This window comes from Rhododendron vialii, chromosome 8a, assembly GCF_030253575.1.
Source record: "Rhododendron vialii isolate Sample 1 chromosome 8a, ASM3025357v1".
NCBI classification, from domain to species: Eukaryota; Viridiplantae; Streptophyta; class Magnoliopsida; order Ericales; family Ericaceae; genus Rhododendron; species Rhododendron vialii.
The window spans coordinates 1,304,218-1,369,351 of record NC_080564.1 but is presented as its reverse complement, the minus strand read 5'-3'; the positions used below and the strand labels follow the sequence as shown (position 1 = coordinate 1,369,351).

Here is a 65,134-nt window from a genome sequence, read left to right as displayed (position 1 = left end):
CAGACATGAGGCCCAGAGGAATTCGGAACTTGAATGATCTGTATCAGAATACAGATCAGATGGATGCAGATTTTACCATGTTCTGTCTGCAAATCAGTTGTGATCCAGTTAGTTTCGAGGAAGCTACCCAAGAAGGAAAATGGAGGAAGGCTATGGATGAAGAGATTCAGTCCATAGAGAAGAACAAGACTTGGGAGCTAACCTGCCTCCCAAAAGGTCACAAGGCAATTGGAGTAAAGTGGATCTACAAAGCTAAGAAGAACGCTCAAGGAGAGGTTCAGAGATACAAGGCAAGGCTTGTAGCAAAAGGATACAAGCAAAGAGAAGGCATCGACTATGGCGAAGTATTCGCCCCTGTTGCCAGGATGGAGACAATCAGGCTAATAATCTCATTAGCTGCTCAGAAAAGATGGAAGATCTACCAGTTGGATGTCAAGACAGCATTCCTGAATGGATTTCTAGAAGAAGAAATCTATATTGAGCAGCCATTTGGATATGTGAAGAAAGGTCATGAAGACAAAGTGTACAAATTGACGAAGGCGCTATACGGGCTGAAGCAAGCGCCTCGTGCATGGAATACCAGAATTGATAAGTACTTCCAAGAGAATGGATTCGAGAAGTGCCCTTACGAACATGCACTCTATATGAAGAAGGAGACTGATGGAAGCCAGTTGTATGCATGCCTCTATGTTGATGACTTGATTTTTACAGGCAACAATCCAGCCATGTTTGAAGCATTCAAGAAGACGATGTTTCAAGAGTTCGAAATGACGGACATCGGACTTATGGCTCACTTCCTAGGCATTGAAGTGACGCAAAGTGACGAAGGAATTTTTATCTCCCAAAGCAGGTATGCCATGGAGATACTGAAGAAGTACGGGATGGAGACATGCAATCCTGTGACGACTCCAGTCGACAGTGGACTGGAACTGAAGAAAAGTGATACTGGGAATGTTGATCCAACCTATTTCAAAAGCTTGGTTGGAAGTCTGCGATATCTAACCTGTACTAGGCCAGACATACTCTATGGTGTTGGGCTAGTCAGTCGATACATGGAGACGCCAGATCAGTTACACTTGTTCGCAGCAAAGCGGATTCTCCGCTACATCAAAGGAACTCATAATGACGGACTATTCTATCAGTCAGGCGGTGACCTGAATCTTTCCGGCTATTCAGATAGCGATTGGGGAAGAGACTTGGATGAAAGGAAGAGCACAACAGGGTTCGTTTTCTTCATTGGAGATACTGCCTTCACTTGGACATCCAAGAAGCAAGCGATTGTGACATTGTCATCTTGTGAAGCTGAGTATGTTGCCGCTAACTCAGCTGTCTGTCATGCTATATGGTTAAGGAATGTGCTGAAGCACTTGGGCTTTCTGCAAAAATTGCCCACAGAGATCTATGTTGACAACCGCTCTGCAGTTGCGCTTGCAAAGAACCCGACTCATCATGAAAGAAGCAAGCACATCGATACCCGCTACCACTTCATCAGAGAGCATGTAAAAGCAAAGGAAGTGGAGTTAGTTTCTTGCAGGACATATGATCAAGCAGCAGATATCTTTACGAAGCCCCTCAAACATGAAGCTTTCGTCAAAATGAAGACAATGCTTGGAATGAAGAATCTCTGAGAATCAAGCTTAAGGGGGAATGTTGAAATAAACAGTAAGCTTGATTTGGAACGTGTGAAACTATTGTTTTGGAGGCTTTGCCTAAGGTAAGTTGGTCAAATAAGCCTGCAAGAAGAACTATTGTTTTGGAGGCTATGATTGCCTAAGGTAAGTTGGTCAAATAAGCCTGCAAGAAGAGCAAGAACAAAAACGTGGGCATTGAATTTAAGCTTCCGTATTTCATTTGTGATCTTTGCAAAGTTATCTACTTGTCTGTTTAATTTGCCTATAAAAGAATGTATTCTGATTATGTAATATGTGTGAGTGGAGTAAGAGAATAAGAGAGTTACAGAGAGAGAAATTCCTCCTCTTTGTATGTTATTTTTCAGATTGAATGAGTTCAATATATGTGAGTGTGTTTGTGCAATTCTCTTGTGAGTTTCATACATTATAAGTGTGTGATCAATACTCCTCCACCCAACAGGAGTTTCATGCCTGATGTTGCCTTATTTGCATAATTGAATTTGTAAATTTAAGCAGTTTATAGTACAATATGATATTGAAAATTCTCTCCAAGTATGCCTGTGAAACGTACCATATAGGATTCTTTCTAAATGACGCTTCAAAATTTCAACGCACAGAGAAGGAAGAAAAACACAAAAGGCCATTGATGGCCGGCAACGCATGCAAGAAAAACACAGCATTACCTTACCCAAAAAAAAGAAGAGAAAAACACAGCGTCGAAGGGCGCACGAAAAGCAGCTGTCGGCAGCTGATCTGGCTTGGGATCACTCTCTCCATGGCCTCTCTCTTGTGGGGGAACCAGTCAACAAAAAATTGCACTTGGCCACAAAGTTTTACTCGTGGTAGCAAAGAATTACTTTTGGCCGTAAAGAATTAAACCTGACCACAAAGAATTACTCTTGGCCACAAAGAATTATTTCTGACGGCAAAAAATTACTCCTGACTGTATCTCAGAGCTGGTGAACCAGCCCCCATGCAACCCATACCAAGATTTGTAACGTGGTTTGGCCAAATGCCCGCTCCATGGAGAGACACACTATTTTTTTTACTCAATCGCAAATAATGGAGTACATACATGAGCTCTGTCTCTCAAGCACTCTGGTCTCTCTATGTCCTTTACGACTCTCTCTGTTTCACCCTACACATATATACACACACAGAGAAGGAAGGAGAACACAAAAGGCCATTGATGGCCGCCAAAGCATGCAAGAAAAACACAGTGTCGAAGGGCGCACGAAAAGCAGCTGTCGGCAGCTGATCTGGTTTGGGGACCACTCTCTCTCAATGGCCTCTCTCTTGCGGGGGAACCAGTAAACAAAAACTTATATCATTCTTCCATCATATGTCCTTGATTGGTCCGACTTTGCCCCAGAGGCCTCCTTCTTGTTCCAACTATCAGGAAATTGCTTCATGGTTATTGAACCCAAGATACTAATTTGGTTTAAACAATGCAGGCTGCCACAAGTGCTGGGGTTTCGAGCCTCCCTGTATATAATTTTTGGAAAAACTCCTCTCAGCTAGTGCGTTCTCTCTTTCTCTATATATGTTTGTGTAGCAGGCCGAGCGAAATGGCTCGAGCCAATGCCGAACGTGATCCAGTATTCCCTTTCAACTCAAGTCGTCTTTCTCCATTCCCTGCACCTGCTCGGGTGGAAGATACGTTCGTTTGGACAGCTGCCAAAGGTCACACAATATGCTCGGTTTCGAGCGTTGCGTGGCCGACGATTCAGTCCGTCTGCGTTGGAACAATAGCCGTGGCAATGACGATGGTTGTGACGTCATCCAAACGGTTATGAGGATAATGATGGGGGCACGTGAAGGTGTCAGCTCATCTTGAAAACGGTTGCGAAACCCTAAACGTGATGTAGGAGTGACATCAGCCGACGCGTGTTGAGCGTTGGTGCGACCTTGGAGACCAAGTTAAGGGTTCCCTATAAATATCCCATTATGCCTTCGTGGAAGAGGTACGCACAGCACAAACCCTAGCCCCTAATCTCTAAATTCTTCCTTGCAAGTAAACTGACTCTTGCACCGGAGGGCCATCCCGGAGAACCTCCGGTGTGGTCTTTTAATCGTGTCTCGTTTTGCAGGACAGAGCAGGGAACCAGGAGCTGATCTCAAGCCCATATTCAGAAAGTATAAACCACTCGGAACGGAGCCCCCACAGTTTGCATAAATTTTTACTTGTAATTTTTTGCACTAATTGGAGAGGATTGTGACCCATTCGTGTATTAAATTTTTTTCTACAAGTTTAAGTATTTACTGTTTGTTTCTTTTCAAATCATGGTGCGTGTGAATAAACATAGAGTAAAAAGAATTCACAAACATGTCGATTTATACTTGTATGAATAAGTTACGGATTAATCCTTTTTCTACACTTGGGGTGAAAGAGAGATGTCTCATTGCCCTCAGCATATATCCCCGGAAACTTGCCAACTTTTTTTTTTTGTGGTGCTTGCTAGGGGAGAAAGCGGAAGGCAATAGCTCCCCCTATTGGAGCTACTTGTCAACATAAATTTGTGACAGTGTTTACCTAGAGAGAAAGCGAGATGTAGCAGTTTTCAAGAATTCAATAAGTAATGTTCAACCACTTTTTAGGTGGGTGAACAAAATCGCACTCGACTTTATTGGTCGAACCATGAAAGAAGTGGGTGCTGTACTTTAAATTATTTTCTTTGGCAGTTTTATTATTTCGTGAAAACTCATGTACTCCAGTCATTTAAAATCACATCTTTCTTTCGACGGTGAGGATCGCCTTTGATTGGTGCCAAGTACCATATACAACTCCTTTTACATACACATATGTAGACAATATGGAGTAATAGTACGGAGATCGCCTTTGATTGGTGCCAAGTACCATATACAACTCCTTTTACATACACATATGTAGACAATATGGAGTAATAGTACGGAAAACTACGTTTCAAGATACTTAACAGATTGAGAAAGTGCCCACAAATCACAATTAATGGATGGACTCATTGAATTTCGGGCAGTTTTTGTGGGATGATTTTTCTTGGACTGCAGCACTTTCTCCAATTATTATCTGATTTACTCTTTATGTAGGAGAGCTTCCTTTATGAACCTATCAAAGTTATTGTAAGATGATCCCCCAACGTCTACAGCTTCTTCTGCTTTCTTCTTCCACTCCTTGGCTTTGCTTCTCATTTTCTTCCCCCCTTCCCCTTCCATCATTTCCCTAACAAGAGCTTCAACCTCGTCGCGCTTCACATCGTAATTCACCTCTACTCCCATGCCCCAGTGCGTGCATGCATATCGACAATTCGTTTGTTGATCTGCGAAGAAAGGCCAGCAAATCACCGGCACGCCTCCGCACACTGCTTCTGTCATGGAATTCCACCCACAGTGCATCAGGAATGCCCCCACGGACGGGTGACCCAGCACTTGTTCTTGAGCGCACCAACTCACTAGCAATCCTCTATCCTTGGTCTTCTCTAAGAAATCTTCAGGCAGTTTTGCTGAATCACCCATGACAACATCAGGCCTAACAACCCACAAAAATGGGTGGTTGCTGTTTGCAAGCCCCCATGCAAATTCCTTCAAGTGTTCCCCGCTCATCACTGTGATACTTCCATAATTCACATACACAACTGAGTTAGGCTCCTTTTGGTCTAGCCATTCAATACATTTTGGGTCCTCTTTCCATAGACTTGAATTCAGTGAATTGACTTGGCTATCACTCACTTGCTTGCACAGCAAGCTAAGTGGTCCGACGGTGTAAATGTTGGGAAATCTTAAAGAGATTGCCTCTAACACTTCCTGTTCGAATTCATCGAAGGTGTTGAAGATTATCGCCGGAGAATTCAAGCAATTTTGTGCTTCCTCTCCCAGGAAATCAAACATGATATCATTGGGGTCGGTGGTTCTCAGAAAGCTCGGGAGGTCCTTGAGTTGTATGTTCCTCATGCCCGGTATCCAATCAATGGGAGCATCAAGAGTACCATCGCTCATGAAGTTCTCATCTGTAAACGTCGAAGTTGAATTTGAGTTCTTAGGAAAATCTTGATGTCAATAAAATTGAGAGCAAAGAGAGCATTGTTAAAATAAAACATGGGTGGATGCTGATTTTGACGCTCCATTTTTGTACGCATGCGCTTTACTTTTAACATGAAGTGACTAGTAATATCATATACATAATAGAGCGCCTGTGTATAAAAGTGAAACACGAATTGTTAATTTGGTTCCCATCTTAGAAATATTCACTTCAAAATTTTTGATTGTTTCATCATTCGTGTTTTTTCGTTTTTAGTGATATTTTAATCAAATTTTCTACTTTTTTTGATTTATATACTATATAGCATACTTCTATTCAAAAGGTCAAAAAATGTTTAAAAAAATTGACTAAAGATGTAAAATATGCAAACCTATAAGCATTTTTATCTCAAAAATATATCACCAAATTAAACTGACACAGACAAAAAAAAGCTTAAAAGTTATACCTTTCTTTTTACTTATCTGCTTTCTAGTAGCATTTTTTAGTTTTTGTTCAATTTTTTGGGGCTTCTGTCATTGAAATGAATAGAAACGATATAGGAGTAGAATTTTAATCTATGTTTTGTTTTTTTATTATGATTCTTTTCTACGAGAAAAGTCTAAAAGAGTACATGTACAATAAACTATTAAAATAAAATAAAAAACTGTTTTCACTCACGTATTTCTTTTCTACCGAACTTGTTTTTAAGTCTTTGTCAAAACTTTTTACTTTTTGAATTCTTTTCATCTTCTGTATAAATAAAGAATTGGAACTAAAGTTTAGAAAAATTGCATAAATAACCTGTTTACGTTTAGAAAATACAAACACATACTGATAAATAATTGGAACCAAAACACATATGTGTACCTTTCAATGGGAAAATGCCTCTTTTAATGAGCTCTCGAAAATGGAGGTACCCCATGAGCGAACAAGCCGAAGCAGTCCAGAACTGAACCTCTGGAACTCCAACCTCTTTGGCTGCTTCAATACCAAAGCTCATAGTCCCATCGGAAACCACGCACGTAACCGGAGGCACCCCCGGCGTCGAATTCAGCCTGTGCAACAGCTCCACAAACGGAACAAGACAGTTCTTCCGGGTCGAGTCGCACAGCGGCGGCACCTCCTGCGTCGCGTCCCGGTCGGACGGCGGGAGCCCGTCCGGGATGGTCTCGAAGCGGAAGTTGGTCAGTCCCTTGACCGACTCCGGTCCTCGAGACCTGATCAGACGTCTGTGGTTGAACTCGGAGTTGACGAAGGTGACGTGGAAGCCTCTGGAGTGGAGGAGCTTGGATAGTTGCATCATGGGGGAGACATGGCCTTGCGCTGGAAATGGGACAATAACTGCGTGAGGTTTTGGTGTTTCAGAGTCCATTTTCTAGCTAACAAGTTGATCTCTGAGCAACACGGCAGGGTTGTATATATTAGAATTCAGAAAATTGGAGAAAAGGCCGCGGAGGCCTAATTTTGTTGTTGTACCGTATATGGGTATGGATGTACGGAGTAATATTTATCGGAGAGAGAATGTAAGAGTGGCCCATGCTTTATTAGAGCCGGCCATCTCAGTTTGTCTAATTCTGGGGAATTTTTGGGTGCCGAGCACGTTGTACTCCGATCCCAACCGTTCAAACTTGTTTTGAATGTTTTCTATGTTTTGAACGGTTCGAATTTTAAAGAGAGTAGTCGGGTGAGGGTAGAGAGAGGGTATATAAATTTGGGTCATCCAAAACATATTTAGACGATTAGAATGCGAACGTAGTACTGTCACGTGGTACCCGCTCGGCACCCAAAAATTTCTCCCAAATTGTACACTTATTAGAAGTCATTGGTGTCCGTAGTTTAACTACTTAGTTTTTAAATGTTTACAACACTGGCCTTTGCATTATACCCAAGGATGAGACTAGAGGGTCTAATGACGGCGGTCGTGACGACAAAAAATTTAGAAAACGCAATTATTATATGTGGAAAAAAAAATTATTCTCAATTTATATAGTCTCGCCACTATTAGATTTTTTTCTTTTTTTGTTGTTATATACTAGTCATAAATCTTCTATTTTTTTTTTCAAGAAAGGAGATCAAAAAAAGTATTTTAAGACTAAATTCAATGGGCCAAAGTGAAATAAAATAAATGATGATGTGTAATTAAGAAAAAAAAACTGCACATTAATTCTAACCCTAAAATAATTTAACCTAAAAAATCAAAGGAATTTAATTATAATATCACTCCCCAAATTTATAATGTCACTCCCAAAAAGGAGTGCGATTATCAATTTGGGATATCATAGGGATCTGGAAAGTGATATTATAAATTTGGAGAGTGGCATTATCTTTGTGCATATTGATGTTCTGGATTATCAATGAAGGAAGCATGGTAATGTGCACATAAATTAAATTGGAGTGCTGCTATCCGTACCGACGGATTTCCCACCGAAATCGTACCGACGGCCTCGCCGGGCCGTCTCCGGCCACCGGACGGCCGATCCGAACCGTCCAATAATTCTAAAAAAAAAAAACCGAGGGGCCTTACGCGAGAAACAACAGCATCCGATGTGTGTAGGGTGTTGGATCAAGCACTCGATTTTTTTTTCGTGTATATATGTAATCCCTCGGGGTTTTTTTTTAGAATTATTGGACGGTTCGGATCGGCTGTCCAGTGGCCGGAGACGGCCCAGCGAGGCCGTCGGTACGATTTCGGTGGGAAATCCGTCGGTACCTATATCTTTTCCGATTAAATTGAGTCTCTAGGCCTGTCCTCTCTAATGTCATTTGGCTTTGATTTTGAGGCATGGTTCCGTAGCAAAACACGTATAGGGGGCTACTGTTTAAGTGATATTATTAGATTAGCCACTTTGTACATATTGCCAAAAGTTAGATCTGTCTCCAATCCTCTCCCGCTCATACCTTCAATGATTGAGGACTACATGGGTTTTGCTGCTGTTGTTGTTGTTGGAGTTGCATTATTGATGCCCAAAATTAAAATTAGTCTTTTTTCATACTCCATGTACAAATGAAAAACATCATTTACTATAGTTTTTATTATGCTATTTAATTTTTTCTAGAGCCGATGACTATTAATATTATAATGCATTTTTTTATTTTTTTAATATACATTTCGCTACTGCTAGGGTAAAATCTTGGTTCCGTTCTTGATTATACCTCCATTCTACTAAAATGTTTTTTATTTAAATATATTTTCTAATTTTTTTTCAAAGCAGTGGTTGAGAGTAATGAAAGAGACAAAAATTTATAAAATAAGAGTTAGGGAGTGACTAATATCTTCTTATTTTTTAAGGGGCACTGTAGTAAGGATAAATTGTTAAGAGTATTTTAGGTAATTAAGAGTTTGTTTTGACCACTGCACAATACCATCCCCCAATTCTTTTATACCGGCCATGAGATTTAGAGAATGAGATGTGGTGCTGTGGATGCTTTTAGATATAATAAGTTACTTCATGCTCCTATAGCAATGCTCTAGGGGCATTCACCACTACACATCAATTGTGAGTTTACAATAAAACACATGAATCCAACCGCCAATAAGAGAGCAGAAATGCTACACAGAGCTTTTCCGATAACATCTCAACTGTAAACATTTGTGAGATGAAGATCGAATTAAGAACAGAAACTTTGAGCGAGCTAAACCAAGAATCGATCGATCAGAGTGGAAGATTATACGTGACTTGGATCTAACAATTAATACAGAACTAGCACACTCAGATTATCGACGGGCACCCTCTTTAAGATTGTCTCGTTAATTAACTTGTTTCATGACTTGTCATTAATTTTCTTCACAGCATTCTTATGAACATAACTTAAATACGAGAATTTTGTTTTTATTTGAATTTTTTTTCACATTTGTTAGTTTTACACCAAACTTTTGTCGGCTATTGATTTGTCTCAACGAGACGAATCGGAAAAAAAAAAATTTCACTTTTACTCAAGTATTTTAAGAAATAACTACTTTTTAGCGCAAAAAGTTACATTAGTGACATTTTGCTATAAAAGTAGTTTTTTTTCAAAATACTTGGGTAAAAGTGAAATTTTTTTACTTTTCCGATTCCTCTTTTCGAGACGAATCAATAACCCACAAAAATTTGGTACAAAACTAACAAATGCAAAAAAAATTCAAACAAGAACAAAATTTTCAAATTTAAGTTAAGTTCATAAGAACGCAACAAGACAATATGTAACGTTGGTCATCTCTTGGACCGATTATTAAGTAAATGCCAAATGGGGCAATATTTAGGCCATCAAACTGGGCCTAGATGGAATCTTTTTTTAAAGAAGATCGTTGTCATTGGTATAAAAGAAGATCCGAGGATCGAAATACAGAGATACAATATGCTGAAAAATATAGAGGGACATATACCCGACTCAACTTAATAGCCCCGTAAACAATTCCGGAAAGATTACTAAAGCACACGTAACAAAGACAGAAGCAATTGCCTTGATGGAATCATTGAAATGGTCTATTTCAAACTGGGCCAGAAACCTCCAATCGCTGCTTCATTGTCTAGACTCTAGATGACCTGTCAAAAATAGTGTGCGGAGCAAATTCGTCGACTAAATAAACATGAGGAGCTTCTATATGCACACCATTTTTTTTCGAGTAACACTACAGGTACAGAAATTTTGGGACCGAATCCGGACCGACGGCGGCCGGCGAGCCATCTCCGGCCACCGGACGGCCGATCCGAGCCGTCCAAAAATTCTAAAAAAAAAAACCGAGGGGCCCCACGCGGGAATCAACGTCATCCGAGGTGTGTAGGGTGCTTGATCGGAGCACCCCTTTTCGTATGTGTATATGTATACATATACACATACGAAAAGGGGTGCTCCGATCAAGCACCCTACACACCTCGGATGACGTTGATTCCCGCGTGGGGCCCCTCGGTTTTTTTTTTTAGAATTTTTGGACGGATATACACATACGAAAAGGGGTGCTCCGATCAAGCACCCTACACACCTCGGATGACGTTGATTCCCGCGTGGGGCCCCTCGGTTTTTTTTTTTAGAATTTTTGGACGGCTCGGATCGGCCGTCCGGTGGCCGGAGATGGCTCGCCGGCCGCCGTCGGTCCGGATTCGGTCCCAAAATTTCTGTACCTCTATCATTTTTCTTTTTTTTCTAATCTTCAGACAACCCTCCAATGTCCATTTTTTAATTATGCTTTGTTTTTAAGAACGAATGGTCCAGGTTCAGTTGTCCATTCTGATTGAAATCTCATCCAAGCTTAAATTATCAAGAACCGGAGATAGTTTTCGAACAAATACCTGCACGATAATGAATGGTAGCTTAAATTAGAAATTAAGATATAAAACATAACTAATTTATCAATGTCTAATATTCAAGTAACAAAACACATTAACAAAATCTATTAACTCAGACCTTGGCATTAAAGATTTCTGATCAGAAGTTCGACCGCCAAGAAACCCCCAACAGCTCTTGAGATCATCTAGAACCATCTACGCTTTAAGAGACAAAGAGAGAAACCAAATATCTAAACGCGTGCACGATATTAGCACATTATAACCGGAAAGATGAAATTACCCCGAATGGCATAACCAAAGGCTCTCCAATTGAGGGGCATAATTGAAAAGATCGGAAAGATTGGCAAGCCACCAATTTCAGCATCAACCTTCTTAGTTTTAATATTGAAGTGCTAGATTCTTTACTACATATCCTTTTCAGTTTCAGTTACGATAACTTTACCACCAAAAGGATATCTTTTTCAGCTAGCACGAGGAGTTACATGCCTGATGTTGCCTTGTTTGCATAATTAAATATGTAAATTTAAGCAGTTTATAGTACAATATGATATTGAAAATTCTCTCCAAGTATGCCTGTGAAACGTACCGTATAGGATTCTTTCTAAATGACACTTCAAAATTTCAACGCACAGAGAAGGAAGAAAAACACAAAAGGCCATTGATGGCCGGCAACCCATGCAAGAAAAACACAGCATCGAAGGGCGCACGAAAAGCAGCTGTCGGCAGCTGATCTAGCTTGGGGACCACTCTCTCCATGGCCTCTCTCTTGCGGGGGAACCCGTCAACAAAAAATTGCACTTGGCCACAAAGTTTTACTGCTGGCCACAAAGTTTTACTCGTGGTCGCAAATAATTATTCATGGCCGCGAAAAATTAGACCTGACCACAAAGAATTATTTCTGACCGCAAAGAATTACTCCTGGCTGCATCTTGGGGCTCATGCAACCCATACCAAGATTTGTAACATGGTTTGGCCAAATGCCCGCTCTATGGCGAGACACACTATTTTTTTCACTCAACCGCAAATAATGGAGTACAAACATGAACTCTCTCTCTCAAGCACTCTGGTCTCTCTATGTCCTTTACTACTCTCTCTGTTTCACCCTACACATATATACACACACAGAGAAGGAAGGAGAACACAAAAGGCCATTGATGGCCGGCAACGCATGCCAGAAAAACACAGTGCCGAAGGGCGCACGAAAAACAGCTGTCGGCGGCTGATCTGGTTTGGGGACCACTCTCTCCATGGCCTCTCTCTTGCGGGGGAACCAGTCAACAAAAACTTCTATCATTCTTCCATCATATGTCCTTGATTGGTCCGACTTTGCCCCATAGGCCTCCTTCTTGTTCCAACTATCAGGAAATTGCTTCATGGTTATTGAACCCAAGATACTAATTTAGTTTAAACAATGCAGGCTGCCACAAGTGCTGGGGTTTCGAGCCTCCCTGTATATAATTTTTAAAAAACTCCTCTCAGCTAGTGCGTTCTCTCTTTCTCTATATATGTTTGCATAAATTTTTACTTAGTAATTTTTCGCACTAATTGGAGAGGATTGTGACCCGTTCGTGTATTAAATTTTTTTCTACAAGTTTAAGTATTTTTACTGTTTGTTTCTTTTCAAATCATGGTGCGTGTGAATAAACATAGAGTAAAAAGAATTCACAAACATGTCGATTTATACTTGTATGAATAAGTTACGGATTAATCCTTTTTCTACACTTGGGGTGAAAGAGAGATGTCTCATTGCCCTCAGCATATATCCCCGGAAACTTGCCAACTTTTTTTTTTTGTGGTGCTTGCTAGGGGAGAAAGCGGAAGGCTATAGCTCCCCCTACTGGAGCTACTTGTCAACATGAATTTGTGATAGTGTTTACCTAGAGAGAAAGTGAGATGTAGCAGTTTTCAAGAATTCAATAAGTAATGTTCAACCACTTTTTAGGTGGGTGAACAAAATCGCACTCGACTTTGTTGGTCGAACCATGAAAGAAGTGGGCGTTGTACTTTAAATTATTTTCTTTGGCAGTTTTATTATTTCGTGAAAACTCATGTACTCCAGTCATTTAAAATCACATCTTTCTTTCGATGGTGAGGATCGCCTTTGATTAGTGCCAAATACCATATTCAACTCCTTTTACATACACATATGTAGACAATATGGAGTAATAGTACGGAAAACTACGTTTCAAGATACTCGTACTTAACAGATTGAGAAAGTTCCCACAAATCACAATTAATGGATGGACTCATTGAATTTCGGGCAGTTTTTGAGGGATGATTTTTCTTGGACTGCAGCACTTTCTCCAATTATTATCTGATTTACTCTTTATGTAGGAGAGCTTCCTTTATGAACCTATCAAAGTTATTGTAGGATGATCCCCCAACGTCTACAGCTTCTTCTGCTTTCTTCTTCCACTCCTTGGCTTTGCTTCTCATTTTCTTCCCCCCTTCCCCTTCCATCATTTCCCTAACAAGAGCTTCAACCTCGTCGCGCTTCACATCGTAATTCACCTCTACTCCCATGCCCCAGTGCGTGCATGCATATCGACAATTCGTTTGTTGATCTGCGAAGAAAGGCCAGCAAATCACCGGCACGCCTCCGCACACTGCTTCTGTCATGGAATTCCACCCACAGTGCATCAGGAATGCCCCCACGGACGGGTGACCCAGCACTTGTTCTTGAGCGCACCAACTCACTAGCAATCCTCTATCCTTGGTCTTCTCTAAGAAATCTTCAGGCAGTTTTGCTGAATCACCCATGACAACATCAGGCCTAACAACCCACAAAAACGGGTGGTTGCTATTTGCAAGCCCCCATGCAAATTCCTTCACGTGTTCCCCACTCATCACTGTGACACTTCCATAATTCACATACACAACTGAGTTAGGCTCCTTTTGGTCTAGCCATTCAATACATTTTGGGTCCTCTTTCCATAGACTTGAATTCAGTGAATTGACTTGGCTATCACTCACTTGCTTGCACAGCAAGCTTAGTGGTCCGACGGTGTAAATGTTAGGAAATCTTGAAGAGATTGCCTCTAACGCTTCCTGTTCGAATTCATCGAAGGTGTTGAAGATTATCGCCGGACAATTCAAGCAATTTTGTGCTTCCTCTCCCAGGAAATCAAACATGATGTCATTGGGGTCGGTGGTTCTCAGAAAGCTCGGGAGGTCCTTGAGTTGTATGTTCCTCATGCCCGGTATCCAATCAATGGGAGTATCAAGAGTACCATCGCTCATGAAGTTCTCATCTGTAAACGTCGAAGTTGAATTTGAGTTCTTACGAAAATCTTGATGTCAATAAAATTGAGAGGAAAAAGAGCATTGTTAAAATAAAACATGTGTAGATGTTGATTTTGGCGCTCCACTTTTGTACGCAGGTGCTCTACTTTTAACATGGAGCGACTAGTAATATCATGTACATAATAGAGCGCCAGTGTGCAAAAGTGAAACACGGATTGTTAATTTGGTTCCCATCTCATAAATATTCTCTTCAAAATTTTTGATTGTTTCATCATTCGTGTTTTTTCGTTTTTAGTGATTTTTTAATCAAATTTTCTACTTTTTTTTTAATTACTTTTTTTTGATTTATATACTATATAGCATATTTCTATTCAAAAAGTCAAAAAATATTTTAAAAAATTGACTAAAGATTTAAAATACGCAAATCTATAAGCATTTTTATCTCAAAAATATATCTCCAAGTTAAACTGACACACAGAAAAAAAAACCTTAAAAGTTATACCTTTCTTTTTACTTTATCCGCTTTCTAGTGAGCATTTTTTAGTTTTTGTTCAATTTTTTGGGCATTCTGTCATTGAAATGAATAGAAACGATATAGGAGTAGAATTTTAATCTATGTTTTGTTTTTTTATTATGATTCTTTTCTACGAGACAAGTCTAAAAGAGTACATGTACAATAAACTATTAAAAAAAAACTGTTTTCACTCGCATATTTCTTTTCTACTAAGACTTTGTCAAAACTTTTTACTTTTTGAATTCTTTTCATCTTCTGTATAAATAAAGAATTGGAACTAAAGTTTAGAAAAAAGGCATAATAAAGCTGTTTAATTGCATTTAGAAAATACAAACACATAATTACTGATAAATAATTGGAAACAAAACACATATATGTACCTTTCAATGGGAAAATGCCTCTTTTAATGAGCTCTCGAAAATGGAGGTACCCCATGAACGAACAAGCCGAAGCAGTCCAGAACTGAACCTCTGGAACTCCAACCTCTTTGGCTGCTTCAATACCAAAGCTCATAATCCCATCGGAAACCACGCACGTAACCGGAGGCACCCCCGGCGTCGAATTCAGCCTGTGCAACAGCTCCACAAACGGAACAAGACAGTTCTTCCGGGTCGAGTCGCACAGCGGCGGCACTTCCTGTGTCGCGTCCCTGTCGGACGGCGGGAGCCCGTCCGGGATGGTCTCGAAGCGGAAGTCGGTCAGTCCCTTGACCGACTCCGGTCCTCTAGACCTGATCAGACGTCTGTGGTTGAACTCGGTGTTGACGAAGGTGACGTGGAAGCCTCTGGAGTGGAGGAGCTTGGATAGTTGCATCATGGGGGAGACATGGCCTTGCGCTGGAAATGGGACAATAACTACGTGAGGTTTTGGTGTTTCAGAGCCCATTTTCTACCTAGCAAGTTGATCTCGATCTGAGCAACACGGCCGGGTTGTATTTAGTATTGGAATTCAGAAAATTGGAGAAAAGGAGGCCTTATTCTTTGTCGTTGTATATGGTGGGTATGGATGTACAGTAATATTTATTATTGGGGAGAGAGTGTAAGAGTGGCCTATGCTTTTTTAGAGAAGGTCATATCAGTTTGTCTAATTCTGGAGAAATTTTTGGGTGCCGAGCACGTGGTACTCCAATTCCAACCGTTCAAACATATTTTGGATGTTTTAAAAAAAAAAAAACATATTTTGAACGGTTCGAATTTTAAAAAGAGTAGTCGGGTGAGGATAGATAGAGGGTATATAAATCTGGGCCATCCAAAACATATTTGAACGGTTGGAATGTGCATAGAGTACTGCCATGTGGTACCCGCTCGGCACCCAAAAATTTCTCCCAAATTGTACACTTATTAGAAGTCAATATTGGTGGACGTAGTTTTTTTTTTTTTTTTTTTTGATAAGTCATTGGTGGACGTAGTTTAACTACTTAATTTTTAAATGTTTACAGCACTAGCCTCTGTACTATACCTCCATTCTACTAAATATATATTTTTTAATTTTTTTTTCAAAGCGGTGGTTGAGAGTAATGAAAGAGACAAAAATTTATAAAATAAGAGTTGGGAGTGACTAATATATATCTTCTTATTTTTTTAGGGGCACTGTAGTAAGGATAAATTGTTAAGAGTATTTTAGGTAATTAAGAGCTTGTTTTGATTACTTCGCAGCACTATCCCCCAATTCTTTTATACTGGCCATGAGATTTAGAGAATAAGATGTGGTGCTGTGGATGCTTTTAGTTATAAAAAGTTACTTCATGCCCCTATAGCAATGCTTTAAGGGCATTCACCACTACATATCGTCGTGGATTTACGATAAGGCATGTGAATCCAATCGCCAATAAAAGAGCGGAAATGATACACAAAGCTTTTCCGATAACATCCCAACTATAAAAATATGTGAGATGAAGATCGAAATAAGAACAGAAACTTTGAGCGAGCTAAATCAAGAATCGATCGATCAGAGTGCAAGATTATATGTGACTTGGATCTAACAATACAGAACTAGCCCACTCAGATAATCTACGGGCACTCTCTTCAAGATTGTCTCATTAATTAACTTGTTTCATGATTTGTCATTAATTTTCTCCATATAATAAGACAATATGTAACGTTGGTCATCTCTTGGACTGATTATTAAATGCCAATTGGGGCAATATTTAGGCCATCAAACCGGGCCTAGATGGAATCATTTTTTTAAAAGAAGAAGATCGTTGTCATTGATATAAAAAAAGATCTGCAGATCAAAATACAGACATACAATATACTGAAGAACACAGAGGGACATGCACCCGACTGAACCTAATAGCCCGTAAATAATTTCGGAAAGACTACTAAAGCACACTTAATAGCGACATAAGCGATCACCTAGATGGAATCATTGAAAGGTACTCTATTTCAAACTTGGCGGCCAGAAACCTCCATGCTGTGAACCTGATCAACGAAGGCAATCCAAACTTACACCCCCAAAGCGTGATGATAAATGAAGCCCATCATCTCATGGATCGGACCAACACCACGATTGGCCATACTTACCGAATAGCCAACCAGTGCGCAGATTATCTTGCTCGATGGGGTGCTGAACAAGATGTCAACCTTGTATTCCTTATGAAAATGCCCATTGCTATGAGAGAGTTTGATCTTAGAGATAGCTTGAACATTAGGCAAGTACTTTTAGACTAGGCTTAGTAGTTATTTTACTTCCTTGCACGTTATGTTTATTATGTTGATACTCTTGACGTGGTTCTTTGTTTCGTAATTTTTTATGAATTTCTGTTTGACCCCAAAAAAGAAGAAGAAAGAAACCTCCAATCGTTGCTTCATTGTCTAGATGACAAGTCAAAATAGTGTGCGGAGAAAATTCGTCCACTACATAAACATGAGGAGCTTCTATATGCACACCATTTTTTTCTAATCTTCAGACAACCCTCCCAATGTCCATTTTTTAATTATGCTTTGTTTTTAACAACATAACTTTTGAAAGTCAAAATAAAAAATATTCTCTCCACACTGACGGTCCCATCCCCTTGGCTAACGTGGCTGGCCGGTGCTTCTACCGTCTTTGGTCCTCCACTGCCACCGTTGCCTCTTCCATGCATCGTCCCCTATAATATACTCCAACTCCCCAATATTTGCACAACTCTAAACTTGGAAGGTGTGTGTTGAGTAAAGATGTTGTGCATTTAGAATCTCCCGATAACATGGAATTTGCGTCCAAACCGAATCCTTGAAAGGGGGGACCATAGGCATTGAAACTTTTCCATTGATTTTATTAGAAGAATAAAACAAAATTGAGGGACATTTGGCAAATCTTCCGATGTGGACCTCTCCGTGTTGGAATTAGAAGTGGAAAGGAAGAGACGGGAAAAATGCAAGCTGTCGTGGGGAGGGACGACTACAAAATTTTAGTCATCGGGTGACAAAAATGTATATAAAATTTGTTTTGTATATAAAGCACTCTTTAGAATAAATGTTTACATATTTTGGTTGTAACTTAATTATCAGGCCAAATTTATTATGCTTTATTGAGCCATATGAATTACTTATTTAAGAATTTAGTAAGTTCTCAGTTGAGGTAGGTGCTTTTGATTTCCTCAAGAAGAAGCTGCTCCGGCCTAAGGTTGATACTTCTTGTGAAGTGCAGAATGAGATCCAAGGCCTAAAATCAATTTCCAATAAAGAGGAATTGCAGTGAAAGAAGAAGGAGTCTCTCGTGATATTAGACTGATCCCAATAGGAACTGCAAGAGTAATTGAACAATTTAATTGGATTTTTATTTACTCTTATGGTATTATACAAATATCCGGTGCAGACAATTAATAATAAAAAATAAAATTATGTATAAAAATATACAATTAATTTAAGTGCATATTTGGAATCTAGAGGGTTTGTGAAAATTAACCTCCTCAAACACTAGTGCCTCTACCCCTATCATGAAGCATTATGTCGGTGAAATATTTCGCAGATTATACTTAATAATTTTAGAACAACATCGATCAGAATGTCTGAGGCGCGAGTATCTCGCTCTCTTTAAGGAGATATAGCTTCTGCGGTGGGTGAATCCCAATATAAATGTTTGGACCACACCAAAACCAACTCCAGGTGTAAATCAGCAAACTTTACTATGTGGGCAATATACGTTTAAAAATTTTAGTTGGCTGTACCTAGAAGCAAATCCGTTGTAGTCTAGTTGGTTAGGATACTCGGCTCTCACCCGAGAGACCCGGGTTCAAGTCCCGGCAACGGAAAGTCATTTTTTTATTCGCTGGTTAGATCATCATCTTCTTCTTCTTCTTTTTTTTAAGTAAACTTTTGTTGCCAAATGTCACACATGGTCATCTTTTTGAGTTTTGACTTTACCTTGAGGCGGCCCCTTTTTTTTTTTATCTTCAGAAATTTTATTTTCGAAAATCGATCACTTCGGTAGTGTGAATCACTTTTATAAAAAGAGAGGGCAGACTTGCACGTCATTTGTCATTGGGGCTCACTTTCTTTCTTGCTTGTTGTTGAACGAGGAGACACTTGAAGGATTTTATCACAAAAGATTGGAAGGAGTCTCAGAACTTCCATAAAACCAACTAGATACAAACTTCATGCTCTTCTAATATATAGTGCAAAAGCTAGCAGACTGAAAAATGAGTCCTTTTTTTCCTTTTTTTTTTTTTTTTTGAGTTCAGGATAGTGAAACTTTGGGTGAGTCGACATACAGAACCTAGAAAATGAAAAGCTCAAATCAAAGGAAATAAAACTCATATGAAATTCACAAACATTATCATAATCCCTATGGATGCAAAATCGTCACAAAAGGGGGAGGACCATACGGCCGCATAGGGAGGAGAAAAACAATAAAATTGAAAAAGATAAATGAAAGCAACACTTATTTAATGGTTGATTTACTTCTTTGGTCCTCAAAGTATTAGTCAGTGGCCAATTTCATCTCTAATTTAAATATTTGTCCAATTTCGTTCCCAATGTTTAAAATGTGCATCAATTTGGTCCCCACCCCTAACGCCGTTCCTCTTGTCCATTAAAATGGAAGGTAGCAGTGGTATTTCAACCTAAACACTACAACAAATGAAAAAAAAAAATCAAAAAACAAAAACTAAAAAATTACGCAGCCTCCCAATCCACCACTGAACCACCCCATCCGAAACAACCCCTCCCATTTTCTCCTTCAACTGGTAAACAGACCGAAAACACACATGGCTCGAATCAGGAAAGGAATACGCACTCTTAGAATGACTGATCGCATCAACTGGACAACTAAAGCAACGTGGATTAATTGATTGATTTCTTACCCAAAAAAGCTTAGATTGATTGGAAAACTTGATCAAGAAAGTTAAAAAAGTTTTCATTAGGGTTGATTAGTAAACTTCAATTGATTTGATGGAAAAACATTCCAAAAATTTGACTCTATTTGGGCATCCCTTTGTCTTATATACAGATCGTCCACTTGCACAGACACGTTTCCTTAAGATGTCGGGGGTCGCTTTTGAATTAATGCAAAACCTTTTAACATTAAGTCTACATTCATCCCATGAGCTCGGTCCCTGGCACACCTACGTGGCTACGTAGGATCTACTTCGGATTTCAATAAATATAGAAAAATATTTATTGTGCCTCTATAAATTTAGAAAACATATCTATCGATATTCGATTGAGCTTATTTTTTAAAGGGTCCCATAAAAAACATTTTCAAATTTATGGGTATTTTTCTGTATTTTAGTTTCGTCTTTACAAATTCAGAAAACATATTTACTGATATGCGATTAAGCTGATTTTTTACAGGGCTTCATAAAAAATATTTTAAGATTTATGGATATTTTTATGTATTTTCGTGAGATCAAAAGTGAGCTAGCCTTACGAAAGCGTGCGGTGAACTGCATCTCAGATAGACTTTATTGGTCACACCAAAATAGTGTTGGTGGTGGGAGTTGCATGGCAATGAAAAACGGAGAGAATACACGCAATCACACTCGATCACAATTTTATTCAAAACAAACTTACAAACTTATTAATTATTACTAAAAGCTTCACAGAACAATTTCCATGGATCACACTTGCACCCCTCGTGTCTCACTCTTTCACAACACAGCACAAACTTTCTTCTTCTTCTTCTTCTTCTTCTCTCTCTCTCTCTCTCTCTCTCTCTTGATGCTGAACTCCCACACACACATGTAAAGCTCTGCAAATACAAACGCAAATAGTATATATTTAAACAACAAACAGAGGACACTCACGGCCACTTAACGTACGTCTACATATAGCTATCAGCATCTGATTTACTCTTTGTGTAGGAGAGCTTCCTTTATGAACCTATCAAAGTTATTGTAAGATGATCCCCCAACGTCTACAGCTTCTTCTGCTTTCTTCTTCCACTCCTTGGCTTTGCTTCTCATTTTCTTCCCCCCTTCCCCTTCCATCATTTCCCTAACAAGAGCTTCGACCTCGTCGCGCTTCACATCATTATTCACCTCCACTCCCATGCCCCAAGTCGTGCACGCGTATCGACAATTTGTCTGTTGATCTGCAAAATAAGGCCAGCAAATCACCGGCGTACCTCCACACACTGCTTCTATCGTGGAATTCCACCCACAGTGCGTCAGAAACGCCCCCGTGGACGGGTGCTTAAGCACTTTGGCCTGAGGGCACCAGCTCACTAGCAATCCTCTATCCTTGGTCTCCTCCAAGAATTCTTCAGGAAGTTTTGCTGAATCACCCATGACAACATCGGGCCTAACAATCCACAAAAATGGGTGCTTACTGTTTGCAAGCCCCCATGCAAATTCCCTCAAGTTCTCCGCACTCATCACTGTGATGCTTCCATAATTCAAATACACAACTGAGTTAGGCTCCTTTCTGTCTAGCCATTCAAAAACTTTGGAGTCCTCTTTCCATAGATTCGGATTCAGTGAATTGAGTTGGCTATTAGTATTCACTTGCTTGCTTAGTAAGCTAAGCGGTCCGATGTTGTAGATGCGGGGAAATTTGGATGCGATTGCCTCTAAAACTTCCTGTTCGAACTCATCAAAGGTGTTGAAGATTATCGCCGAAGATTTCAGGCAATTTTGTGCTTCCTCTCCGAAGAAATCAAACCCGATATCATTAGGGTCGGTGGTTCTCAGCAAGCTTGGGAGGTCCTTGAGTCGTATGTCCTTCATGCCCGGTATCCAATCAATGGGAGTATCAAGAGTACCATCAGTCACGAAGTTCTCGTCTGCAAATGTCCAAGATGAACTTCGGTTCTTAGGGAAATCTTGAAAAATGTTTTGCGTCTGGAAACTTCAAATAACATGGACGTTCCGTCCCAACAAAGTTGAAATGGTGGAACTTAATGGAGTAATTAACAACTGTTTCCTCAGGACTTTTTAAAGCATTAAAACAATTATAATCGGGGCTTTGAAAGAGTTTGGGACATTATGTGACGGTGCCATGGGGAAAACGAATAATCCCTACAGAAAGCCGGGTTTCGTTGCTAAAATGGAACGATGGGGTAATTATTCAGTGGTTTTATAGGGTGCTCCAACACAGCAACACCTTTATATATTTGCCCATATATGCAGAGGTGGCTCTAGAATGTTAGTTCAACGGTCGCAAAAACTTTCTAGAAAGTCTTAGATACAAAAAAGCATACAAGCTAAAGATGTTTATTGTGGTTAAAATTTTATTAGGCCTAATTTATTTTGTTTTGGTAAGTTATATATTATGGACTTCTTCATAATTTTAAGTTAATTTTCTTTCTCTTTAACTTCGTCTGATGATTCAACGAAGATAATATTTAAAAATTATATTATATGTAAGAAATTGTAAAATTCTAGTGCATTTTTTTGAATCCAAAGAGATCACCCCCACAAAAGCACAAACCACTATGAAGTCGCCCTTGCGTATAGTTATTCTAATATATAAAGGGAGAGCAGCTCTTTGGTGTCTCCCTTTTTAAAATTTTGTCATGTACGTATTTTCGTAGTCCATTACTGCCCTCTTACAAAAAAACACAATCAACACAAATCAGTTATCTACGAGGATACATTGGACATTTCAACATAAAAAAAAAAAACTGCCCAAAAACAGTTACACCCACTACGTGTCATCCAACAACACAGACTGCATACATTTCTCTTTCTTTTTCTCCGTTCTTCTTCTCCCTTTAACCTTCTTTCTTTTTCTCTGTTTTTCTCCCTTTAACCTCTCACTTACATACGTCACTTTCACACCACAGGTTGTACAGGTACTTTAGTTTTCTACTTTATCTGATGTCACTTTAGTTTTCTACTCTAATTTGTCTCTGTTTATTTCCTTCTTTTTTCCCTTCTTTATGGCTAATTGGAAAAAAAAAAAAAGAGCAGAACTGATAATGTCTAATTTCTCTGTTTATTTCCTTCTTCTATTTTTCCCTTTTCATAATTTTAGTTCCAAGGAAAATGAATATTTAACTTCCACTTTGAAAACCAAAGTCTGTAATGATAGTTTTAACGGTTGTGTTTGATTGAGAGTTTAGTTTAGTTTAATTTTGGTAGTGGATGGAGAGAGAAATAGAGTAATGATTGAAGATAGGGGTAATGATTGGTAAGAGATAGAGAGAGATATGAAAGTAATAATTAAAAAAATAGGATAATGATTGGAGAAAGAAGTAGGGTAATGATTAAAAAACAAAACTAAAATAGCAAACGAACAAAGCACTTTTAATGCTTCCAAGGGTCACCACAATAGTGGACAATTCCAACACGAGGCAGACCAGAAATTAGGCAATTTTTTTTTTCCTCTTCCAACACGAGGCAGACCAGAAATTTGGCAAAGTTTTTAAATTTTTTTCTCTAATAAATGCTTCTTTTTGAAATAAAAAGTTTGTTTTACATCTTACACATGCTTCTTTTTCTCTCTTCCATTAAACTGGTACGGAGGAGCTGTTGGAATGGTGGTTTGGTGATGGGTAACAAAAAAAAAGGGAAGCATTTTTACAAAAAAATGAGTTTCATTTTATTTATTATATAAACAAACCAGCTGAGAGCACAGTTTTTTCCCACTCCGTTTTCGGATTCTCACTCCACAATTTCCAAAGCGAATAAGACACAAGCAGCGGCTGAAAACTCATTTTGATGGATAACAAAAAAATGTTGTGATGGGTTTCATTTTGAGCGAGTTGGGTTCCATTGGAATCATGGTTTGGTGATGATTTTGGAACTTTGCTCGGGAGTGCATTGCTTATAGGGTTTTATGGACACTAGAGGTCGGGACACACGCAATGCGTGTGCAAGTCGGATTTTCACAACATTTGTAAAAATTTGATCAAACAATAAGTGGAAAGCATTTTTACAAAAACGTTGTGAAAATCCGACTTGCATACACATCGCGTGTGCTCCGACCTCTAGTGCGTTTATTACGTTGGTTTTATCATCGCTTGCAAATGTAACAATAGATGTTAGAATACATGCATGGGGGGTCTACTACATACAATGGGTTCAGCAATCAGTATCTGCACTCTTAGCTCCGGATCGAGTAGCACAGTGAAAGGGGCCAAATTCAGACTAGCGATGTGGAATTGATCGAAATGTAGTGAAGGAGTGTCTTCATGTGCACACACACGCGAGCGAGTCCGAGTCTAACTCCCAAGAAACCCAAGCCCCTCTTCTAGAGCTGTCGGAACCCTTGGCGCCAGAAGAAGGAGAAGGAACCCTCGGCGCCAGAAGAAGGAGAAGGAACCCTCGGCGCCAGAAGGAGGAGTTGGCCATTTTTCCATAAAACAACCGTAACTAACCGAAGGAAAGAGAGACGGAACCGGAGGGTTCAAGTCTTCATGATAATTTTTTAAGTTTAAAAAATGTACTAAAATTATATATATAATTTTTTTATACGTACTAAATTAGGATTTTCTTTAATATTACCTGTCTTGGGTGCTCCCCGGTTTATCACAAAGAAAGTATCAGAGAAAAGATCAAAGAACTAAAATACTTGTAACAAAGAAGACTTTTTTTTTTTAATCTGCACAAAGAACACATAAATAAGCTATTTACATTTAGATAATAAAAACACAGACTGAAAAATAATTGCTAAAAAACAGAAATGAATATACCTTTAAATGGGAAAATGCCTCTTTTAATGAGCTCTCGATAATGGAGGTACCCCATGAACGAACAAGCCGAAGCAGTCCAGAACTGAACCTCTGGAACTCCAACCTCTTTGGCTGCTTCAATGCCAAAGCTCATAAGTCCATCAGAAATCACGAACGAAACCGGAGGCACCCCCGGTGTGGAATTCAGCCTACGTAACAAATCCACCAACGGGGCCAAACTGTTCTTCCGGGTCGAGTCACCCAGAAGCGGCACGTACTGTGTCACGTTCCGGTCGGACAGCGGGAGCCCGTCCGGAATGGTCTCGAACCGAAAGTCGGTCAATCCCTTGACCGACTCTGGTCCTTGAGACCTAACCAGACGCCTGTGGTTGTACTCGGTGTTGACAAAGGTGATATGGAAGCCCCTGGAGTGGAGGAGCTTGGATAGGTGCATCATGGGTGTGACATGGCCTTGTGCTGGAAAGGGGACAATAACCACGTGAGGTTTTGGTGTTTCAGAGCCCATTTTCTAGCAAATATATTAATTAAACAAATTAACTATAAGAAGTCTGAGCAACAAGGGTGGTGATTCAGGGATTGGAGGAAGGTGGCCCTCTATTTATAGGGGAGAGAATGGGCTTATTTACTTTTTTGGCCCCTAAAGTATTTTCGTCGTGTCACTTTGGTCCCCAATATTCCAATTGTAAACATTGCATTCCCAACGTATCAATTTTGTGTTTAAATGGTCCCTGGAGGTCACGGCGTTCATTTCCTCCGTCAAAATGAAGGGCAAACTTGGTATTTCACCACCCCATAGCTTTATTTTCTTTTTTGGTCCCCAAAGTATTTCCGCCGTGCCATTTTGGTCCCCAATGTACCAATTGTAAATTTCGTATTTCCCCAGCTACTGCAATACCCCTTCCATCTTATGTTACATGGAGACAGGTGCACATATCGGGTGCAAGTGCATATCTAAGGGTCGGATACCTAAAATTCAAAAATTGGGAATACGTGGATATGGAGCTAGATTTAGACACATGTGCAGAGATACGTTAAATAACTTTTTTTGAAATATTTTTTTATATTTGTAAATTTCCATAACAAGATAGATAATTTATGTAAGAAAAATCCAAAATACATTTTTATTTCTTTGTTTTCTCATCAAAGTATAATAAAAGCCCATCAAAAGGCTAATGAAGGCCCATTTATTTTACAGGATTGATACGCCCGCCACATTTTTGTCCACTGCATGTCATGTGGGACCCACTTTCGAGCCCCACAAAAATACAGAAACATAAGTACTTATTTTTTAAAAAGGTAATTTCAAACTCAAAAATAATGTGTTTATGTAAATAATTTTTTTAGCAATATAGATTTTGTTTGATAAATCTCATTGAGATCTTTTGAACGATGCAAAAAAAATAAAAATAAAAAATTATTTTTTATTTACATTAGTTTTAAATTTAAAAATGTAAAACAAGTTGCTTATTTTTTAAAAAGGTTTGTAGAGCGATGGCCAAAACCCAACTTTACAACCCCAAAGAAATAAAACAAACCCTAAAGCCCACAAATAAAATAAACCCTAATTGAAAAAGAGGAAAAAAAACAGCGCAGTAGAAGAACATCGTTCTACAACGACTGCGGCAACGATTTTTTTTTTGCCGGGTCCCGTACGTATCCCGCACTTGTGTTGTGTCGTGTCAACAGGAGTACTTTGTCAAAACTCGCAGATCTGTGTATTCTAGTCTCCACCACCCCTTACCTCCACATCAGTCCTTTCACCACTCCTGACTGGCAATTGGTATAATATTGGGGACCAAAAATGGCACGGAGGAAATACTTTGGGGACCAAAGTGGCACGGCGGAAATACTTTGGGGACTAAAAAAAGAAAATAAAGCTATGGGGGTGGTGAAATACCAAATTTTCCCTTCATTTTGACGGAGGGAATGAACGGCGTGACCTCCAGGGACCATTTAAACACAAAATTGATACGTTAGGGATGCAATGTTTACAATTGAAATATTGGAGACCAAAGTGGCACGACGGAAATACTTTGGGGACCAAAAAAGTAAATTAGCCGGAGAGAATGTAAGAGTGGCCTATGCATTATTGGTTACTCGTTGAGTAGGAGTATGTACCATTGACAGACGATACTTCCCGCACCTAAAATATCTTCTCCAAACGATTTCGATGTCTCTCCTGTATAATTTGTCACAAAGTAAATAGTTGATTATCACATAAACAACGGCATCTGCAAATGCTAAATAATTGTAATAGATCATTATGTCTCCGAACCAAATTGATTACACAAGTCATTGTTGTAGTTTAGCACTTGAAAATGCCTTCGTATTCAGAACCGGCCCTAACTTTTTAGTGACTCGAAGCGAAAATAAAAAATAAGGCCTTTTTGTTGGACTCTTGTAAGAATTAAAAAAAAAAAAAGAGTAGGAAGGGCCCCTGAAATTTAAAAATTTTTGAAGGGCCTAAAGCGACTGTAACACAAGTTTTAGCTCAGGACCAGCTCCGTATGTACTCAGCCAATGGACAATGTGCAAAAAGTGTGTAGATCTATGTGGAAGACTAGAAGGTGTATCAATATCCGAAAAAATTTACATTGATATATGCGAAAAGTACATTGAAACTCTAACTTTTTGATCACTAAGTGTGGAAATTCATCTGCCTAGCTATAAGATGATGTTAACAAAACCGTTTACGCTTTAACTACTTATCTTTTTAAATGTTTACAGCACCATTATCTTTTTATATGTTGAGAGTATTGAAAGAGAGAAATTTTAATAAAATAAGAGTTGGGAGAGACTAATAATCAAGGATGGAATCAGAGGGGGTCTAATGGCGGCAGCCGCCACGACAAGAATTTCAGAAATTGAAATTATTATATGTATTTAAAAAAATTATCCCCAACTTATATAGTCTCGTCATCGCTAGATTTTTTCCTTATTTTTTGTGAAATACTAGTCCCAAATCTTCTATTTTTTTTCAAGAAAGGAGACCCAAAAAAATATTCCAAAACTAAATTCAATGGGCCAAAGTGAAATAATATAAAGGATGAGGTGTAATTAAGGAAAAAAAAAACTCCACACTTTAACCCTAAAACAACTTAACCTAAAAAATTAAAGTTAGTTTTTTTTCGTACTCATTGTGCAAATGACAAATATCATTTACTATATTTTTTGTTATGTTATTGTAATTTTTTTTGTAGAGTCGATAACTATTAATATTATAATGCATCTTTTTATTTTTTTAGTATATATTTCGCCACTACTAGGATAAAATTATGGTTCCGTCCCTGCTAATAGTATCTCTTTGTCTTTTAGAAGACGTTGTAGCAAAGATTAATTAATTATAGAGTATTTTAGGTAGCTAGGCTGATAAAGAGCTTGTTTTAATTCCTCCTCATTTTAGTTTACTATGAGATTTTAGAGAATGAAATTAATGTGGCCGGTATGTCACATAATGCAAGAGCGTTTGCGAGTGCATGTGCGAGAGCTCGAATGAATGAGCATCGATATTTGAAAAAAATGCAATTAAGAGTGCCTCAAAGCTTTGTCAGTACTATATGTGTATATCTTCATATGTCATGTATAATTCTGTCTTGAATAAAAAATGTATAATTCCGTTAACATTAATAACTTTTTCATAAATGAGATTTGTGATTTATATGTATATGTATGTCTTTTCCGATCAAATGCGTAATTTCTATAGACATTCCCCCAAAATATAGGCATTCATTTTTATATACCCGGTGATAATATAATATAATAGAAACGTAAATAAGTTGTAGAAATGTTAGGGTGTGATCGGTGCCGTTTTCCTTTTATCTGTTTGTGTTTTTACTTTTTTTAAAAATCAACGAAGAAAAACATGTTTGGTGTTTTGTTTATGTTTTTGGTTTATTGTGAATGTCTACAAAAATTTTAAAAATTATGGAAATAAAGTAAAGGTGTTTTTCCATGTTTAAAAACATGGTAGCTTCTCTCTCTCTCTCTCTCTCTCTCTCTCTCTCTATGCGTGTGAATCCTATGTCCACATAACAGTGCAAGATAGATACAGTATGAGTTTGTAATTTGACCGTGTAGAATGTAATGGATAGAGAAAGAGAGAGCTGCCGTAGTGGAAGGAAACATCAACCACTGATGTCCTTGCGAACTTGAGAGCTCTCAATTCCCATTTTACAAGATTAATCCAGTTATTGGTGTTACTCGTCTGTCGGTAAAAATTTACTACTCCTTGTTTTTGCTTTTTCTCACTCCATTCAATTTTTAAAAAGGCAAACTAAGCATGTTTTATGTTGTTTTTATTTTTTACAATTTACATACAAAAATATATAATTAATTTTTTTTGTTTTTATTAAAAATTAACATGATTCTACTCTTAGTTTTTCATAAATAAAAAACTGAAAACGTTAATCAATGCCCCCTTACAGCCCTTTCTTTCGGATGGATGAGATTTTGGATGGATAAGGAAGAAGGGTGGTGCTTGACGATTTCCTAATCCTAAATTAATGGGTTGTCCCAAACGTAGGGCGGAGACCGACATAGCACAATATCCGGTAAGATCGGAGTCGAATCCACAAAGACGGTGATGTGTGCTGACTAAAAACTCGAGTTGTTACTGATTAAACTGGCTCTTAGGTAGCCACTCCTTGACAATTGATTAGGATTAACTAAAATCTAGGTAATTGATTGTACTTTTCTAATAATTAAAAGAAAGATATGGTCGTAGGGTTCATAGCACTCGCAACCGGCCTGGACTCATCTGCTTCAATCGGTATTCTTTAAAACGTTTGATTTTAGACTGAAAAAGATACCCCGCAAGATGCGAACCCTTATGGTCGTCGTTTACCCATGCGCAGCGGAGAAAGGATTTTGGACCCCTGTTCACATGGACTCCGACAATACCCAGGTTCGTCTGCGGGAAGTATTTTACCAATCTAAAATTATTTTTTAAATATTCTTTATTTCAAAATAGAAGCAGAACATGTCCGAACTGGCAACAGTGTGCTAATCACCCTGCGACCCTACCTATATGACTACTCACTCATTATTAAGCAAGAAACAAAAGTAACCTTAATTTGAATCATGCTTCTATTACGCGAGATGAAAAATAAACAAAAAATCTAAGTTAAAAAAGAACCAATGAACAACTTTTATAAAGAATCGAAATTAAAACGAGTTATCGAAATACGAGTAATTGAATAAAATTTCAAATAACTTGAGGAATAAAACTCGGAAGACGAACTATCGGTACAAAAAGTCATGGCAGCCCCCGTTCTTCTATTTCGTCCGTGGGAATCACCTCCTCCCTACTCCTGTCTTCTTTTCTAATATATATATATATATATATATATATATATATAACCCTATTCTTTCTGTTGCCCGTCAAAATCGTGGGCCAAGCCTAAGAACCTGTTTCGCAAAGCAAAAAAAGCCTTTATTTTTCAGAAGGTAATTTTAAATTAAAAAATTATGGATTAATTAAAATTTAAAATTTGCGAAAAGCCCTTATTTTTCAGAAGGCAATTTTAAATTAAAAAATTATGGATTAATTAAAATTTAAAAAATATATAATATGAATTTTATTTGAAAGATCTCATCTAGATCTTTTATATGATGCAAAAAAAATTTGAAAAATTATTTTTCATTTACATTATTTTTGAAATTGAAAATGTGAAATAAACTGCTTATTTTTTAAAAAGGTTTCTGGATCGGGGCCTAATTCTTTTACTTAGTCCCAGACTAAAGTACCGTTCGGCTAAATAAGTCAACTGACTTATTTTTTTGTCCTTATTCAATTTGTTTTCGTATTTGTTAATTTTTTGTCATTTTTTTGAGGATTATTGCATCGTCACGATAAGAGGAATCTAAAAAGTAAAAAATTACGATCGAAACTTAATTTTTTTGAATAAAGACAAAAATAAGCCAATTTTTTCATCTTTATTCAAAAAAAAAATTGGATTTCGATCATAATTTTTTACTTTTTAGATTCCTCTCGTCTTGACGATGAAATAATTCCCAAAAAATTGATGAAAAATTAACAAATACGAAAAAAATTTGAATAAGAACAAAAAAATAAGCCAGTTGACTTATTTAGCCGAATGGGGCTGTAGAGACCCGTAAATTTCCGTTATATGTTTTAATAATTTATAAATGAATAAGTGTTGGATTATTGAGAATATTAAAGTTGGGGGTCAAAGTGTGAGAAGTTGAAAGCCATGGGTGTTTGTGTGATTTGTGCATGTGTGTGCCGTGTATACCAGGGAAATGTTTTCTTTTTTTTACTTTCATTTTCCATTTCTTATCTTAGCTCTCTCCCGATCTCTCTCACTCTCTCACCCAACCACCCAAAAATCCATACCAATCAACTCCCAAACCATCTTTAATTTGCATATTCGAGCTTGTATCGTGTTGGACAAAGTTTGGTTCGGAGTATTTTCGCTTGATTTGAATTCCGGAAGCTAGGGTTTGCATAATCTCTTTGATTCCGGTTTGGATACTCGAGGTAGGGAATTCTACCTTTCCTTATATGTTATTTGGGTTCTCATATGTCTTATTTGAGTATTTCCATGTTTTGTTTGAGCTTGTAGTGGTTGTTGTTTGGTCTGGATCAAAATCTGTAATCTGATGAAAAATCGCCAAATTCTGGATTCCTACCGGTAGGCCCGTTCTTTCTACCGGTAGAACAGTGTTGTGTTGCTAGAAAATTAGCTTCCTACCGGTAGAACTTTTCTCCTACCGGTAGCCTGTCTCAAGTTTTTCTCGTGCAAAATGGTGGCCTTTCTGATCAGTTTTTGTACCGGTAGGAATTGTTCCCTACCGGTAGGATTATAAAAAAATTTCTTGGAACCTACCGGTACCATTTTTCCTCCTACCGGTAGAATTCTTGTGAATCAAAATTTTGTACCTTCTGTTCTGGGTTTCTACCGGTAGAATCCAAATCCCTACCGGTAGGTCACCAGTCAAATGTTGAAATCTCCTGTGTCGGTGCAGATTCTTTCATCTTAATGCATTGACCTTTTTCATGGGCATACATCATCATTTATACATAACATGGATTCATGCAACCATGATTGCCTTCGTATGCCATGTGATAAGTATGGACGTGGGAATTATTTAAATTGGTGGAAATATGGAAGGATAAACATGAATTTCACGTACGAACGACGATGCACTTGAACTTGTGAATGACGCGCGAACATTCAGGGCCCATCGACGGGTGGGTGCCTGGCAGGGGATATCAGGGTCCCATAATTAGCCTGGCAGGAGCTAATGCTCAAAATATTTTTTTCAAGGCCTAACCTTCAAGGTGGGTGCTTGGCAGGGGATATCGGGGTCCCAAAATTAGCCCGGCAGGAGCTTCGGCTCAGACACATAAATGACACGACATGTTGAGACACGATTTGAACGGATATGATTTATGGGTTGAATAAAAGAAAATTTGGAGATTTTGGGACACTTGTTCATGAAAGTTGTGCTTCCTCCGTTGTCTTGTGATCTTTTACCATTTGTTCATTCGTCTCGCTCATTTGCATATAGAGTTTGCGTAGACTTTTCTACTGGGCTAGTGTGGCTCAAGCCTTATATTATTTTCAGGTGCTAACCCGGAACCCTAGCTTGCATTGCTTGGCGTGCTTGGAGTGTGGTCATTATTTTTGAAAGCTAACCGAAGGAGTTACTTGTTCATCTTTGTAAATTTATTTTGAAAGATGTATTCGTAACTTAAATTGTAATTCTTTTGATTTGGAATATTGTAACCCTTAATCCTCCTTCGACATTTGATACTTATGTTGATTTGGGGCCGTTGAGCCTATATTGTAATATTTTGGAAACTTTGTGAATTTGGAAGCTTAACTAAGGAAATGAGAACACAGTGATCTTTTGGGTACCGTACGGATATTTGTGAGTATTTTTATTATGTAAATCATTTATAATTATGTTTAAAATCGAGGACGTGACAACTTGGTATCAAAGCTTAGGTTTAGAACACCTAGAGACCGTGGGGAGACGTTTTGTCTCATGGGTTCAAAATGTCGCGCCTTCTAACATAATTTGTGCATGCTTGTGTGACTAACATTCATGTGATTACTTGGCATTGCATTTTCGTTATCGTAGAGTGTCGTAGAGTTATTAACCCGTGTTAGGAAGTTGAGGGCTTCGACCTCATAGTAATAATGTTGTGGTTAATGGTTTCTTTTCTTATATCGTGTAGTAAGATGCCTCCGAAGACCCGTGTCAGACGAGTTGGGGCTGGAACCCGGGGTGGTCGAGGCCGTGGTCGTGGCCGTGGGGTACCTCTTGAGGACGAGGTTAGTCAGCATGGGGAGAACCCAGGTGGGAATTTGGGGGCTGGGATCGGTCGAGGTGCAGGTGTACCTCTTGCTCAGAACCAATTCGCTAGGGACCTCGTCGCAGCACTTACAGCTGCAAATCTTCTGAACCAAGCTCCTAGGGAGAATGTCGAGGATCGAGCCATGGTGGCAATGCGAGAGTTTAGCCGTAGGAATCCACCGGTGTTTGATGGAACCAGTAGCGACCCTTTGGTAGCTGACCATTGGCTAGCTCAAATTCGTAAACTCTTTAGAGCTCTCAATATCACCGAGGACAACATCAGAGTAGGTATTGTGGCCGTTCAGTTGGTTGGGGAAGCCGGTGAATGGTGGGAATCTGTCTTAGAGTCTAGGAAGGATGCAAGGAGAGCGGCAAGGACCGCGGCTCAAGTAAATGAACCGGATGTGGAGGATTTGACGTGGGTAGAGTTTGAGACAATTTTTGAGGAGCAATATTTTCCTGAAACCAGTCGTGATCAATTGAGAGAACAATTTGAGAAGTTAGAGCAAGGAAGTATGACTGTCTCAGAGTATGCACAGAAGTTCCAATCTTTATCTCGTTTTGCGCCAGAGTTGGTGGCGACGGAAGAGAGGAAATGTAGGCGCTTTGAGAAAGGGCTACATAATACCGTGAGGAGGATGGTAATGGTGCAACGCAAGACTAAATTTGCCGAGGTAGTTGAGTGTGCAAGGAGTATTGAGATTCCGAAGGAAGCACAAAGGAATAGGGGGGTTTGGGAACCGCGACAATCAACCGTGAACACGAGTTCTTCATCGGGGAGCTTTGGAAGCCAAGGGAGGAAAAGGGCAAGGGAACCATCTCAGACACCGCAGGGTAGTTCGTCGAACTTTAGGCCGCCTTCTTCTTCTTTGGGGGCTCGGGGTGTTCTGTCTAGACCTCCACCTGTGTGCTACAAGTGTAATCAACCTGGACACGTTCGTGCTCAGTGTCCACGCCTCGGGGAAACTTGTTATATTTGTGGTAAAACGGATCATTTTGCAAGGAGTTGTCCTCAGGGGTCGGGGGCGCGCAGTGAGTCAGGTTCTGTGCAGCAGCCGGGAACGGGGCGTAATGTGGGCCAGTCGTTTAGGGGTACTCAGAGGCAGCAGCAGCCTTACTTTCGTCAGACTACGTCAGCTCAGAGTTCCGGGGTTGATAAGGGAGCGAGTTCTTCCGCGCCTGCTCAGGGTTCTGGTCAGAGAGGGGGTTTTATGCAGGGTCAGGGTACCCAGGGGCGAGTTTTCAACATCACTTCTGCTATCCCACCTACCACTTCTCAGGTTCCGGAAACTTCTGTTGTGAGGGGTACTTTTCTTTTGTTCAACTCATTTGCTAAAGTACTCTTTGATTCTGGAGCATCGCATTCTTTCATTGCTGCATCATTTGTGTGTACTTTGGAATTGGAATCGGAAACTATTAGTCCTCCTTTGTTTGTCGAAACACCTCTAGGGGGTAGAACACCTCTTGACCGTATTTGTCGAGATTGTGAGTTGGTTATCCGTGATTGTCATTTCATGTTCGACTTCATCGTTTTAGGAATGTCGGGGTTTGATCTTATCTTGGGAATGGATTGGCTATCCAAATTTCATGCTACCATCGATTGTTTTAAGCGTCGAGTTCGTATTTGTCCACCCGAAGGTCCTTGTTTTGAATTCTTTGGGGAGCGTCGAGAACCATTGGAACCTTATTTATGTGGGCCTCGTGAGCTAGGGTCGGTTTATTCATTGTTGGCGAGTTTGACGTTAGATGAGGATGCCTTCATGCGTGGGGAGTTACCCTTAGTGGTTTGCGACTTTCCGGATGTATTCCCGGAAGAGTTACCTGGTTTACCTCCCGAGCGAGAGATTGAGTTCACCATTGATCTACTTCCCGGTACCGCTCCTATCTCCGTACCTCCATATCGTTTCGCACCCGCCGAATTGAGAGAGCTAAAGACTCAGTTACAAGAACTGGAGAACCTAGGATTCATTCGTCCAAGTACGTCTCCGTGGGGAGCACCGGCTCTTTTTGCGCAAAAGAAGGATGGTTCACTCCGTTTGTGTATTGACTACCGTAAGCTAAACCGAGTCACCATTAAGAACAAGTATCCCATGCCTAGAATCGATGATTTGTTCGACCAACTTCGGGGTGCCACTTGTTTTTCTAAAATCGACTTGAGGTCCGGTTATCACCAATTGAGGGTTCGTAGAGAGGACATCCCTAAAACCGCTTTCCGCACTCGTTATGGCCATTATGAGTTCGTTGTTATGCCTTTCGGACTAACGAACGCTCCAGCTACATTCATGGACTTGATGAATCGTATTTTTCGTGCTTATCTTGATCGCTTCGTCGTCGTCTTTGTGGATGATATTTTGATCTATTCGCCTACGGAGGAGGAACACCAAGCCCATCTCACCATTGTTCTTGAACTCTTGAGAGAGCACCAGCTATACGCTAAACTTAGTAAGTGTGAGTTTTGGTTATCCGAAGTTAAATTCTTAGGCCACGTGGTTTCGAAGGGTGGAGTGTCTGTTGATCCCGGAAAGATAGAGTCGATTATGAATTGGCAGCGACCAAAGAACGTATTCGAGATTCGAAGCTTCTTGGGTTTGGCTGGGTACTACCGCCGTTTCGTTTTAGACTTCTCTCGTTTAGCGGCACCAATGACTAGATTGACACGTAAGGGGACCCGATTCGTTTGGAGTGACTCGTGTGAGACAGCCTTTGAGGAGTTAAAGAAGCGATTGACTACCGCGCCGGTTTTGATTGTGCCCGACCGTGGAGTTGGCTACTCTGTGTATTGTGACGCGTCTAAGGAAGGGTTGGGATGCGTGTTGATGCAGGCGGGACGAGTGGTAGCGTATGGGTCACGACAGTTGAAAACACATGAGCGAAATTACCCGACACACGATCTAGAACTTGCAGCCGTCGTATTTGCTTTGAAAAGTTGGCGTCATTACTTGTATGGTGAGAAGTTTGAAGTCTTTTCCGATCATAAAAGTTTGAAATACTTATTCTCTCAAAAGGAACTTAACCTTCGTCAACGCCGTTGGATGGAGCATTTGGAGGATTATGACTTCGAATTACAATACCACCCGGGGAAAGCGAACGTTGTGGCTGACGCATTGAGTAGAAAACCGACACATCTAGCGAGCCTAGCGATTCATGAGTGGAAAGCAATGAACGACTTGGGCTCCTACGCCATGCACTTTGAGGAAGTTCGGGAAGGGGTCACGTTATGCAACTTGACGGTACAATCGACTTTATCGACGAGAGTGATTGAGGCCCAGCAACATGATGAGGAAGCAGAGGAACTCCGTACTAGATTCCTTAGTGGAAACGCTCAAGAAGGGTGGATGATTCACGCCGACCGAAGCTTGCGCTATCAAGGAAAGTTGTTTGTACCCATTTCGTGTCGGGAAGAAATCTTACGAGAGTTTCATCATTCTCCGTTAGCCGTTCACCCGGGAGGAACAAAAATGTATCATGATTTGCGTAGACAATTTTGGTGGTCCGGAATGAAGAGGGACGTTGTGATTTTCGTGTCCAAGTGTCTCACGTGCCAACAAGTGAAAGCCGAACATCAACGACCCGCGGGGGAATTGCAACCATTACCAGTGGCCGAGTGGAAGTGGGAGCATGTGACCATGGATTTCGTTACAGGTTTACCGAGATCGCCAAGGGGGCAGGATGCTATTTGGGTAGTTGTGGACCGTTTGACTAAAACCGCTCATTTCCTACCCATTCAGGTCACCGATTCCGTTGATGCGCTTAGCCGTTTGTATATTCGAGAGATCATTCGACTTCATGGGATTCCCGTGTCCATCGTGTCCGATCGAGATCCGAGATTTACCGCACGTTTTTGGCAGAGTTTACAAGCTGCTTTGGGCACTAATCTTCTATTTAGTACCGCGTATCATCCTCAAACCGATGGGCAATCCGAGAGAACGATTCAGATTTTGGAAGACATGCTTCGGGCTTGCGTGATGGATTTCCGGGGTAGTTGGGAGGACCACTTGCCATTAATCGAGTTCGCGTACAACAATAGCTATCAATCTAGTATCGAAATGGCACCGTATGAGGCTTTGTATGGAAGACCGTGTCGATCGCCTGTGTGTTGGACCGAATTGGGAGAGGCTACGCTTGTAGGACCGGATATGGTTAAGGAGACCTCCGAGAGCTTGAAAGTAATTCGTCGGCGCCTTAAAGAAGCTCAAGAGAGAACGACCGAACAAGTTAAGGTGATTCGCCAAAGATTGTTAACCGCGCAAAGCCGACAAAAGAATTATGCCGATCGTCGTCGTCGCCCGTTGTCTTTTGAAGAAGGGGATCACGTATTCCTTAAAGTATCGCCGCGTAGAGGTTTGTCTCGTTTTGGGAAAAAGGGGAAGCTATCGCCGCGTTATATCGGGCCGTTCGACATTATTGAGAAGATTGGGGAGGTTGCATATCGCTTGGCTTTACCACCGAGGCTGTCGGGTATACATGATGTCTTTCACGTGTCTATGTTGAGAAAGTACGAACCTGATCCGTCGCATGTGTTGGAATGGTCCGAACTCGAGTTAGAGGCCGATGCGTCTTATGGGGAAGAACCGGTCCGTATCCTAGATTCGCGCGACCAAGTGTTGAGGGGTAAGACGATACCGTTAGTACGAGTCTTATGGAGAAGTCAGGGTAGCGATGATCAAACTTGGGAACGAGAAGATGAGGTTAGAGAAAAGTATCCACATTTATTCCCGGAGTAACCCAATGTGAGCACTCGAGATTGAAGTATTTTGATACTAAATTGTTGCATAATATTAATGGTTATACTTGTTGCACGTTTGAATGACGCATGACTTAGTGAACACGTTTATTTGAATTTCGAGGACGAAATTTCTTTAAGGAGGGTAGGATGTAGAGACCCGTAAATTTCCGTTATATGTTTTAATAATTTATAAATGAATAAGTGTTGGATTATTGAGAATATTAAAGTTGGGGGTCAAAGTGTGAGAAGTTGAAAGCCATGGGTGTTTGTGTGATTTGTGCATGTGTGTGCCGTGTATACCAGGGAAATGTTTTCTTTTTTTTACTTTCATTTTCCATTTCTTATCTTAGCTCTCTCCCGATCTCTCTCACTCTCTCACCCAACCACCCAAAAATCCATACCAATCAACTCCCAAACCATCTTTAATTTGCATATTCGAGCTTGTATCGTGTTGGACAAAGTTTGGTTCGGAGTATTTTCGCTTGATTTGAATTCCGGAAGCTAGGGTTTGCATAATCTCTTTGATTCCGGTTTGGATACTCGAGGTAGGGAATTCTACCTTTCCTTATATGTTATTTGGGTTCTCATATGTCTTATTTGAGTATTTCCATGTTTTGTTTGAGCTTGTAGTGGTTGTTGTTTGGTCTGGATCAAAATCTGTAATCTGATGAAAAATCGCCAAATTCTGGATTCCTACCGGTAGGCCCGTTCTTTCTACCGGTAGAACAGTGTTGTGTTGCTAGAAAATTAGCTTCCTACCGGTAGAACTTTTCTCCTACCGGTAGCCTGTCTCAAGTTTTTCTCGTGCAAAATGGTGGCCTTTCTGATCAGTTTTTGTACCGGTAGGAATTGTTCCCTACCGGTAGGATTATAAAAAAATTTCTTGGAACCTACCGGTACCATTTTTCCTCCTACCGGTAGAATTCTTGTGAATCAAAATTTTGTACCTTCTGTTCTGGGTTTCTACCGGTAGAATCCAAATCCCTACCGGTAGGTCACCAGTCAAATGTTGAAATCTCCTGTGTCGGTGCAGATTCTTTCATCTTAATGCATTGACCTTTTTCATGGGCATACATCATCATTTATACATAACATGGATTCATGCAACCATGATTGCCTTCGTATGCCATGTGATAAGTATGGACGTGGGAATTATTTAAATTGGTGGAAATATGGAAGGATAAACATGAATTTCACGTACGAACGACGATGCACTTGAACTTGTGAATGACGCGCGAACATTCAGGGCCCATCGACGGGTGGGTGCCTGGCAGGGGATATCAGGGTCCCATAATTAGCCTGGCAGGAGCTAATGCTCAAAATATTTTTTTCAAGGCCTAACCTTCAAGGTGGGTGCTTGGCAGGGGATATCGGGGTCCCAAAATTAGCCCGGCAGGAGCTTCGGCTCAGACACATAAATGACACGACATGTTGAGACACGATTTGAACGGATATGATTTATGGGTTGAATAAAAGAAAATTTGGAGATTTTGGGACACTTGTTCATGAAAGTTGTGCTTCCTCCGTTGTCTTGTGATCTTTTACCATTTGTTCATTCGTCTCGCTCATTTGCATATAGAGTTTGCGTAGACTTTTCTACTGGGCTAGTGTGGCTCAAGCCTTATATTATTTTCAGGTGCTAACCCGGAACCCTAGCTTGCATTGCTTGGCGTGCTTGGAGTGTGGTCATTATTTTTGAAAGCTAACCGAAGGAGTTACTTGTTCATCTTTGTAAATTTATTTTGAAAGATGTATTCGTAACTTAAATTGTAATTCTTTTGATTTGGAATATTGTAACCCTTAATCCTCCTTCGACATTTGATACTTATGTTGATTTGGGGCCGTTGAGCCTATATTGTAATATTTTGGAAACTTTGTGAATTTGGAAGCTTAACTAAGGAAATGAGAACACAGTGATCTTTTGGGTACCGTACGGATATTTGTGAGTATTTTTATTATGTAAATCATTTATAATTATGTTTAAAATCGAGGACGTGACAGGGGCCTACCATAAAAACATGTATAACTCCTATTCTTCTGCTGCCAATTACACTTTCACGATCATGTGCACAGTTGGAATATTTTTAAGGCCCAATTTTTGTAGCTCTAGCCATGACCTGGAATGTATTCCAATCTATTCTCCAAAATACCTACAATACAAAAATTAAGCATTAAAACACTAAGGGCCCGTTCCGGAACCGAAATAAGAACTTATTTTTTGTCTAATAAGAAGCCTTGTTCCGGAAAATAAGAAGGTTGGTACTTATTTTGGAAGAATTTATATAGGTACCGACCGGCCGAGGAGGGAAATCGTACCGACGGCCGCGGCGGGCTATCTCTGGCCACCGGACAGCCGATCCGAGCCGTCCAAAAATTCTAAAAAAAAAAACCGAGGGCGCTTACGCGGGAATCAACGGCATCCGAGGTGTGTAGGGTGCTTGATCCAAGCACCCCTTTTTCGTGTGAAATCATATACACGAAAAAGGGGTGCTCGGATCAAGCACCCTACACACCTCGGATGTCATTAATTCCCGCGTTGACCCACTCGGTTTTTTATTTTAGAATTTTTGGACGGCTCGGATCGGCCGTCCGGTGGCCGGAGACGGCCTGGCGCGGCAGTCGGTACGATTTCCCTCCGCCGGCGCCCATTCTCATAACAACAGTCTTATTTTTTGTATAAGGCAACTTCAAGCTCAAAAATCATGTGTTTACGCAAATAATTTTCTTATCACTATGGATCTTGTTTGATAGATCTCATTGAAATTTTTAATACGGTGCAAAAAATTTTGAATTTTTTTTTTCATTTACATTATTTTTGAGTTTGAAAATGTGAAATAAACTTTTTATTTAGGTTTTGTGGAATGGCTCTTCTTATTTTTTAATGAGAAGTTTCAAAATAAGTACTTATTTTTTAAGAAAGTTTCCGAAACGAAGCCTAAGTAATAAAATAAATAGACTTAGCAATGATAAATTAGGGAGCGCTTATGTGAACATTTACGCACCTATCAGGTGGATAAGAAGGGAATATGTTATAAGGGAATTATTTAAGGAGGGAGGATTATCTAATACTTGGTTTGAGTAGTAGTTGATTTGGTGGATAAGAGTGGATAATGTGATAAATTACTTGATTACCCTCATTCAATCATTTCATCGAGAATACAAAATGATTTAAGGGGTAATTTGGTCTTTTTCTTCACCCAAATAAGCTAATCTTTGGATGGTAGGTGTTGTTAGCTAATACTTTTGGAGGGGGATAAGCTCTCCCCTCCTCCCTCCCTCCCTCCCTCCCAACAAGCCAACGCTTAATGTTCAAGAGAAAGAACTATGGTTTAATTCGGTGGTTGATCTCCAGGATGTTAGTCTACTAACCATCACCCAAACCTAAACAAAGCCTTTAGAGGGAGTTTCCACTAACAATTTTGGGTTACAATTTATTGCATTTTGACAAGTAGTTTACACTAACTCATAATTTTCACAACTTATTAGTTAATAGAAACAACTTGATATTTTTTAATAACAAAAAGTGGTCCATACTAACAATTTTGGACTATAACTTATTGCATTTTGACAAATCGTTCGCACTAATTCATAACATATGAGTTAGTCGAAACAACTTGACATTAATTCTTCAATAACAAAAAGTGGTCCAGATATAAGTTATTGACTAGTGGAAATACCCCCCGTCGAACACACAAGGATAAATTACACTTTACAATCTTATTCTTTGCGTTGAACTCCACTTCAGTGCCTCCATTTCAAACTTGTGCAATCATTCCCCAATTTAGTTCAAGTGACAGTACACTATGTTTCTGTCAACTTTCTGTCCAATTGCACGACCGAAAATGACTGCTTTTCGTGATGAGATCACGTAGGCTAGACACAATATTCAAATAGAGGTACTGAAGTGGAACAGTGTAAATTTTAAGAATGCAAAGTAGTTTTCTCCTGAAAGCATTGAGAGAGTCAGAGTTTGGACCTATCATGTGTGAGGGATCCCCCACTTGATCAAAATGTTCAATCGAGAGAGAGAGAGAAAGAAGAGAGAGAGAGATGTACTCCTATCATGTAGCAGCGAAAAACAGAGAGTACAAATTGGGCCGTTCGGCTAAATAAATCACTTGACTTTTTTTTTTTGTCCTTTTTCAAAAAAATTTACATTTGTTATTTTTTCGTCAATTTTTTGGGGATTATTGCTTCGTCATGACGAAAGGAATCTAAAAAGTAAAAAAATTACGATCGAAACCTAATTTTTTGGAATAAAAACAAAAATAAGCCAATAAGCCAATTTTTTTGTCTTTATTCAAAAAAAATTGGATTTCGATTGTAATTTTTTACTTTTTAGATTTCTCTTGCTATGAAGAAGCAATAATCCCCAAAATATTGACAAAAAATTAACAAATGCGAAAAAAAATTGAATAAAGACAAAAAATAAGCCAAGTGGCTTATTTAGCCAAACGACTTGTTGCTTGTGAATTGAGAGGGAGAGAAAGATGAGAATGGTGTGAGGATTTTTATGAGGTTTGGATTATTCATCTTGACAATCAATGGTTCGAATTAAAAATAGACATTTTCGGGGAAGAGTTTGGGAAGAGTCAAGTCTTGTTCGTTTTAATGCTACGTTCTTTTGGCCTTAACTTAAACTTAACTTATTTTATTAATTCAGTCTATTCTTACCCTTATAACTTATTTCCTATTCTTCTCAAACAAGCCTAAAGGCATATGTAAAATGTCTAAAATGCCCCTCACTAAGTTGACGCCCTATAAAATGTAAGGGCAACATCATTTCACTGTCTTAACACCTAAATAAGTCACTTGCACGTGAGTTGATTTCTCCACCCAACAAAAGTCCTTTGTATTTTGTCCCTCGAGTGTAAATTCTAATATTAGGGGCGGATGTACATCGGGCACGTGGAGGCACATGCTCTCATTCAAACGCGTGTCCCTATTCGAAATTAAAATATTTTTTTGATATTTTTGTATAAATTAGCATAATTATGAAAATGTGCTAAAATATGTTTATACACACTTGCATATATCTTGAAAATACACATATAAAGTTAGTTTTACACTTGAATTTCATCATATGATGCATTTATGCTTGTTGTTTTATGACCTGTTTGTCTATTTGAAGCTATTCTTTCTTGATTCTCTTTTATTATTAACTGTCTGGAAGAAATATTTTACAATAGCATCATTAACAAAACTAGTTCGATCATTGTAAAACTTGTCGATATTCATTTAAAACATATTTTTTTTAAAATCCGATATTTTTTGCTCATTTTTACCTAATTTAATTTAAAGTACATGTTCTAAACTTTTGTAGTTAGTAATGAATGTTTTAATTTTGTACGATCTTACCATGGTTGACTAAAAAAAATGAAGTTTTGTCATTATTAACAAGATGCCCCCACTAGGCTATATTTCTGGATCCGTCCCTTTTATACACCTTAGGTGAAAAAGTTTTCCACCATCACCAATTAAGGGCGCCACCGTGCGTATATTGTAGTAATCTGAACTGTTTATCTTGTAGGGTTTGCAGAGTAGTATATCTTTACAAAAAATCAGCTTTACCAAACATGAATAGGCATATAAAAAATTGAAGTTTGGTTTAAAAAATCGACGGTAGATAAGTTTAAAATTAAACTATCCATAGCTGTCTATTTTATAAATTACAATTTAATTTTTGATATACCTATCGATATTCGATAAATATGATTTTTTGTGTGAATATATTACTATGCGGACCCTACAAAATGAACGGTTCAAATTACTGAAAAAAATACACAGTGGGGCCCGCAATGCATGGTAGAAACCATTTCCACCAAAAGAATTTTAACTCTTGTCCCTCAAGTTATTGCACGAGTAATGGGGGCCCACAATGCGCAGTAGAAACCATTTTCACCAAAAGAATTTTAACGTACTCTTGTCCCGCGAATTATTGCACGTGTCTTTTGTCGTCTACGACTAAAAATCTAGTTCTTTAAATCAGTTTTTTTTTTAAGATTATTTTACTCGTTTAGACTCGCCTCTAAGAAACGAATCGTAATAATTAGCTTTTGTTTCAGGTTAAATTTTTTTTCATTTTTATTTCAATGATTCGAAACTAAAAAAAATAAAAATTCCCACAACTAAAAAAAAATCACTAGAAACGAGATAAATAAAAGGAAAAGCAACTTTTAAGTTTATTTTGTGTTTATGATTTTAATTTTAAAATAGGGCACCTCAATTATGGACCCGGGGAGCTGCTCCCTGTAGAAGTAGTACTGTCCGTCCTGGAACCAAGAATAATAAGTATTTATTTGTAATATTTAAGCTAAAAAATAATTGACTAATTGAAATATAAAAATATGCAATATGGATCTTGTTTGAAAGATCGTAATGAGATCTTTTAAACGATGAAAAAAAATTAAAGAATTATTTTCGTAAGTCCATTATTTTTAAACTTGAAAATTATAAATAAATATTTATTTTTTAAGAAAATTTCTGAAACGGATATTAAGCTATTAACCGTAAAACTTTATTTGTGAGACCAAAACACCTTTTTCCTTTTACTTTCAACACGTTCTCATTTCTATTGATCCCCTCATCGTCCACCCCCGTTCCTCTTCAACTTTCACAAGCACGAGCTTAGGAAAAAAAAAAAAAACGAAACCTCCCTCGAGCTTCCGATTATTATGGAGTATAGTATAAAAAAGAAAGAAGGAAAAATAGAAAAGGGGCTACAATTGATTTGATGGAAAACCAAAATCAAAATTACAGAGGGGCATTCCCGCAAAAAACTAGTCAAGCACGTGCTCAAGACTAACAACAGAAAGAAAGGACCAGAAATTCACCAAAATTACAGGGCCCTCAGAGACTTTAAGAGAAGAGCATCAACAATTAATATAATAATTAAAATTAAAATATTGCTAAAATTAGCAATGTGTGCTTAAAAAAATATTCATATTGTAATAATTAATAAAATGTGGGGTGGAACGGATCCTGCTTTAATACCATGTAAAAATTTTATGTCCATCTCAAAATCAATTGACAATGAGTGAAAAGGTCCCAAATGTTATTAAGTGATCATTCATTCTACTCCCAAACAATATAAGATTCTATTTCACACCCCCTAACTATGTCCTTTAGTCATTCTATATGGTGATCTCTTTCGGGTCTTTTGGGGGTTAGAAGAAAGAACGAGTGACGTGACGCAATCTACTCAATTAATGGGGAACAGTCTACCGTACGTGGTGGTTTAAACTTCAAAGTTTGAGAAGTTTGCCCACACATGACTATATGAGTAAGCCACAGCTTGCACGTTCCAAAGACAGCTTCCAACGTTCACTTTCCGCACGTGAAGTAGAAATTGAAAAAAATGCCTTCAAAGAATATATTAGAGGGATTCATTTTTTTACTAGCGTTATACCGTTCGATACACGAAAAAAAAAAATTTGGGTAGGTTTGACACTTTAAAGTGGGAACCAAAAAAAACTGTATGTGGTGGAGAGATGAGTTGGGTCACCGCGTGCCAATGCCTTGGGGCACTGAATAATTTTTCCTTAGAGTTTTAGATAGCCAAAATGCGGACTTGAGATCTCAGCTGTTAGATCGTGATTTCAATGGTCCGGATCTGCTAATGTTTATGAACATTAGCAGATCCGGACCATTGAAATCACGATCCAACGGCTGCCAGCAACGTCTGCATTTAATGAAAATAAGGACGACCTTATTAGAAGGCCCGTGTGTGTATATATATATACTCCTAAAATTTCTCTTTCCCCTTCTCTCACCCCTCCCCACGTTCTCTCTCTCATTGAATTAAAAAAAATGAAAAATTCAAAAAATTAGAAATGAGTGTTTGAAAGCTTGGGATCACACAAAACATTTGCTTACTATATTGACTAGTGTTGGGCGCATTCGACGTACGAAAACTGGAAAAAAAATTAAATTGGTGTTTTTTCTAGCACTGTGCATCGTACAGACACAACAAGTCAATTTTTTGAATAAAGACAAAAATAAGTCAACAAGTCAATTTTTTCGTCTTTATTTAAAAAAAATTAGATTTCGATCGTAATTTTTTACCTTTTAGATTCCTCTTATCATGAAGAAGCAATAATTCTCAAAAAATTGACAAAAAACTAATAAATACAAAAAAAAATTGAATAAAAATAAAAAAATAAACCAAGTGACTTATTTAGCTGAACGGCCGTAAATCCACGTTTCTTTCTCACATTTGTTTAGTACATAGATAGAAGATGAGATTGATTGATTGATGTACAAGCACACCCATCATGATCTCACACTAGGAATGCAGGGACGACATGTGTCTTCAAAAGTTCTATCACAGTCGAATTATGAAAATTGAAAAATTTTAAAATCAATTCAATGAGCTAACAATAGCAAGTATATGAATATGTATTAAATGGTATAAAAAGTATACAGAAATAGATTTTTTATTTATTTTTTAGTGTGCTTATCGTCAGCACAGTAGACTGATAATAGTAAGACCGTTAGAAGCTAGCCGACTAGAAGACGTTGCTAAAAAGAAGCATTACTAGTTCAAAGACTCAACTAAGGTCTCATTCCGCTAAGAGAAATATGTTTTAAATATGTTTTTTAATTAAATGTGATGTATTATGAGAGAAAGATATGTCTCGTAAAACAAAAAATAAATACTTTTAAACAAATAAAAACCTTAGCGGAACGAGAATAGAACATAAACCTAGAAAAGAACACTGCACACCAAGCTAGAAGGCATAACAACCTAATAAAGAAAATAAAAAACTGACTACCCCTCACATCTACAAGCGAAAAACTTCACCGGGCACTAACGATGGCAATCTTCAAACTCGAGATCTTCGATATAAAATACGGAGCATAAATTTTTTTTGAATAACAAATTTTTTTTATTAATCTTTGAAACAACGATTACAAAGACTGAAGGAGCAAGAATTATACGGCAACACAACCTATAGCCGACATCTCAACTAGCTAGGTTGTCACATATACGTAAGAACAATTATATGCCAATCGAAGATCCAAAACAAGAAAAAAGAAGGGGAAGGGGTGGCCATGTTACTTTCAGGGGCCGGTTGTTATCAAACAATGCCAACTATAAAAATTTGTGTGATGGAGAACGTACGGAAACTTCGAGCGAGCTAAACCAAGAGGCGTGCGCAGAGTAAAAGAATATGTGACATGACGTCCTAGATCTAACGATCGATACAGAATTAATTAGCACACCAAAGATCAGAATCCGCATGCACTCTCTCAAGATTGTGTCATGCAATTACTACTTGTTTGCCATGATTTCTTATCTTCTCCAAAATACGACAATATTTAACGTTGGTTATCTCTTTAGATGGATACCACTGATGGTGGTAGCTCAGTTGGCAGGGTTTACTATCTTCCTCAACGGAGACCTAAGTTCGAGTCACGGCTCGGCCTCATGCCTGCGGATGAGTCTTCGAACCATGTAGGGGGGAGCTTTTACCAGCTGTGGTGACTGTTTATTTTCACGAATAGTAGTTATGGTTCGAACCGGATATTCTACGGTGGGTAGAGAGCCCCTATAATCATGCCCAGGCCAAAGGGGGTTGCTACCTTGGTTACCCCCTCCCGCTCTTTTTCTGATTAAAAAAAATAAAAAATTCTCTTTAGACTGATTAGTAAACGCCAAAATGGAGCAATATTCAGACCATCACACTTGGCCTAGAAGGAAATCATGGAACAGTCTGTTCTGACTTGGTCCAAGTATAACGCAGCTGGAAACCTCCAATTGTTGCTTCGTTGTCTAGACGTACTCTAGACAAAGAGATGACCAGACAAATGTGCGGAGCAATTCGTCCTTTACATGTGGAGCTCCTAACTGCACACCATTTTTATTTATTTATCTCAAGACATCCCTCCAATATGCGTTTCTTTTAGGAACATAAATTAATCTTGAAAGTCAGAATAAAAAATATAATTCTCTCCACACCGACTCTCCCACCCGTTGGCTACCGTGGCCAGTGCTTCTATCATCTTTGGTCCTCCACTGCCATGTCGACGCCTTTCCCTAATTAACGCTCCTCTCCCATCGTCTCCTCCGTAATATACTACAACTCTCTGTTAGCACAGATCTCTAACCTTGGAAGGTGCGTGTTGAATAGAAATGTTGTGCATTTAGAATCTCCCAATGACATGGAATTGTCGTCCAAACATATATAATTGAAAAGAAGAGACCATAGATATTAAAACTGTCCCGTGACTTTTCCAAGAATAAAACAAATTTGTGGGTCCTTTGGCTATATTGGAATTCGAAGTGGAAAGTGAGAGACGGAAAAATGCAAGCCATCATAGAAAGGGACGGCTGTGAGATTTTAGTTATGGAGTGACAAACGCGTATAAAATTTTTTTGTATATAAAACACTCTACAAAATAAATATTTAGTTTGGTTGAAAACTTATAAGACCGAATTTGTTATGTTTTATTGAGCTATTGATTTACTTGCCTACAAATTTAAATGAAATTTTATTTTTTCTAGTCTTGTAGTATAATATAATCAAGTGCAGACAATACAAAAAAAAAAAAAAAAAATCTACAAAAGAGTATACAATTTATTTAAGTGCATATTTTGAACCCTAGGTGGTTCGCTTAAACCTCCTCAAAACACTAGTTCCACTGCCCATGTCATGAAACATTACAGTAAAGATAACCAACTAGGACTAGCCTAACGCTCTCTCTATTTAGAGGTTAAGAGGTCAAATCTTGTCGAATACTAGAATTGTTAATTATAGTTCTTGGTGTCTTTCGGTTTTAGTTTATTTCTTACTTGTATAGGACTATTTCTTGGGGGGTTGTTATTCAATGAGCTTGATTTAGTTGTTCTGGACCTCACGTGATTAAGATAGTGTTACATTATCATAACTCTTTCAAATTTTGTACCCTACCATTTAAAGATAAAATAAAATATAGTGAACGTATGTATAGAACAATAGTGTCAGTCGTACGTGATTTCAATTTTGAATTAATACTTTTTTTTTGCCCATCAATCTAAGAACCAAGAAACCATGCAGAAATTCCTTGCCTCCAGAAATCCCTTAACAAGAGACCATCAGAAATTAAAAAATAAAAACAATTGAAATTGAGAGAAGTTCCAGTAACACGACAAGTACAATAAAAGCTAGGGTAAATTTCACTTACCTCCCCTTAGGTTTCTCACAATGACACAAACTTCCCCTTAGGTTTATGAAATTGTACTAATCTCCCATTCAGAGTTGTCAGGTAACTTCTATTAACATAGTAGTGCTTTTACTTTTTTACCCCTTCAAAAGAAATTAAAAAAAAAATTTACTTGCCAAAAAATATTCATATGAAATTCACAAACATTACCACAATCGCTATGGATGCGAAATTGTCACAAAAACAGAGGATACACTCCACATAGGGAGGAGAAAAACAACTAAATTTAAAAGATAAAAGAAAAAAACGGCCATAATTTAGTCTTGGTTCCTCATTAGATATGTCACTCTCTTTGCTAGATCTGATAAACGTCGTCGGAGTTGATGCAATTGTTGTTGAATTTGAAACCATCATAGCCGAAGATGACGAGAGTGGAGAGATGAGCTAGGGGATGAGTTGGGAGTGAAGGGGGGGTTGGGGGTGGGGTGAGATGAGATGAGAGAGATAACCAGCCCCTACATTAGGGTTCAATTCAACTTGATTATTAATGGATGTAACGTATGACCGTACTGCATTTAGTTCGCAGTATGAGACCACAATGATATTGAAGTAAAAATGGGTTTCAAACAACAAAACAAAAGAAAAGATATGCAAATATGCTACCTTAAATATTCGTCACATAATGTTGCCTTCAACAAAATACTCCTATAGCATTTGTAGGGAACTTCACTGGACCTATATTGGTGCTAAAGTTAGGATTCCATGTATATTAGGAATGCTAAAAGATATGTTTTAGCCCCACTCCAAATCAATTTTTCATTCCTCCATATCTCTATATTTTGGTCCTCCAATTAATGTGTGTTTGCTGCAACCCATCCTCCAAATTAAAAAGCTTTTTTTTTTTTTTTTTAAATCTCCATTCATTCAAATATGAGGGAAAAACCTTTTTTCATCATTCAAATATTGAGAATGAAAGTACAATTGCTCTCAATTGGAGAATGGGTTGAGCACTAATTTCCTCCAAAATAGAGGATTGATGTCAAAACACTTTTTGAAAGATGGGTTGAAATTGATTTTTTCCTCCAAAAATAGAAGAATGAAGGAAATTTTGAAAGAATGGAGCATGGGTTGGAGATGCTCTTATAGAGATGTGAATCCAAACATTTGGGTGAGAAACACATATACCTTACTGGGAACACCTAAGGTATCCTCTATTACAGTGTTCCCATGTCATGTCTCCCAATGGTTAATGATTATGCCTTCGAATGATTATGTTACGCTATTTTTGGATGATACCATAATAATAGCATAACACTTTTTTAGGGAGATGCCATAAAAATAAAAATGTTATGCCATTTTTTGAAAAGTGTTATGCCTAATATAATACTATAAAAGTGTTATATCTGTTGGGCCCGGTCCGACAATATCATTTATCAAAAAATGTTATGCTTTCGAATGATTTAATGTTACTCCCTCCGTCCCTTTTTAAGTGTCCTGCTTCGTAACTCCAACTTATTAAAAAGACATCATCATTACACCTTTCACATCAACTTTTTCCTCCACTTTCCCTACTTACCCATCATCATTACACTTTTACTCACTAACTTTTCAAAATAAAATCTACTTTTAGGGACAAAATAGACAATACACCAACTTTTACCTCCCTAACTTTACAAAATGGACACTTATTAAGGAACAGCCCAAAATGGAATACTGGACACAAAAAAAGGGACGGAGGGAGTATGTTTTTCAATAGTTATGTTACAGAGGTGATACGATATCCCCAAACAAGAGAGGATACCCTAGCATTATCCTACCTTACCTTCCCGAAATGGACTATTTGAATCCAAACATTGTATGCTACGGGCACCCCCTAAAAGGGCCAGACCCCGTTTACATCGACTTTGAACAAAAAAAAATTATTGGGCTATTCTGTATGTTGTTGTCCAATGAAGGCCTTTTTAGGTTTAAAAACCTGAGCCCAATAATTGAGCTTTTGTTTCTATTTGTTAAATGGGCTTTCATTTTCTTTTACTCCTACTTCTTTCTTTAAATAACAGCAAAGAAAGATTAAAAATTACCATTTTCTTTTATACTTCTACTATAAAAACTAAATGTACTCTTAAAATTTCAAGAAAAGCATGGAACTGATGGGAGAACTTTTAATACAGTATAAATGTACTTTTAATTTTTTAATCATATTTTTTAATATATAAACTGTCTAAAAATGTTGAAAAATTAAATGTTCCAAATTTCAATCCGTTTGAATCGGTGGAAAGATTTTAATTTTCTGATCATTTTATTCTAAATGGTCGTAATTAAATTTTGACTCTAGGGTTCTCGTTAATTAGCCCTAAGAGATATTTGATTCTACGACTTTTTTAGCCATAGAATCAAAATTTAATTATGATCTTTTTATAATAAAATAATCAAAAAAATAAAATCTTTCCACCGATTCAAACGGATTGAAATTTGAAACACATAATTTTTTTTCTTAGCACCACTGAGGTTGGTTTATTTCCTTGGCTTGTTTTGGTTTTGATGGGATCCTCCTTTGGCGCCAAAAACGATGTAGTTGGCGTCCTATAATTCCAGCAGTGCGACTATAGCCGGACAGGGATCCAACGACTATGGCCACACTGCTGGAACTATAGGGCGCCAAAATTACATCGTTTTGGTGCCAAAGGAGGATGCCACCGCCAAACCATGCCGAGTCCTAAGACACCCTGTTAGAAAAATCATGATTCCACCGTAATTTCTTGTTAGACGAAACGACTTGCAGTACATAAAAGTCACAGTAGAATAGTAGATGATGACTAGGAGGACCTTCAAAATTTTACTGCTCGGACTGTGTTCCTCTTCAGTTTGACGACTCTCTCCACTTTTAGACCTCTTCGAAAACATTCTTAAAAAATAAGTACTTATTTTAAAAAAAAAATTTAAAAAATAAGAAGGATTATTCCACAAAATCCAAATAAAAAATTTATTTTACATTTTCAAATTCAAAAATAATGTAAATGAAAAAAAAATCAAATTTTTTGCACCGCCTTAAAGATTTCAATGAGATTTATCAAATAAGATCCATATTGATAAGAAAATTATTTGCGTAAGCACATGATTTTTGAGCTTGAAATTGCCTTCTTAACAAATAAGGAATTGTGCTATGAGTAATGGGCGCCGTGGAGGGAAAACGTACCGACGGCCGCTCCGGGCCGTCTCCGGCCACCGGACGGCCAATCCGAGCCGTCCAAAAATTCTAGAAAAGAAAACCGAGGGGGCTATTGCGGAAATCAACGGCATCCGAGGTGTGTAAGGTGCTTGATCCGAGCACCCCTTTTTCGGATCAAGCACCCTACACATCTCGGATGCCGTTGATTCCCGCGAAGGCCCCCTCGGTTTTCTTTTCTAGAATTTTTGGACGGCTCGGATCGGCCGTCCGGTAGCCAGAGACGGCCCGACGCGGCCGTCGATACGATTTCCCTACGGGGGCTGTCGGTACCTATATCTTTACCGACAAAATAAGTACCTAAGCAGCTTTTTTTGTGGAACAAGCATTCTTATTCAACAAAAAATAAGAACTTAAAGGCAGTTCTGGAACACAGTCTAGTAACGAAAATTTTAACTCCATACTCACTAACACACTCCCTCATAATAGAGGTGGGGTTCACATATACTAAGTGTCTAATGTGTGCGGGCTCCACCCCTATTGTGAGTGAGGGTGTGTAAATTTGGGTGCGGAGGTAGAATGATTGTTTGGGATCGAAAAAGATGATTGGAATCTTTTGTTTTGTAGCACTCGGTAGAAAATATTCCTAATAAAAAATTAAGGGAGAATTTTTCACAGGTCCATTATACCACTTTCCAAACCCACTAAGTCCATTTCTAAATTCTATAACCCCCTAAGTCCACTAACCTATTAGTAAAGATATAATAACCCTGGTTAGTCTAATATACCCCTGCTTTCAAAAAATATTTTATCCCGTTTTTTCCTCCATTTCCTTTTTTTTCTCGGATTCCTCCATTATAAAACCCATCCCTACCCCCCCCCCCCCCCCCCCCCCCCCCCTTTTTCCTTTTCCAGAAGAACAAAACCCAGACGAGAAGAACCTTTTCTAGAAGAACAAAACCAGAAGAACAAAACCCAGACGAGAAGCACCTTTTCCAGAAGAACAAAACCCAGACGAGAAGCACTCGATCGTCGGGCTTCTTCTGCGTCAGCCCTTCTTCGTCGTCCTCGATTGGCGAGAAGCACTCGATCGTCGTCGCCGTTCTCAAGCACTCAAATACCGGCGTCGTCTCCGTCGCCGTCGTCAAGCACTTGATTGCCGTCGTCACTCCAACAACGAGATCAACGGACGAAAAACAGAGATCAACCCACATCCCAGACTTCCTTCGTCGTCGATCGCCCTTCGTCGCTGACATCGCACTCCTCCTCGCCTTCGTCCTTCGTCGTCGATCGTCGCCATTCGTCGCTTTTGCATATATGTATATATAGTTTCTGATTTATATAACATTATATATGATCTACTGTCTCGTAAGACATTTTATATGATGTTCTGTTGCTTTTACATATATGTATATATAGTTTCTGATTTATATAACATTATATATGATCTACTGTCTCGTAAGTCATTTTATATGATGTTCTGTTGCTTTTGCATATATGTATATATAGTTTCTAATTTATATAACGTTATATACAATATACTGTCTCGTGAGACATTATATATGATGTTCTGTTTCTTTTGCATATATGTATATATAGTTTCTGATTTATATAATGTTATATACGATCTACTATCTCGTGAGACATTATATATGATGTTCTGTTCAACAAATATATAGGGTTATATATGGTTATATCAATGTTGGTAACTGAGCCCAGTTCAAGGTATATATAGGAACTCATTAGCAAAGCACAATTGAACAGTTAATAATATATAAGTTATGGTTTTGATTGCGAGTAGATATGATTATATCAAACTCTGATCATTATATATTCTACTTTATTGAATTGGTTCGCGCAGCGGCCTTACTGACTTATTATTTGTGCAGTTGTTCAAGGGGTGAAGAGTATTAAGTTACATGTGATGCAAAATTGACCGTGAAGAAGGCGACGGCGACAAAGGGAAAGAAGTTACAAGATCTCCTCTTCTTTTTTTTCCCATTTTTTTTAGAGTTAGAAAGGACAGAATCTCATGTATAATGTTATAAGGCTATATGTTTATTTTTTGTCACACTTATTACGTTTTTTTGTGTGTATTTATTTATGTGGCAAAATAATACACATATAAAGTTCTTTGTTTGTTTTTGCATTGTAAACATATATAAGATTATTTATATACGGTTATCAGAAGTTAGTCAATGAAGCCGCTGCGCGGACCAATTCAATAAAGTAAAATATATAACGTTATATGTGAGTTTCTATGCTGTGAAACTTCAAAAAAATAGAACATATAACATTATATGAAAGCTGCTGACTTGTGTACCTCCCAACAAAAAAAGAACATATATTGTTACTCGAAGCAAGTCATTGAGGCCGCTGCGCGGACCAATTCAATAAAGTAAAAATATAATGTTATATGGGAGTTTTTGTGCAGCAAAACTTCAAAAAAATTATAGAACATATACCATTTTATGTTAATATATGTACGTTCAGATGTAAACGTGGAATGTTATATGTTCTTGTATTATAATAAAAAAAGATTTCAAAAACTCATATAACATTAAATGCGAGCCGATGAATGAGTATATAACGTAAAATGTAAGTATCGCACGTTAAATGAGAACTGATAAACGAGTATATAACGTTATATATGTACAATTACGTTATATACAGTGTATAAGAAAAGGAGAATCTTCTGTCGCTTTATTTCAACGTAACTGCTGGAATTTCAAACGTAGAACGAATAATGGGCTAAAAATGTGGGATTTGAATGGAAAGGATAATCTTCTCTCTCTCTCTCTCTCTCGTTTGGATTCTGTTTTCTTTTTGGATATGGAAACAACGTGAATATGTGAGATTTTATAGGAGTGAGATATGAGAGATTTTATAGGAGTGGGATATATCAGATTAACAGTTTTTAAAGGTAAGGGTATTTTGGTCCTGAACTAATTCCTTTTTTAATTGAATTGGACTTAAGGCCTCACCAAAACCTAATTAGTGGACTAGAGGGATTATGAAATTTAGAAGTGGATTTAGTGGGTTACAAATATGCTATAGTGGACTTTCCAACAATTTTTTAAAAAATTAATTTGATTTGAAGTCATTTGATATATGAATGAATTGCGAGTGTGTGAGAAAAGAAAGAGAAAAATATGGTTTGTAACTTCAACTGTCTATTTTTTCTCGAAAAAGTCTACAATACACACCCTTTAAAATGGTATAACATATGCACATATTTTATAGTTCATTCATAACATTTTAGTGTGTTTCGTAACTTTTGTTCTAGAATTCGTAACTTTTTAGCTGTACGATTCATAATATTTTCCTTATGATTCATAATATTTTGGTGTATCTCGTAACCTTTATACGATTTGTAACTTTTTAGTAATATGATTCATAATATTTTCTCTATAATTCATAACATTTTGGAGTATGTATCATAGTCTTTCCCTTTTTTCTCACACAAACGCATTTTGTTCACGTATCTAACAAAGTCAGATCAAACTGAATTTTGGTGTTAATATTTTCCCATCAAGTTCTACAAAGTAACAATTTCAATATTTTTTTTGGGATTCAGAATAGACCAAAAACAAAAATTAAAACTGGAAGAGCACTGGAAAGTTATCTAGCGGAAAATTAAAACAAATATTTTTTTTGGTCTTTAATTCTTTTATAGGAAAAATTGTCCAATGATCTAGAACTTACAACCGATTTGGCGATTTGGCTACTTGGATGAAAAATGAAAAGAAAGGAGCGTAGTTTCCTGAATGATGAAAAAAGAAAAGAAATGAGCAAGTTTTCTCACTGCCAGAGGGGCTGTTTAGACCTTGGTCCCAGATCTTTCTTTGTTTTACTACTCCGTATTTCCATAAAGCCGCCAAACTGTACTGAGAATATAAAACGACTAAAGTTTACCAGTGCAAAAGCCACCACCACTACCAGATTAGGGAGAGAGAAACTTTTTTTTTAAGAGAGAGAGAGAGAGAGAGAGAGAGAGAGAGAGTACTGTTTGCATTACAGATGTGTGGTACTTTTAAGACAACCCAGATTTACAGGCATTAGCGAAAAAGAATCTTCTTTTGTAGTATTCGATTCTCAATTCTTTTTCTTGCTCCTCGGAAGCCCGAAACGGTTGATTCTTCTCGGAGGTACATCTTCTTCCTCTTCTCTTTGATTTGTTCGTGTGTCTATATACGTATGTATGTGTGTGTGTGTGGGGATTTGTACTTTGTTGGTAGATTCAGTAAGAGTTCTGTAGCTGTTTTAAGTTTTAGATTCATTTATGATCTGGGTTGGTTTTCAATTCCATTTAGCTTGAAGGTAAGTTGAGGAATTAGTGCTTCAATTTTGGTTAGGTATGAAATTGAATTGGTGGGCATTCACTGCTGTATTATCTCTTTTTGTTGTATGGACTATCCATGTACAATTTATGGCCTTAGAGCATCCACAGTGGAATAAGCAAAATAAAATATTGTTAAAGTTAGCAATGTTAGATAAAAAAAGTGCTCACATTGGAATAACCAAGTCTAGCAACCTCTTAACAACTTATCAAATTTTAACTTTTCAATAATCAAAACTAACAATATTTTGTCAATAACCATTTTTTATCTCTCAATCAAGTGCACCAACATTACACAAAAACCTTTTCTCTTCCATTCTCTCTCTCTCTCTCCCTCTCTCTCTCTCAACAATATTTTCAAAAAATAATTTTTAAAAACTGTAACTTTCAGATTTTTTTTCTGTTTTTTTCATAAATTGTTTTTTCAAAAATTTTAAAAACTATAAGTAAATAAAGTGTGTTTTTTAAAAATCTATTATTGAAATTTCAAAACTCTTTTATAGAAAACTGGTTTTTACACAAAATTTGTTTTTAAAAAACTGTATTTATAGTTTTTAAAATTTCGAAACTATTTGTGTAAATATAATTCTTTCAAAATTTCTCAAAATTGTACTTACAGTTTTTAAGTGAACAAAGTGTGTTTTTTGAAAAACTGTTTTTTTTCCTTCAAAAATCGCATTTGAAAAAAATATGCGTGAAATGAAGGAAAAAAGTTTGGAGGGCCCATTTGTTTTGATTATGGGCAAAAAATAACTAATGTGGGATTTGGCATTTCTAACTTTAGCAACCTCTCAATGGATAATCAAAATCTGATATGACATATTTTGATTATTTACATTTGCTTATTCCACTGCTGATGCTCTTAGTTGACTGAAAAGATGAGATCGGTTTCCTTGAATTTATTGGGTCAGCACGGGAAGACTCGTGTTTTGCAAGTTGTACTAATACCAATAAAAAATGCAACCTTTGGATTGAGATTGAGGTGGTGTTTCACTTTTTAAAAAAAGAAGGTTTTGGGAAAAAAATTCATTTTCATTATATTTGAGTGTGAAATTACTTTTTTTTTGAAAAAAAAGTTTTTGGGAGAAAGCGAAACGGGGACTGAATGATTTGGCAAGAAAAGAAAAGACCATTCACCAAATCAGTCAAACAAATAAGTGATTTACTGAGACATGTATCAAAATGATATTTTTTAATTGTTTATCGTGCAAATCCATAGGCACTAAGGATATTACGACTCACACCTGCTGAAAACGGCCCACACTAATTTTCTTTCAATTATTAGTATAATAATATTTTTTTGAACGGCTAGTATAATAATAATTTTACATTATTCGCATAAGTCAGCTGAAATAGTTGAAACCTAGGACGCTAAGAAGCATGGAAGTGCCTTTGATCAGAAACCAAAAAAGTTTGTGCTAACACTAAAATCAAACCAAACCAAATCAAACCAAACTGAGCCTTATATCCCAATCATTTGGGGTCGGCTACGTAAATCATTTTCCTCCATTGAGCTCTGTCAAGGGCAACTTGTTCACACAAACCCATTATACTCATATCTTTGCGTACAACATCTAATGTCAATTTAGGTCTACCCCTCTCCGTAGCATTGCCAACCAAAGATATCTTATCCGCTTTCTTAATTACTGCATCTCTTAGTACACTGTAGACGTGCCCTAACCACCTTAGCCTATTTTCCCTCAACTTCTCCCCTATAAGTGTTACACCTACTATCTCACGAATCGTTTCATTTCTAATCATGTCTCGTCTAGTCTTACCACGCATCCACCTCAACATTCTCATTTTCGCTACACTCATCTTGCTCACCTGTTGTTTCTTAATAGGTCAACATTCTATTCCGTAAAGTATCACTGGTTTGATGACAATTCTATAAAATTTTCCCTTAAATTTTGTGAGTACCCTCTTGTCACATAGTATACCAGTCCACTTGAGCCACCCCACTTGGATCCTATGGGTCACATTATTGGAAATCTCTCCATTTCTACTAATAATTGAGTCTAAGTACCTAAAATGATCACTCTTTGGTATCTCCTGGTCTTGGATCATCACTTTTTCTTCATGCGCACTGCTGGTACCGCTAAACTTGGACACCATATACTCAGTTTTACTCCTATTTATCCGAAAACCCTTTGACTCTAATGCTTCATTCCAAATATGTCGTTTCGTATTAACACTTTTAGCGGTTTCATCTACGAGGACAATGTCATCTGCAAACATTATACACCATGTGATATCCTCCTGAATAGGGATGACAATCTCGACCGTACCGATGGGTACCCGAACCGTAACCGTTTCCCCCCCCCCCCCCCCGAACCATAACAGAAATATTCCCCATTGGTGCGAATATGGTGGGGGGTGGGAGATAACTGAACGGGTTCGGTTATGGTTCAGCCGATACCCGAACCGATCCGTTACCCAAACCGAACCGAAACAATTTATTTACAAAAATACCCCTACATATATATATGCACTTATACCACTACCAGTTAATGTTTGTCCTCATTTCCCAACTCCTCCATTAGACCAGCTGCCGAGAGCGGCGATTGTGAGTGACTCCGTTCTTTCTCTCTCCTCATTTTACAGAACCCAAAACTTCCCCCAAATCTCACATGGATTTTTGTTCTTAAGATATGCTTTTTGATTCAACAAATCCTTCATGTTTCTCCATAAACTTGTCTAGTAAGGCCACTAATCTTCACGAGAATGTGATTGTACTCGGGCCTAGCTGTGAGATCTTTGAAGATGATGAAAGCAACGACGAAGAACATAACGAAAAGGATCTCGAACTCGGCGAACCGAACAAAGTTGAAAACTGAGGTTACGGACCGAGTCAGTAGTGACTCGTTCCTATTCCGGCCCGCGCTCACTTGTTTTGGCATAGTTTTCTTCCCTCCTTCTCCTTCGACCCATTGATTGTTAGTTTGCTTTCACTTGTATTGCTGTGATTTTTTTTTTTTTTTGAAGAATTTCCGAATTATCCAGAAAGAATGGCTGAATGTTGGTTTTTTTCCCCTTTTTTTTGATCTGGTTCGGTTACCCATTCGGTTCGGGGATTACCCGAAAACTGAATAGTTCAGTTATGGTTCATTTTTCCCCTTCCCGTTCGGTTATCGGGGGGAATATGGGGTCGTATATCAGTTTCGGGGATCGGGGACGGAAATCCCCATGTCCGCCCCGAACGCCTCGAATGCCATCTCTACTCCTGAAATTGTCTAGTCAATTCATCCATAACTAAGGCAAAGAGGTACGGGCTCAAGGCTGATCCTTGATGCAATCCTACAGTGATTGGAAATTCACTCGTTTCCCCTACTGGTGATTTAAAGGTAGTGGTGGCACCTTCATACATGTCTCCAATCACCTCGATATACCCTTTGGTCACTCTCTTTCTCTCAAGAACCCACCATATGATGTCTCTAGGCACCCTATCATAAGTTTTTTCTAAGTCTATGAAAACCATATGGAGATCTTTCTTCTTTGCTCTGTGATTTTCTACCAATCTCCTTAATAGGTATATAGCTTCCATGGTTGATCTTCCAGGGATGAACTCAAATTGTTTCTTTGACACCGTAGTCACCATCTTCAAACGATGCTCAATAACTCTTTCCCATAACTTCATCGTATGACTCATCAATTTAATACCTCTATAGTTGTTGCAGCTTTGAATATCCTATTTAGAGCCCGCTCCAAAACACCTTCTTAAAAAATAAGTACTTATTTCACATTTTCAAACTCAAAAATAATGCAAATGAAAAATACTTTTTTAATTTTTTTTTCACTGTATTAAAGATCTCAATGAGATCTTTCAAACAAGATTCATATTGCATATTTTTAGATTTTAATAAACTCATAATTTTTGAACTTGAAATTGCCTTCTTAAAAAATAAGTACTTATTTAGCGTTGCGGAACGGGGCCTTATTCTTATAGATAGGTACTAAGGTACTCCTTCTCCAATCGTCAGGCATCTTCCGAGTCATAATAATCTTGTTGAACAACTTCGTCAACCAAATCACCCCCGGGTCACCTTAGACTTTTCCACGGGCCTTACCCGGTTTCATCCTTTTCAAAGCTTTAACGGTTTAACCACTTCGAACTTTTATATTCTCCGATAAAACTCATATTCTATGTTCTCGTCAGGTAAATACACTCCCTCCCCACCAAAGCCTCATTCATGTTTCTCATTTAACAACTTCTCGAAACGACTTCCATCTATCCCTGATCACTTCATTTTTCACCAACACCACCGAATCAATACATTTTATACACTTAACTTGAGAAATGTCTCTAGCTTTCCTTTCTCGCAGCTTGGCAAGTTTATAAATAATCTTTCCTCCATTTTTACTATCGAGTCTAGCGTAGAAATTTTCATAGGCTTTCAACTTAGCACCCCTAATGGCTTTCTTAGCTTCCTTACTAGCATGCTTATAATGCTAAAAAAATTTCTCATTCCGGTCCTTTTGCCACTTTTTAAATCACTCCTCCTTGGCTTTTACCATGGTTTAAACCTCATCATTCCACCATCATGTCTCCTTAGAAATTAGACATTTTTCCTTCGACTCCCCAAGAACTTCTTTCGATATTCTTCTAATACTGTCAGCTATGGTATTCCACATATTGTCACTATTGGCTTCCACTCCGCACCGTACTTCTTGAGACATTTTTTCCTTAAATACCTCTAGTTTCTCCCCTCTTAGGCCCCACCATTTAGTCTATGGGCATCTAGTTTCCTTTCTCCTTCTATTATTCCCCTTAAGACAAATATCTAACCCCAAAAGTCTACGTTGTGCTACTAGACACTCTTCGGTGATAACCTTACAATCTTTACATGTCAAGCGGTCTGCCCCTCTAGCAAGAAAATAGTTGATTTGGCTTCTTGAGAAAAAGGTTTAAAGTGCACCTTGAGAAAAAGGTTTAAACATAAAGCAAAATTTTAACCACTAGGACTCAGTTTGGAAAGCAACTCAAATAGCCCTTTGTTGTACATGTACTAGACTTGATATAGTACAACATCAAGAAAGACTAGCCGTAGCAAGGCTTTCAAGTTTGGGACCTTTGGCAGCCTTGGCCTACCACACACCCTATAATCAGGAGATTCATAAAATCATGAAATTGTATCTGGAAGAAAGGCCAAAGAGATATTACAAATCATGTTTTTATATTTGAAAGCTGAGAGACTAAGGACAGTTAATCAAGATTAATGGGATGAGCCTCGCCCCTCCACTAACCACCAGTGAGACTCAAACCCGTGACTTCTTGACGACCTAACTACTTGGGAGTTGGCCTAAACATTCATTTTTCGCATGAATGCTATTTTTATCCCTAGTGTTCTTATTTAATGTGGGTATTGTGATTCCCACCTATGAGTTTTTAATTCTTCCCTATTAAGTGCAATACCCTTAACTATGAATTTGAAGCAGGGGATCAGCAATGCGGTAAATGAGTCTTTCCTTCTTCTTTTTTTGGGTTTGCTTAGCTGAAGTAAATGAGTCAATGTACACAAGTGGGTTGCCTGTAAGAAATGGCCAACTCCCAAGTAGTTTGGTGGTCAAAAGGTCACGGGTTTGAGTCTGACTGGTGGTTAGTGGAGGGGCGAGGCTCTTCCCATTAATCTTGATTAACTGTCCTTAGTCTCTCAACTTTCAGATATAAGAACATGATTTGTAATATCTCCTTGGCCTTTTTTCGGATAAAATATCATGATTTTATGAATCTCCTAATTATAGGGTGTGTGGTAGGCCTGGGCCGCCAAAGGTCCCAAACTTGAAAACCTTGCTATAGCTGGTCTTTCTTGCTGTTGTACACTGTATCAAATCTAGTACATGTACAATAAAGGGGTCTATTTGAGTTGCTTTCCAAATTGAGTCATTGTGGTTAAAATTTTGCCTTCTGTTTAAACCTTTTTCTCAAGGTGCACTTTAGGCCGATTTCCTACTTCAAGAAATTAGTTGTACACAACATTTTTAAACTTGTCATTGTGTTTTTGTTGTTTTGAAGACTTTTTTCCCTGGCAGTGGATTCTCAACCTTGTCCCTCTTAAACCTGTTTGGCAATTATATGTTTCTCGTTTCATTTTCTCCCTCTGGCAACTTCTCCCTGTATCTCCAAAGTCTTAAGACGTGGATGTGAAGTGTGAATTCCAATAATCTCATCTACAACTTGTGTTAGACTGGTGTAATTCATTACTTTTTTAGTTGAGTGATCCTGGGGCCCGTTTCCTTTGCCCACATACTGGCACTGTGGCAGATTACATTTTATGAGATTCATCTCTTCACTGGTTAAATATGTCAATATTCTTAATTGTATCTGGTTTGCTGTTTTTTTTGTGTGTGTACATCTCAGGTGATAAATTTCATTAGAAACCTGATGCTGGAATATTCTGCAGAGATGAAGCTCACTCATACATTCAGAGAGGAGAACGCGTTTTCGTGCATTGAGAACTAGGAATAAAGTCTCATATAAGAGAAGCCATGTTTTTCAGGCTGAAGCTGGTTTTTAAAGTTCTAATATTGGCTTGTTTGCATTCTTTTGTATCATCTAATGAACAAGGTATCAATAATATTTTAACTCATTTAGACACAATGTTGTAGGCTAAGCATTGTTACTCTTTTTTTCTGGTGCCCAAGCCCTCGTCATTATTTTTCTTGTTCGAAATCATTATTGGATTTTCATATGCATAGTCACTAATGTAGTTTATTCCATTTACTTAGAGTTTTGTTTATGCCCTGGCTTCTTCCTTTGAATTTTAAAAAAAATAATTTAGAATACGAATTGATAGGGAGTAACCAAGAATAAATTGCTTTTGGGTCAGGAATGTGATTCTATGTCACCAAGAATGTGCTATTAGTTAGCCTAATATGGTGATATAAGTTTTGGACACTCGCTCCAAAACATGTTACAACTTCTTGCCTAATGGTAAATCAAGAGATTCATAGTGAAATTAATTCGTGATATCATTGTCATTTTTCTCATGAAAAAATAATTGCATTTAATGAACTTCAATTAGTGAGTGGAGTTTTGAAGATACAAGTGGAAATAAGTTTTCAAAGGATTAGTTTTAGAAAAACGGACTACGTTGTATTGGGGGTTCAATGTGTGAAAACAGTTGCTCTCATGTTTAGAAGGTCCATTGTTTCTAATGATGTTATTTATGCAAGCCTGTCTCTATCTTAACACAATCTAGGACATGTGGCATACCACATCCACTCCTTGTTTTGGAGCAATTGAAACATGAATTAGATATTTTGGAAATAGTTGTTGTATGTGCTAAAATAATATTTCAAATCTTGTTATGTGAGAAACTGGTGCTTTTGATGACATGGTGTTACTTGGTTTTTTGAATAGGTGGGAGTTATTTCATACATCTTACTTTACCTCTTCTATTCTAATGTGCCTGAGTTTCCTGAATATAAGTTGAAATTCTCATTGGTGAGTGTTGATAGCTTGTATAGCTTATTTTAATCATAATTTCTGTCCAGGGGATGCCCTCATTGCTTTGAAGGCTTCTCTGAATGATTCAGCTAATCAGCTCTCAAGTTGGAATCCAAATATGGTAGATCCATGCACTTGGACCAAAGTAACCTGTGACGACAACAAAAATGTCATTTATGTGTAAGTAATGCGCGCACTTATTTTGCTTTGCTTCTGCCTATGAAATGCTTGCTATTATATTGCTCTCAGCATGGATCAAGGCTTCAATCTGTAGTTGCCATCATAAGACCTCAAATGTGGTGTCTGATTGTGTGTTTACAGATCATTATCAGCTTTGGGGTTTTCTGGAGTCTTGTCCCCTAAAATCGGAGCTTTGAAGACCCTTCAAACACTGTATGTTTAAGAATTACAGCTCAGTTCAGTTTAGTTTAATTTGCCTGAAGCCCTTTTTGGAATTTTTGGAAAGGAAGTTTTGTGACTGGTAGGGTTGAAGACTTCATATCCAGAAATCTGGTCAATGTATAATCAGTGTTGTTCCCTTTTTGGGTGGAACTCTCTGATTCTACATTCTTTTTGGAATCCCCTCTGACAGTCATATATTCGCTGGATACCTTAATAGTGACAATAATTAACAATTGTTGCACGAATTCTAAAACTGCAACCGATGGAGAGGTGGAGTAAGGATCTAGAAAATAGAAACTACAGCTGAATATGTGCACATTGGGCATAAACGTAAGGGGGAACAATCTTCTGAGTCTTGCGCAATTGCTTTCGAAAGCCTTGCTCTGTTATCATGTCAAAGAATTCAATTGAAAACTAATTGCCAATGAGTGTAGAGGTTGTCTAGGTTCATATACTATTAGTTGGAGGGATAATTAATCGGTTTAGGACAAGCTTTTACATTGATAAACCTAAACAAGATAAACCTAAACAAGATGAAAAAATTGTTTCATCATCTTACACCAAATTTGTTAGGCCTAAATGACGACAAGAAGGGATTACTGTTTATAGTTCTATATAGTTGGTATTTACTATTGTGTCCTATAAGGGGAAAAATCCTCTTAATGTAGAACTACACTCTTTGAGATCTAACCGCACGTGACAGCCTCGCTAGAACCCTAAGACCTGCAACACAAACACGGTGAGCCCACCCTTGCCTTTCGTCGGCAAAGCCCCCCGATGCCTAAATTAGTATTCGCACTAAAACCCCAATTTCGTAAGGAAGACAGTAATATCACAATTGCATAAAGCATACCTCTCTTATTAGGTTTACCTCATTTA

The 65,134-nt window shown here is 38.2% G+C and overlaps 4 protein-coding genes and 1 non-coding gene across 7 annotated transcripts in view; 2 read left to right on the top strand and 3 right to left on the bottom strand.

Moving 5' to 3' along the window:
- Positions 1-4,541: 4,541 nt before the first annotated feature.
- LOC131298223 (linamarin synthase 2-like) lies at positions 4,542-7,073 on the bottom strand. Its single transcript, XM_058323576.1, has 2 exons — positions 6,493-7,073; positions 4,542-5,614 (listed from the first exon to the last, which is right to left on the bottom strand). The coding sequence occupies exons 1-2, from the start codon at positions 6,995-6,997 to the stop codon at positions 4,683-4,685; spliced, it is 1,437 nt and encodes a 478-aa protein (XP_058179559.1). The 5' UTR covers positions 6,998-7,073; the 3' UTR covers positions 4,542-4,682.
- Positions 7,074-12,953: 5,880 nt separating this feature from the next.
- LOC131298221 (linamarin synthase 2-like) lies at positions 12,954-15,636 on the bottom strand. The gene is made up of 2 exons (XM_058323574.1): positions 15,030-15,636; positions 12,954-14,143 (listed from the first exon to the last, which is right to left on the bottom strand). Exons 1-2 carry the CDS (start codon positions 15,532-15,534, stop codon positions 13,212-13,214), a joined length of 1,437 nt encoding a protein of 478 aa, XP_058179557.1. The 5' UTR covers positions 15,535-15,636; the 3' UTR covers positions 12,954-13,211.
- Positions 15,637-18,810: 3,174 nt separating this feature from the next.
- TRNAE-CUC (transfer RNA glutamic acid (anticodon CUC)) lies at positions 18,811-18,883 on the top strand. Its single transcript has one exon. It is a non-coding gene; the product is annotated as a tRNA-Glu (tRNA).
- A 1,802-nt stretch (positions 18,884-20,685) lies between these two features.
- LOC131298220 (linamarin synthase 2-like) lies at positions 20,686-25,294 on the bottom strand. Its single transcript, XM_058323573.1, has 2 exons — positions 24,706-25,294; positions 20,686-21,852 (listed from the first exon to the last, which is right to left on the bottom strand). The coding sequence occupies exons 1-2, from the start codon at positions 25,208-25,210 to the stop codon at positions 20,918-20,920; spliced, it is 1,440 nt and encodes a 479-aa protein (XP_058179556.1). The 5' UTR covers positions 25,211-25,294; the 3' UTR covers positions 20,686-20,917.
- Positions 25,295-56,044: 30,750 nt separating this feature from the next.
- Positions 56,045-65,134, top strand: part of LOC131298212 (probable LRR receptor-like serine/threonine-protein kinase At5g10290) — a 16,718-nt gene continuing 7,628 nt past the window's right edge. For 2 of the 3 annotated variants that reach the window (XM_058323564.1, XM_058323562.1), the window contains exons 1-4: positions 56,045-56,215; positions 62,765-62,971; positions 63,901-64,033; positions 64,175-64,246. In XM_058323564.1, coding sequence (XP_058179547.1) covers positions 62,893-62,971; positions 63,901-64,033; positions 64,175-64,246 — 284 coding nt within the window. In that variant the 5' untranslated portion in view covers positions 56,045-56,215; positions 62,765-62,892. The remainder of the gene's footprint in view (positions 56,216-62,764; positions 62,972-63,900; positions 64,034-64,174; positions 64,247-65,134) is intronic. The other variant, XM_058323563.1, reaches the window with a different exon arrangement.

Coding starts and splice junctions, on each gene's coding strand:
- LOC131298221 (XM_058323574.1), bottom strand. CDS start 15,534: ATGGGCTCTGAAACACCAAAACCTCACGTAGTTATTGTCCCATTTCCA. Junction 14,144..15,029: donor AGGCATTTTCCCATTGAAAG/GTACATATATGT, acceptor CGACGTTTACAG/ATGAGAACTTCATGAGCGAT.
- LOC131298220 (XM_058323573.1), bottom strand. CDS start 25,210: ATGGGCTCTGAAACACCAAAACCTCACGTGGTTATTGTCCCCTTTCCA. Junction 21,853..24,705: donor AGGCATTTTCCCATTTAAAG/GTATATTCATTT, acceptor GGACATTTGCAG/ACGAGAACTTCGTGACTGAT.
- LOC131298223 (XM_058323576.1), bottom strand. CDS start 6,997: ATGGACTCTGAAACACCAAAACCTCACGCAGTTATTGTCCCATTTCCA. Junction 5,615..6,492: donor AGGCATTTTCCCATTGAAAG/GTACACATATGT, acceptor CGACGTTTACAG/ATGAGAACTTCATGAGCGAT.